This window comes from Magnolia sinica, chromosome 3, assembly GCF_029962835.1.
Source record: "Magnolia sinica isolate HGM2019 chromosome 3, MsV1, whole genome shotgun sequence".
NCBI classification, from domain to species: Eukaryota; Viridiplantae; Streptophyta; class Magnoliopsida; order Magnoliales; family Magnoliaceae; genus Magnolia; species Magnolia sinica.
Window position 1 is genome coordinate 124,400,475 of NC_080575.1, and position 60,948 is coordinate 124,461,422.

At 41.3% G+C, this 60,948-nt stretch overlaps 4 protein-coding genes across 4 annotated transcripts; 2 read left to right on the top strand and 2 right to left on the bottom strand.

Annotated features, from left to right (window-relative positions):
* The first annotated feature begins 899 nt into the window (after nucleotides 1-899).
* On the top strand, nucleotides 900-14,332 carry LOC131241135 (probable pre-mRNA-splicing factor ATP-dependent RNA helicase DEAH5). The gene is made up of 2 exons (XM_058239812.1): nucleotides 900-4,362; nucleotides 13,799-14,332. Exons 1-2 carry the CDS (start codon nucleotides 1,070-1,072, stop codon nucleotides 14,190-14,192), a joined length of 3,687 nt encoding a protein of 1,228 aa, XP_058095795.1. The 5' UTR covers nucleotides 900-1,069; the 3' UTR covers nucleotides 14,193-14,332.
* Nucleotides 14,333-27,981: 13,649 nt separating this feature from the next.
* On the top strand, nucleotides 27,982-36,022 carry LOC131241141 (protein DEHYDRATION-INDUCED 19-like). The gene is made up of 5 exons (XM_058239824.1): nucleotides 27,982-28,278; nucleotides 28,398-28,537; nucleotides 32,531-32,608; nucleotides 33,096-33,379; nucleotides 35,536-36,022. Exons 1-5 carry the CDS (start codon nucleotides 28,197-28,199, stop codon nucleotides 35,642-35,644), a joined length of 693 nt encoding a protein of 230 aa, XP_058095807.1. The 5' UTR covers nucleotides 27,982-28,196; the 3' UTR covers nucleotides 35,645-36,022.
* Nucleotides 36,023-38,656: 2,634 nt separating this feature from the next.
* Nucleotides 38,657-43,263, bottom strand: LOC131241142 (D-amino-acid transaminase, chloroplastic-like). Its single transcript, XM_058239825.1, has 5 exons — nucleotides 43,010-43,263; nucleotides 42,798-42,868; nucleotides 41,270-41,445; nucleotides 39,406-40,079; nucleotides 38,657-39,094 (listed from the first exon to the last, which is right to left on the bottom strand). Exons 2-5 carry the CDS (start codon nucleotides 42,861-42,863, stop codon nucleotides 38,997-38,999), a joined length of 1,014 nt encoding a protein of 337 aa, XP_058095808.1. The 5' UTR covers nucleotides 42,864-42,868; nucleotides 43,010-43,263; the 3' UTR covers nucleotides 38,657-38,996.
* Nucleotides 43,264-47,751: 4,488 nt separating this feature from the next.
* LOC131241143 (tyrosine aminotransferase-like) lies at nucleotides 47,752-54,961 on the bottom strand. The gene is made up of 7 exons (XM_058239826.1): nucleotides 54,548-54,961; nucleotides 53,650-53,989; nucleotides 53,338-53,556; nucleotides 52,308-52,367; nucleotides 51,641-51,796; nucleotides 51,471-51,564; nucleotides 47,752-48,050 (listed from the first exon to the last, which is right to left on the bottom strand). Exons 1-7 carry the CDS (start codon nucleotides 54,835-54,837, stop codon nucleotides 47,893-47,895), a joined length of 1,317 nt encoding a protein of 438 aa, XP_058095809.1. The 5' UTR covers nucleotides 54,838-54,961; the 3' UTR covers nucleotides 47,752-47,892.
* Nucleotides 54,962-60,948: the final 5,987 nt, after the last annotated feature.

The window sequence follows — 60,948 nt, forward strand, 5'->3', positions numbered from 1 at the left end:
ATGATGAAGAATCAGTTGGACAAGATTGAAGAATTTTTCCCTTATTTATTTAAAAGTTAATTAAAGATCAATATATGCTGTTATTAATTTTTTTTGAATATCAATGTAACTAAATATTCAATGATTGATTTGTAGATATTATTTAATGATATTTATTTTGACATTTTTTTAGTTGATCTGATTGCCTTGAAAATGTATGAAAATAATGTGAGTTGCGATATATATTTTGTTTAAGTACAACTTATAATCTTGAAATTCGGGTTCAGGCTTGGCCAACTCGGATATTGAATTTCAGGACATGACAAAGGCGGCCGCAACTGACCCACTTTGGTTAAAGTGCAGGTGACTTTGTAAACAAGTTGGATGACAAATAAACTTTACCTTGGATTCTAGGAAGTTTTATAGATGGGGTTCAATCACCACTGCTTCATGGTAGGTCCGCTTGAGATTTGGATTTGCTTGGTGGTTTTTTTTTTAATATATTATTATTATTTTTTATATATAGCTAATGCTTAAAATGAAATGACAAACTAAATAGATTGCATAGATATAAAACACACGGCGTCGCAGTAACAGATCCACCGACCGCGTGCTTTGAGTCCAGCTTAGTCCGCATCCTCTAGTCAGATGCATGATCATGCCCATCTCCAATTTGGATGACATACAGAAAACTAGGGTTTCATATTTCATGCCAGTCATTCCTGTCGTTTGGGTTACCGAAGTTTCGGATGTTTATGATATTTAGGATCAATGGTTAAACTGGGGCATCGCGCCTGATGGACGGATTGGATCTAATTAAAGAAACATCAACGTAGCTATACGTCTGTGAGAGTAAACCCTGGTAAGTACCTAGCGCTAGTTACCTTGGCGCGCTCTTCTAGAAACGAATCGCCTCGACGAATTCCGGTAGCATAACTCCCGAGTCCCAACTAGAGTTTCCAAACTTCCCTATTCCCGCTCGTTTGCCCCTTTTCCAAACCCTAACCCTAACCCTAACCCTAACCCTAACTCATATCAAAATCTTCCTTTCTCTCTTCGATTTCTTCTTCTTCTTCTTCTTCTTCTCACAATGGCGTCTGAAGCCGTAGACGAGAGTTTGAAGAAGCTGGAATACCTTTCCCTCGTCTCCAAGGTCTGTACGGAGCTCGAATCCCACGTTGGATGCAGCGACAAGGTCCTGGCTGAGTTCATCACAGATCTCGGCCGTCGATCCGAGACGGTCGACGAGTTCGACGCCAAGCTGAAGGAGAACGGCGCTGAGATGCCCGACTACTTCGTCCGCACCCTCCTCACCATCATCCACGCCATCCTCCCTCCCAAATCAAAATCCGACAAGACAACTGTCGCCGACGGCAAGAAGACGACGGCGTTCCCGGCGCTGGCGATCGCTGATGATCGCGACCGGGCAAGGGACCTGGGTAGAGAAATTGAGAAGGAGGCAAAACAGAAGGATCGAGATGATCAAGATCGGGACGAAGAACGGGATAGAGATCGCGACAGGGATCGAGATCGGGGCCGGGATCGACATCAGGACCGAGATCGTGGTCGGGATAGAGATCGCAATCGCGATCGGGATCAGTATGGAGACAGGAGAAGTGATAGATATAGGGATGAAAGGGATGATAGGCGTAGAGATAGACAGGATGATGACAAAAGTGATTCTAGAGTGAGGGGAAGGCACAGTGATCGGCATGGTAGAGATCAAAGAAATGGATATGATGAGAATCGCGATGATGGTAGAGATAGAGAGGATGGTGATAGAAGCGATTCTAGGGCGAGGAGGAAACATGGTGATCGGCACAGGAGAGATCGCAGTGATGAATTTGATGAGAATGGCGATGATGGCGATAGGGTCCAGCAGAGTGGACGTCACTATTCGGACGAGCCTGAATTGTACAGGGTGTATGCAGGCAGGGTTTCCAGAGTGATGGACACGGGCTGCTTTGTCCAGCTGAATGATTTTAGAGGGAAAGAGGGGCTAGTTCATGTTTCACAGATTGCTAGTCGGAGGGTTGCGAATGCAAAGGACTTTGTGAAGCGCGACCAGGAGGTGTTTGTGAAGGTGATATCAGTTTCAGGCCAGAAGCTGAGCCTATCTATGAGGGATGTTGATCAGAAAACAGGAATGGATTTACTTCCAATGAAGAGGACCTCAGAGGATGATGCTCTTAGCGCAAACCCATCGAGCATGAATCCGGGCCCGACGACTAGGAAAGGCCTTTCAGGGATTACGATTGTGGAGGAGGATAGTAGTGTTCCATCACGGCGGCCGTTGAAGCGGATGAGCTCGCCGGAGAGATGGGAAGCGAAGCAGCTGATTGCTTCGGGTGTTTTGGGCGTGAAGGATTACCCGATGTATGATGACGATGGTGATGGTATGCTGTATCAGGAAGAGGGCGCTGAGGAAGAGCTGGAGATTGAGTTGAATGAGGACGAGCCCGCATTCTTGCAGGGGCAGAGCAGATACTCCATTGACATGTCACCTGTGAAGATCTTTAAGAATCCAGAGGGGTCATTGAGTCGTGCGGCAGCGCTCCAGTCTGCTCTAATAAAGGAGAGAAGAGAGGTGCGAGAGCAGCAGCAGCGGACCATGCTCGATTCAATCCCCAAAGATCTCAACCGTCCGTGGGAAGATCCAATGCCAGAAACAGGTGAGAGGCACCTTGCACAGGAGCTAAGGGGTGTGGGATTGTCCGCGTATGACATGCCTGAATGGAAGAAGGATGCCTTCGGGAAGGCCCTGACGTTCGGGCAGAGATCGAAGCTTTCTATTCAGGAGCAGAGGCAGAGCCTGCCCATCTATAAATTGAAGAAAGAGCTGATCCAGGCTGTAAATGAAAACCAGGTGCTGGTAGTCATTGGAGAGACGGGTTCCGGCAAGACAACCCAGGTTACACAGTATCTAGCTGAAGCGGGTTACACGACCAGGGGTAAGATAGGATGTACTCAGCCTCGTAGGGTTGCGGCTATGTCAGTGGCAAAGAGGGTGGCAGAAGAGTTTGGATGCCGCTTGGGAGAGGAAGTTGGCTATGCTATTCGGTTTGAGGATTGCACTGGACCTGAGACTGTGATCAAATATATGACTGACGGTATGCTTCTTAGGGAGGTTCTGGTGGACGATGAACTTAAACAGTACTCTGTAATTATGTTGGATGAAGCTCACGAGAGGACAATCCATACTGATGTTCTTTTCGGGCTATTAAAACAGCTTGTAAAACGAAGACCCGACCTTCGTTTGATTGTCACGTCCGCTACTCTTGATGCAGAGAAGTTTTCTGGGTATTTTTTCAACTGTAACATCTTCACCATTCCTGGAAGAACATTTCCGGTTGAGATACTTTACACAAAACAGCCGGAAAGTGACTACCTTGACGCAGCACTGATCACAGTCTTGCAAATTCACCTGACAGAACCCGAAGGTGACATCCTTCTCTTCTTAACAGGTCAAGAGGAGATTGATCATGCATGCCAGTCCCTCTACGAGAGAATGAAAGGGCTTGGGAAGAATGTACCAGAACTGATAATATTGCCTGTTTACAGTGCTCTTCCTAGTGAAATGCAGTCGAGGATTTTTGAACCTGCTCCTCCAGGGAAGAGGAAGGTGGTTGTGGCTACCAACATTGCTGAGGCTTCGTTGACCATTGATGGGATATTCTATGTTATAGATCCGGGTTTTGCAAAGCAGAATGTGTATAATCCAAAACAGGGACTTGATTCTCTGGTCATAACTCCAATTTCACAAGCATCAGCAAAGCAACGAGCTGGACGTGCTGGTCGTACGGGACCTGGGAAATGTTATCGCCTTTACACTGAGAGTGCTTATCGTAATGAAATGTCTCCTACTTCAATTCCGGAAATTCAAAGGATCAATCTTGGATTAATAACACTCGCTATGAAGGCTATGGGGATAAATGATCTTTTGTCTTTTGATTTTATGGATCCACCATCTCCCCAAGCCCTCGTCTCTGCCATGGAGCAGCTTTACAGTCTAGGGGCACTGGACGAAGAGGGGCTCCTGACCAAGTTGGGTAGGAAAATGGCAGAATTCCCATTGGAACCACCACTGTCAAAGATGCTCCTCGCTAGTGTAGATCTTGGGTGCAGTGATGAGATCTTAACTATCATTGCAATGATTCAGACTCAAAACATCTTCTACAGGCCTAGGGAGAAACAGGCCCAAGCAGATCAAAAGAGGGCCAAATTTTTCCAGCCAGAAGGGGACCATCTGACTTTGCTTGCAGTTTATGAGGCTTGGAAGGCGAAAAATTTCTCTGGACCATGGTGCTTCGAGAACTTTGTACAGTCTCGATCGTTGAGGAGGGCACAGGATGTCAGAAAGCAGCTTCTTACCATCATGGACAGGTATGGTTCTTTGCTTTGGTTGCTTGGTGCATCCACGGTTTTCTGTTGTTTTTATTTTTATTTTTCTTTGGCAAGACAATGTTAATGCACAGTTTCTTCCAGGCAAATTTACTTCATATACTAATGTTTTCTGAGGATATTATCAAAAGGCCAATTAAACAACAAATTATAGGCTCAATTTTCAGATAGTTGATACTAAATTAATTGGACTAAGCAGCTGCTGAAATTTGAGTAACTAGAGGTTTTCTAAGCACAGTGTGGAGCCCTGCCTATCCACTTGCAAGCACACATGGCAATATGTCAAGGTTGTTTGAGATCCGAGCATTGCATATTTATGTTGGCTCTGCACTCTCGAGTTCTTCTTATCTAAAAGTCAGGCTGTTTCTGTCAGCAGGGCTGTAGTGCAGAAAACATATGGATGGCGAGAAACAAATTGGTTTTATTTCCTACATCGTGGTCCTCTTGAGGAGAGAAACAGCCTGATTTTTGACAGAGAAAATTTTTTCAGTATGCCCCTTGAGATGGAAAGTTCGAATCTTGCACAAGGATGCCATATTGGCTTGTGTAATTGTGTGGATGGTTAGGGCTTGACATGTTTTCACGGGCTTACCAAACCTCTAGTTATTAAATGTGCACCTGGAAATAGAAGGCTTATATAAAGGTTTATTATGAATAGTTACATCAACAAAAAATGCTGCTCAGGATTAGCGTAATATACATTGAATAACAACTCTTGATATTTCCATGAGAATGATTAGTATTAGCTGATGAAAATTGTGAGTGGAAGTGAAATAGACACCTTCCTTTTGCTCGAAATTGCCAACCAATAACTATTATAGTTTCACCCCCCCCCCACACCCCCCCCCCCCCCAAAAAAAAAAAAAAAAAATTTTAAAAATTAAAAAATTAAAAAATTGTTGAATGCCTTTCAAAAAATATGTATTCACACACACACACACACGTACACACACCCTCTATTCCTACATAGGTTAAATATGATAGGCGTTGTAATTGTCTAAACAGTAATTTGTAACTTTTCCTCCTCTTTTTGGCATCATTATTCAACCATTCCCTTCTAAGCGACTGATTCCATCTTCCTATTTCTGTCTCTCGCAAGCTGAAATTGTTCTGCCTGCATACATCTGCTGCAAACTGAAGTTCTTCTGTCTATAGATGTCCATTTTAAAACTGATATTCTCTCCCTTATGCTGACTTCCCTTCCCAAAATGATATTCTTCTGTCTACGGATCTTCCTCTTGAAAATGGAAGTTCTATCATGAACTTCTCTCTGGCAGACTCAGTTGTGTCATGGATTCTGCATCTGCAACAATCAGTATAAAGATGCAGAGATATACGAAGTTACTGAATGGGGCATTCTTTGCTTGGACACATACTCTTTCTCAAGAACTTCTAGTCAAGTTCAGTGAATGTTTTTACTTTTTAGGGCTAATGCTGAATTTGTAGGAAGAGCTGGCAGATAAGATTCTCAGTGAATTTGGGATGAAGGTGATGATGCAGAAAGTGGCAGGAGTGCCATTGCCTTGATAGTATTTGAGTAGGTTGAAGGAGAGGGGTGCCATTTTCTAGATGGTATTTGAGCAGGTCAAATGAGAGGGGTGCCACAGTATGCATTTTGATGGAAGTGGACATGGGCAGGGATGTTTTAGTGGGAAATGCATAGAAAAGAAACTCATAAAAAAGGATGAAGATATGCATAGATAAGAACAATTGGGCAACAATTACACATTGAGGGTGAATAGTGTTGAAGAAGGAAGATTGTAATATGCACTTGGGGAACTTTATTGGGCTTTGGAAACAAAGCTCTATGTTCTTGGATTAGACCAAGAAGTGTTATAAACAAAACTGCTAGTCTAAGGAAAAAAAAAAAAAAAAGAAAAAGAAAAAAGAAAAAAAAGAAGAAGAAATAAGTGAAATCATGAGGTGCTGAATTTAGCCATAAATAATATTTTTACTATGAATGTGGTGCGGCGGTAGACCTAAGCAGAAGTTGGAGTTAAAATGCATAAAATGTAAGAAAATAAAAGAAAAATTAATTTACCATGCAGAGTAATGTAATCTATGTTGGCCTGTTGGGTAGTGAGTAGGTAATGAGTTATAACCCTGGTGAGTTTGCAAATTGGGGTAAAACTCTAGAGGGTTTGATTCATTGCCCTAGCTGATTATTGTATGATGAATCACAGTCAATTGTAAGAGATCCTCTTTGATTTTACCAATTTGAAAATTGTAGTCTTATCTTTTTGCACGGTTGTCGTTAAAAAAATAATTCATTCCAATGGGCAGGCAGGCAAGCAAGCAAAGTAGGGTCATAGAGGGGCGGATATGCTTAACCTTGTTATGATCTCCCTTGAGCTTCTCCCAAGTGCTAGCACTAACAAGACATTAATTTGGATAGCTTATAACCTTTTTGGTGCATGAATACACCATGATCTATCACAGCCAAGAAATTCTCTGATACCATCATTTGCTAGAAGAGAGAAACATTAATGACCAAAATGGGTAGGAACTATCTCAGAAAACTAGAATCTTCTGTAAGAAAACAACCACTTGGATAAAACTTTCTGGATTAGGGAAGCAACTTGCCTTGGAAGTATGCTGGCTGTGTGGATACATCCAATCACAACCAAGCAAGACTTGTGACCAATGGCAATGAGGCAATTTACACTCCTATACAATTCTCCAAGCTCAACCAGACCATAGGTTCCATGATACAACCGAGTTTTCTACAGACACGAGCTAATGTTTTTATACAAGGATCAGATGTCATGGTTGTAGATTTTCAGTACTAAGGTATACATGTTTGTTAATCATGAAAAGATTTTTTGGGGATGGAAGTCATATCCACATTTATGGAAGCAAAACATTGAAGCAAACCTAATAATCTTGACTAGAAGCTAAATAACTCGAGAAAAACTGGGCAACACATACTGCTAATTGTAGCATTGAGTATCGGACACTTTTTTCTTAAAGTCAAGGACATTGTTTGTGTCATGAATCCTTTTCTTTTCATGTGCAATAGTTAAAATTTCTGTTTCTTTTTGGGTTTGTTGTGTAAGACTAAATGCCTAATTACTAATTTCTCTCTCCATTTGAGTTCTTCATTATTTCAATCATGTGAACTTCATTAGATGACTATGTTGTTGTCTGTCTCATGCTCCATGCACAGAAGAGATTAATGGTTGCTGTAAACGATAATAGGCTCATTCCATTTGGGTTCTTCACTATTTCAATCATGCAAACTTCATTAGTTGACTATGCTGTTTTCTGTCTCGTGCTCTTCATTAGATGACTACGTTGTTGTCTGTCTTGTGCTCCATGCACAGAATAGACTAATGGTTGCTGTAAACAGTAATAGCTTACTCTAGGTAGTATAGCCTGCTACTTGTTGACTCAAACATAAATATTCGCTTTCATATCATTGAAGCAGCATCTTTTATTGTTTTGCAGATTAAATTCATATTTAATGGGATCAGTTAGTAATCAAACTATTATTTGCAGATTTCGCCTTGTTTCTTGTCTTTTGTTTTCCTTTAATGCAAGTTATCTTTCAAAAAAAATCAAACTATTATTTGCAGATTTACTTAATTCCGAATCTACTTTTAAGTATTTTTTAGGGGATCAGGTGCTTTTTGTTGTATGATAAGTACCATTTTCTGTATTGAATTTTAAGTACACACCACGAGTCAGACTGGTTGGCCATACGGTCGAACTGTTTGGGGCTGAACTGCCGACAGAAATGGATCTAGATGCGGTCCAGGTTTTAAAACATTAGTTCAGATAACAGAACACAGAGCGGCAAATTATACTTCATGCATGAGCTAGCTAATTCCTTTTTGAAGAATTAATAATCTCATGCATGCCCTTCCTAAGATCTTCGATCTTTTGAATAATTGTGTCCCAAACTGAAACCATGCTAGCTCCCAGTAGGAAAGCCAAGGCACTGAATGGGAAGCATCCTGGAACTGCACTCCAGCAGCCATGCTAACTGCTTGACAGGCCTCTCCTCCATCCCATTACCAAGAGGGACACTTCTGCCAAGACTTGAGACTAATCCTAAGGCCAGATATCACGTTAACACAATGAAGGAGAGCTTTTAAATTTAGCATTTCGGTCGCTGTAGCTCTACACATCCGCAGCATATCGTCTGCATTGCAGTTGTGAAATGTAAAGCAAGGGGTATTCCACCGAGAATTCGAAAAGGAGCAACACCCTTTCACCCATCTAAAAAGCTTGCTAAACACCTCCGCCACTATGATGAACAAGAATGAAGATAATGTGTCACTTTGTCTGATCCTTCATGCTTCGCAAAAGCTGGTAGGAGTACCATTGACAATGACTGTGAAATTGGCAGTAGAGACGCATTCCTGAATCCATCCCCTCCATGTCTCTCAAAAGCTCCTCCCTAGCATATAATCGACAAAATCCTGTTTGATGTGGTCCTAAGCCTTCTCCATATTAACTTTGCATAGGATGGCTGGGATCTCGATAGGTCTCTAGTATAGATGCACTCATTGGCTGCAAGGATCCCATCCATAATTTTGTCTTTCTTGAGTGAAAGCCCTTACTGGGGTGTAGGTAGTGACAGTGTAGTTAGCAAGGGTCTTGGTGGTCACCTTGTATAGGCTTCCCCTGAGGCTAATGGGTCTGAAGTCTTTTAAGTTAGACCTACTTCAGTCTTTGGGATTTGGATGATGAAAGTGGAGTTGATAATTGGCTTCGTAGGTGAGTGGGGTTCTTTCTTAACATTCACTCACTCTGGATTGATTACCTTCCAAGAATATTGATAAAACTCAAATGTCATACTGTCAGGAGCAGACGCTTCTTTGTGTTGAAAATCGCCTCCTTCACCCAGATCACCTCATCTTCATCAGAATTCCTTTCCATCCATTTGGCCACATCTGTTGGAATGGCGTTGAAAATTAGACCATCCAACTTAGGCCTATCAACAATCTCCATGCAGTATACGGTACCATCATAGAATGATACAATTATTTCCTTTTCCCAAAAAGAAAAACAAAACATTTATTTCTTTGATTCTTTTGGATCTTCAATTGCTGAGCCTTCATGGACAACTGCTTGTATTGCATTGCTCCTCATGTTTGCTACACTGTGGAAGTATCCAGTGGCTTTTGTCTCCCTCTTTGAGCCATAACCCTCTAGTTTTTTGCTCCCTGTGGAATCTCCTCTACTCTAAGCACCTCCTGGAGTAGACATTTCAGTGAAGATATTCCACGAGATTCTCCAAATATGTGACTCTTGAATGTTATGCAGGCTCATCATCTTGTTTGTGACAGTCATCTTCCTCCGTTCAAGATTGCTGATACACTCCTTGACCTTGTTCCACTTTTGTTTTTTTAAATGTTGTTCTTCAATATCTGGAGGTTTTTTTTTTTTTTTTTGTGCGCCCGCGCGCGTGTGTGATTCTTGTTTTTCAATATGTGGAGTTTGTCAATGAACTTGAAACTTGCTCCTCCAATTAGGGATTCCACCACACATTCACCTTTTGAAAGGTTTTTGGGCCCCAGAATACAGATTTTGACTCTAGAATGATTGACACATGATCTGAGCAGCATCCTGGAAGGGCCATACGAGAAGCTCTGGAGAACTGATCATCCTGCTCCTTAGAGATCAAGGACTTGTTGACTCTGCTCATAACTAGATTCTCTTGGTTGTTTTACCATGTATAGGCTGCCTCTCTAAGTGGCAAGTTGACTAACTCCAACTTAAGATGGAACCACAGAATCTATGGATACAGGAGGGTTGCTTGCAGACCTATTGATTCCATTTTGGAACCAAACAACCTCCCGTAGGGGTTCCAATTAGCTAACGGTTAGTTCTCTCTCCTCAGGAGAGTAGTGCTGATGCAACTAAAGGGTAATCTGCAGTGGCAGGGGAGGTGAAGGGAAATCGTAATGGCGATCCCATCCGATTCAGTAGCTATGCAAGCACTACGACCCAAACACGAGCTTGCAGTGAACGGCTGAACCCCCTGGATCTGTCTCCAATGACGAAAAACGTAGTTCCACTCTCTCCACTCCCTTTTATGAATGTTGTCAATGCTGGACTAAATCATGTGAACGGTCAGCAAGGTTCTCAATTCTGGTTAACGGGTTGCCAAAAGGCTTTTTCGGTGCTTTGAGAGGACCAAGAGAAGGGGACCCATTATTCCCCTATTTGATCGTGTTGGTTGCGAAAGCTTTGAGTAGGATGCTAGACAAGGGCTAGGAGGTCGGTCTCTTCAAGGCTTCTAGGAGGGGAGGGGAGGGGAGGGCCTTAGATCTCCCATTTACTGTTTGTTGATGATACAATTATTTTTAGCGAAGCTGAGGAAGGCATGGTGGATGGCCTAAGAAAGGTAATCAAATGCTTTGAAGTGGTCTCGGGGTTAAGTGTCAATATCGTGGAGGGTGAAATTCTGGGGATTAAAACTTTCAATGAGGAGCTGAATCAGTCAGTTGGGGTGTTTGGGTGTGGTGTTGGTTCTTTCCTTACCACGTATCTTCACCTTTCCTTTTATATTGGTAAGCGGCCAAAGCATCTTTCGTATAGGGTTATAAAAAAAGTGGAAGCCAAACTTTCCGTTGACCCATTTCATGTCCTTGTTGAAGTGCTTGAAGTCAGTGGTAGAGCGGTCGTATAAGTTAAGGCGCGACTTCTTATTGCAAGGGTTGTTTGAACCTCATAAATTTCACTTGTTAAAGTGGGACGAGGTGTGTAGGCCGTTTCGGCAAGGGGATGCTGGAATTAGGAGATTGGAGGAGAGCCTATGGAGAAGGGTGGTTGCTTCTAAATAGGGGGTTTACTCTCCATAGAAGGGGGTGTGCTTCGCAATTGGGAATGAGGAAAGGGTGCTTTTTTGGGAAGACGTCTGGCTAGGTGAAAGGTCTCTTTGTGCCGAATTCCCTAGACTGGTGGGGATAGCTTTGGATGTCAAGTCATATGTGGCTAGTTGCTTTTCGCCCCTCGAAAAGAACATGGTGCGGTCTCCCGCCTGTAGAGCAAATCTTTCTGATGAGTTGGGAGGGATTCTCAAGGGCCTCAGAGAAGCTTTGTGGTGTTTGCTTGTTGTTGGGGGTGAAAGACTTTTGTTGTGGAGTCTAGAGAAGTCGGGCAACATCTTTTCCAAGTCTTTTTTATAGATTTCTCACCTCTGTGGGTGCAGTTGCAGGCCCGTGCCCCTCGGGGTTCGTTTGGAGCTATGGCACTCCTCCAAAGTTAGGGGCTTTTGTGTGGTTGGTGACCAGGAACTGGGAGCTCACTATTGATAATCTTCGAAAGAGGGCAATGTACATTCCCAACAAGTGCTCCACTTGCCTTATGATTTTGAATCGGGAAACCACTTGTTTATCCATTGCCCCGTTGCTAGGTTCATTTGGGAGGGATTCTTGGGGTTTTTCAAGATTTCTTGGGTGATGTCCGAGACCATTGAGGATTTATTTTTTGCCTGGCATGGTGGTGGAATCGGAAGAGATAGAAAGAAGCTTTGGAGGCTATCTTTATTGACTGTTATGTGGTCTATTTGGGGCAAAATGTGCATGGCTAATGAGGAGACTATTTTGGCAAACGAAATAATTGATGCTTTAGGGACAAGAGTGGTTCCTCTTATTCATTATTAGGGAGGGCCAAGTCTTATATATATATATATATATATATATATATATCTTTTTGAGAGAGAGAAGTGTATTCTGGTAGATTGTTTAATCTTAAATGGGTTGGGGCTCCTTTTGTATCGTTGGTGCTTGTAGCACTTTTTATTAAATAAAATTTTCATTGCCTTTCAAAGAAAAAACAACCTCGCCCAATGCACCGTGAAAGCATCCATGTGTTGTAAGCCTCTGTTATTAACACCAGAAGAATTTTCCTCTAGTCTTCAGATTTTCCAGCCCTTGTACATTCGATAGCATACATGTGAGACCTCCCACCCTCAGTTTGAACTTGATCGACTGTAGCTGCATTTGAGTTGCTTCAGCAATCAGGTTCTCATCCCATATCACAATCGGACCACCTGCCTGACCTTCTTCTCAATGACGGACCAACAGCAATGACTCCCACTAATCTCTGGTGAGAGCCGCTCCCACTCTCTTTGCTTTGTACTCCTAAATCATCAGCTGGTCGATTTTTCTCCTTCATATTGTCTCACGCCCCTTTGCTAAGAATAGAACCCAGCTCCCTCCCTCATGTTCCATGAGACGATCCACATGATTTGACCCTGCCCCCTCACTTTCCATGACTGTCATAACTGGTGGAGTTTGAATTCATAATTTCCCTACCAGCTTTAAACCTTTTCGCCCATTATCCACAAGCAATTCCTATTTATCTTTGTTCCAATTTTCCAGGAAGCATTGGAATTACTACCCATTTCTCTCAAACAACATGCTCAAACTCGAATCTGAAAGGTATTTAAGTTATTTATCTCCTTCTGAACTGATTTCTCTACCAGGTTGACCCATTTGTTGTTTTCACTGGGTTCACTGCTCTGCTTGGAGCTCTCTCTCTTTGAAGGCATACGAGGTCTTTTTTCCTTTCCAATCTTCCAAAGCAGTTCTTGAGTGGTATTCCGGATTCCACTTTGCCTTCAGTTGATTTGGTGGTGCTCCTTTTGGCTTGTCTGATCAAACCTCGGTGAGCTGATAACCAGACAACTACATCTCACTATCACTCTTTCTTCCCCATATTTTGTTTGGTCACATAACTCTGAAGATATTGTAAATCTGCTAGATCAGTTTGGATTTCCTTGAGGTTGAGATGTATCTGATTTGCCTTTCTTTCTACCATCCTACTTTCCTGCTCCCCTCACATTACAGCTAAACTGACAAATCTGCATATTACACTGCCTTTCATCTGCGTTATCTTCTTCCAAGTCGTATACTCCTCTATGCCCCTTGTGCATAGGGCACAGGAGCCTGCCTTCTTACCCAGATTTGAAAAAGGCCATATCAACATAACCACCTGTTTCAAAAAGTGACCGACCACATCTCAAGTGAACCTGTCCCTGCTCGGCCTACACTGCCACTTTAGCAGACCCAATGAGATAACTCATGACTCCAGTTCAACGCATCATCTTCCTTCCCATCGAACCCTGGTTTTGCAATCATCCCCGAAATGATCCAGCCACCCTCAAGCTCAGGATTTTTTTTCCTCCTGACTCGTGTAGCCCTTTCTCTTTAGTAATCGATTATAGGGAAAGAAATATGAAGAATGATTGGGGAGCGGCAACATGGTTGCACACCACTGATTATAGCCAGCAGTGCTTCGCAATGCTTTTTATATTTGACATTCAAAATACCATTGCATGCAAAAAATATCAGTTTTGAGACAATATACATGATGTTCTTCACAAACTTTAATTTATTTTGGTGTTGTCCATCATGGCAAAATGTATTATGGCACTAACATGGGATCGACATTGCCTCTTTAGGTACAAACTGGACGTTGTAAGTGCTGGTAAGAACTTCACAAAGATCCGGAAGGCTATTTGTGCGGGGTTCTTCTTTCATGCTGCTAGAAAGGACCCACAGGAAGGTTATAGAACCCTGGTCGAGAACCAGCCTGTGTACATACATCCTAGCAGCGCACTTTTCCAAAGGCAGCCTGACTGGGTCATATACAATGAGCTCGTCATGACCACGAAAGAATACATGCGCGAGGTTACTGTCATTGACCCGAAATGGCTGGTGGAGCTTGCGCCTAGGTTTTTCAAGGTGGCTGATCCTACGAAGATGAGCAAGCGCAAGCGGCAAGAGCGCATTGAACCACTCTATGATAGATACCATGAACCCAATTCGTGGCGTTTGAGTAAGCGGCGTGCTTAAATGTGCACAGCCGCTTCGGCTATTTGTTCTGTATAGTAGTTTTTCTGGATGTTGTCTAAGCAATGCCATGTACAAATCCCCTTGTATACCCCCAATATTTTTCACCAATCATTCCTCTTTCAAGTTAACAGAGGGATTTTTATTTCTTTTCTTCTGCGTTTCTGACCTTGATTGCTAGTGTATGCCAACTCCAGGCCCGAGTTCCCGTGAAATGAGACCCATTGATTAATGATTTGATGATCTTTTGGGCCCCACCTTGGATGGATTGTGATTCAAAAGTCAAGATTGGAAGACCGTATATATCCAACCTTGCACTTCATTTTAATTAGCCGGCTATTCTCTAGCCTGTTAATGAAGACTATTATGGCCCGTTGGGAGATCCTTTGGTCATGCTTCAGCTGTTGGTTGGGTGCACTTGATCAACGGTTTGGATCATTGAACGGCAAGGGAAATTGTTCACGGTCCATATTCGATGTACATGAGCTGGTGGGTGGGTTGGTCTAATAATTGGACAGCTCACGTCAAGGGCAGGTCCGGTTCTCCGGTTAATGAATGGCATGAAAATTATTATATAAACAGCTCGATTTTTTTGAGCCATTGGCCATCCATTACAGGGACAATATGATGACAGTTAAGATCTCATCCACCTTTGCAATGTGCACAGTTTGGCCTGCCTATCGTAGGATGGTTCAGATTTCAAAAGAGTAAGGTATATTGTGAATACAAGTGACAAAAAAGCACTCTGATCGGATGTTTCTATCAAAGGACGGTTCAACTATATATGATAGGCAGTCAAATTTTGAAAGGGAAAATCAGATGGTTAGGATCATCCAATCAGTGTAATTCTCAGGGCCCACAAGATTCGGATATGGCTGATGGGTTGGATGGCATGTAAACATCATGATGGGCCCAGTAAGGTTCGCCATCCCTCCATGTTGGCGTTTTGTGGCCCACTTGAATTTTTGGATTGGCCTAAGTTTTGGTTTCATGTCCTAAAATGAGCTGTGAAATGATGGGACGGAGTGGATGTCACACACTTCACGGTGGGCCACCCCACCGAGCGGGCTCCTTGTTGTAGGAAATTCCAAACGACCGTCCGTTTGCTATAACTCCGCTAGCAGTCACGAGTACTTTCGTAATCTGGGCTGAACATTCCGGTCTAGCCGATGCTAGGATGATAGCGGGCGCGGTTTAGGTGGATCCCCGAATCCACTGAGGTCCGTGAATCCCTAGCTGTGGGGACACTGTGATGTATATGACTTACATCCGCACCGTCTATCCATGTTTGAAAGCTCATTTTAGGGCATGATCCAAAAAATGAAGCAGATCCAAATCTTAGGTGGACCATACCATAAGAAACAGTGATTGAATCCCCACCAATAAAAACTTCATGGGGGCCACCGGAGTGTTTATTTTCCATCCAACCCGTTGATAAGGTCACAAAGACCTGGATGAAGAAACCACACAAATATCAACTTGATCCAAAACTTTTGTGACCCACAAGATGTTTTTAATGGTCGATTACCACTCTTTCCTGCGTTATGGCCCACCTTAGATTAGGATCTGCTTCATTTTTGGAATCATGCTCTAAAGTGAATTTTCAAAGTGGATGGGCGGTGTGGATATAAGGCACATACATTACGGCGGGCCCACGGTCAGGGATCCGACCCACCTCGGTGGATCCAGGGTCCACCGAAGCCGCGCCCAGTGATAGCGGCCATGCAAATGGTGGGCCTATAAACGGAAGGTCATAAGGTGAGAAGGAGAAAGAATATCGAACGACAAGGAGTAATTTTCTAACGGTGACTCGTATGGTATGCATTCTTACAATGAGGACGGTTTCGGTCATCTTCCACTCAGCACGTGGACCCAGTTCCCCAGGCGCTAAGTGATCACCATGATTTTATATTTGAATCGTCTCAGTCCATCGGGTGAAAATCATTATTTTAACCGTACATACAAACCATTAGCCCCGATTAAAAACTTTGATAAGTGAAAACATGGAAACAGTTTTTAAAACTGCTCATAAAATCTCTAAGCTGACATGATATGGCTTGCCTAATAATTAGATCATGATTATTTTATATCTTCATTTTATCCCGGTGATTTACACCTGATTAACGGTTTTGATGAAACTTTATCCACACAATGTAGACCTCTACACAAACTTATGGCTGGTATCCCATCATCATTTTTCTCCGTGGTGTGTCCCAACTAAGTTTATATATATATATATATATATATATATATATATATATATATATATATATATATATATATATATCTCAGTTATTTTTCCCAAATTCACAGAACCAAGGATAGAACCTAAAGAACGGAGTGGATTTTACCTATAAAACGTGGTGTGTACCACAAACTCAGATGTTTTGGCCTGCATAAAACTCCAAATTAGCGGAGATTTTGCGGTCGGTTCGTAAATATCGCATGATATGGAATATTTATGGTATCACGCGTGCGGGGACAGTTGTTAGATTTGACTATTGAGCTGTGGATATAATCGCCGGGATTTGCCCAAGAAAAACCAAGCAAAATTGTGGCCGATTTCTCTGCAACTGTTGTGGAGGAGAATCTTGTGTACCTACCTTGAGTGTGTGATTCATCATGATATTTATATAAAATCCAATCCGTCTAATAGTATCTAAATACGATTAAAATTATATTTCCTTGAAATAATTTTAGTACAATTATCCATGTACTAAGATATAAATTTGGAGGTATTTGGGTGGATGTCCATTGTTTTTTGTTTGTTTGGCTCACCTTATGATTTCATAAAATTATTTTTAGGATTTTAAAATTTAATGGTCATTTTGACTGTTATACATCCGTTGGACTCTAAAAATACATGGATATGTGGGCTCCACACGCAGATACTTGTACGAGATTCTCGTTCCTCTATATAAGTTGCAGATAAACCGCCCCTACAAACCGACAAATTTACTATTTAGCTTGGATCACCGCGTGAATAGCCGCTCGTAAGGCCACTCGCTTCGCCCGCACTGCGTGAGTACGTGATACGTGTGCATAATCCAAGCCGTTCATGTGAGACCCCATCGTATCTGGGGAACTAAGAAATAGGCTATCTATATCCTTTTTAGTACGTGTTGCCTGCAAGACGAAGGTGCGAGAGTCGTTATAGGAATCGCTAGGTCGGATTCTCTGATATAGTGGACCCCACCTTGAATGTTCAGCACCTAAAAGATCAGGCCCATCTGATCAACAAGTGGGCCACAAAGACAATAAAGAAAATACAGTATGAGCAATGCGGTAGATCTTACAGCATGAGTGGGCAAGATCTGGACCGTTGATTAGGTAAGCCTCACAGTGGCCAGATGATCAGACCCATCTTTCCATAACGTTCCATTTCTTCATGCATGTGTGGCCCTTGCTGATATCTGCAACGGTCTGATTCTACTGACACGTCATAGATCCGGTTGGCTATCTTCCTTACTATTTTAGGCGGGTCCACTACAATTTGTAGCTTGATGTCTAGAGCCCACCGTGACGTTTGCATGACAATCCGTCCATCATGTGAACCTCCTAGAGTTCTCCATGGAGCCTAAAAATAAAGGTGATCCAAAGCTCAGGTGGCTCACACCACATTGAACGGTTGTGATGGGGACGCCCACCGCCAAAGACTTTCCAGGTTGGCCATGTATTGTTCATTCCATCCAATCCATTCACAAGATGAATCTCATCAGGACGAATGGACCCCATAAAATCAGACCATTGCAAAACTCTGGTGGGCCACACCAACTGATTTTAGAAGTTTTAAGCATGATTTACATGGTGTGGTCCACCTCAGCTTTGTGTTGGACGCCACAGGAACACTTGGTTTCTCACATGATTGACGGATTGCATGTCATGCACGTGTCACTTCTGGGCCCCACATTGTCGTGGATCCGGGTCTTGTACTGACCCTTCCACCGCATTTTTGTCTCGATGCTTCATGATACGCCAGCAGCAGTTTCGCGCCGTATACGTGGGTTTTCATTTCTGAAAAGCTGGGCCAATGGTTCGGTAATCCAGACCGTTGTTTGTTTTCCCAGGTGGATAGACCACGATCCAAAGTATGTTTGGTCATAAGATTCTTTCCTCTGATCTTTGTACAGTTTTCAATTGAACCTGGATCACTGATCCATTTCTCTTTCCTGCGTTCTGTTTGCAGCCCACAGATTGAAAGTTTCAGTTGCGCTATCAAGAGATTGTTAGCTCTTGGTCCATCGGGTTACCACGGATCAGTGGTCTGGATTACCTAACCATGGGCCCCACTTGCTACAATTGAAAATCCGCGTACATAAAGTGGGACCAGGCCGCGCACGCGATTTGAAAATCGTTTTTTCTGTTTTGTCGTTTTCTGAAATGGGCGGTGAGCCGTGCCCCACGGCGCGGTTGGTTGCGGACGCGGATGGTGTATTGAGGCGCTCAGCCGTTGTGTGCATACTCTGTGGGGCTCACCTTGATATATATATATATATATATATATATATATATATATATATGTTATATCTACGCCGTCCATCCATTTTTCCAGCTCATTTTAGGCCATGAGACCAAAATTAAAGAATATTCGAGACTCAAGTGGACCACACCGCAGAAAAAGTGGGGATAGTGACATCCACCGTTGAAACCTTCCTAGGGTCCACAATGATGTTTATTTGTAATCCAACCTGTTCATAAGGTCATACAGACTTGGAGTAAGGGAAAACACAAAGATCGGCTATGCTAAAACTTGTGGCCCTATGAAATTTTCGACAGCAATAGTTCAATTCCCAATGTTTCCTATTGTGTGGTCTACTTAAGCTATGGATATGATTTTATTATTTTTTTCTCATTGTTGGCAGTAAGCTTGAAAAATTGGATAGACACGGTTGATACAGCACATACACCGTGGTGGGTGCCACAGAGCATCCATAAGTGGTACACTCCTGGGACTTGAAAACATTGGGAATCCTGGGACTTGAAATCTATCTCATGAATTGGTGAAATATTAATTTCTTTATATGTATATATAACATTTTTTAATAATTTGAGTTTTCAAATAATTTATTTTTTAATATGATATCAAAGCATAATATATTTTATTCAAATTTTATATAATTTTTATAAAAAATTGCTCTCAATACTTAGAATTATTTCAGTTTTATAACATTTGAAATTGTTGGCACGTCTCTTTATTTACGAGACTTATAATTGCTCTTAATATATGTAATTATAATTGTTATTGTCACGCCCTGAAAATCTGAATCCAAGTTGGCAATGCCCGAACCCGAATTTTATGACTATAAGTTATATTAAAATAAAATATATATCGCAACCCACATTATTTCATGCATTTTCAAGGCATTCAGAGCAACTAAAATGATATTAATCATTGTCATTAAATATTGTTCACTAATCAATCATTGAATCTTTAATTATATTGACATTAAAAAATAAATAATAACAACATACATTAAATTTTAATTAATTTCTAAATAAACAAAGATAAAAGTTTTTAATCTTGCTCAATCGATTCTTCATATACAAACCCTGCAAAATAGTCTATACGGGTGTGAGTGCGACGACTCGTAGGGTCAAATCATTCCAAAAATTAAAAATTTTACTTTAACACCAATACAACTCAATAAAATAAATAGGATTAATTATGAGTATTGAATAAGCATTTTACGTGACAACAATAACAAATTGTTTTTCATAATAACAAAATAAGATAATACAGTCATCTAAAATCCTTTCTAATTCAATCCAAGACAGAACACCCGTGTGTGTTGATCCTTTTAAGAAATGACCCTTGACAGAGCACCAGTGTTGATCCTTTTAGGAAAATGACCATCGGAAGATCACCTGGTGAATAAAATTTTAGGGCAAATACTCAGGGCAGAGTACCCGTGTGTGTTGATCGTTTTAAGGAATCGCGCAGGGCAGAACACCCTTGCCGATCCTTTTGGGTATGACCCTGGGTAGAGCACCCATAAACAAATAACATAGTGATCCTTTTGAGGCAGAGGACCCGTAAATTGAAAATACATTCTTCATCATGTAATAATAACGAAATAATTGTAATTTAAGTATGTCACGATAAATAAAATGAAGTTAATTAATAACTCAAATAAATTATCTCTACAATATGCAACCAATAAATCAAATAAAATAATATGCAACTAATAACAATGATCAAATAAATTTAATACATAATAAATAATCAAATCAATCAATATGTTAGCCTAAAATTTTCGATCACTTACCTGATTTAGAGTGATAGATTTGATGTGGTGATGGATTCTACATGTAGATAGTCTGAATCCGATTTCTCATTAACTCAATTCGACGCATTTAAACTAGTATTACTCGGTAAATGTTTTCAACGTAAAACGATTGTGTCCCTACACAAATCATACATGCGGATTTATTAAGACCTACACTAAGGTTTCTAATTATCTAATATTTAAAATATAAGAAATATAAGATGTTAAATCACTGAGTTGACTCGGTGAGTCTTCTCGAATCAAGACTACTTTAACGTATAAAATCAAATGATTGAGATAGAAAACTTAGCTGGTAAATGGCTCAAAGTTGGAACATGGAATCAGTTCGGATGATCGGCCTAGCGAGTTATCTGGTTCACTTGCTGAGTTAACTCGATGAAACTACCTACTTTCTTTCTTTCTTATATCTTATATTCTCATTTCCTCCAGCTTTTTCTTTTGATTCATTCTTCTGATTTTGTCCAAAATACGTTGGAACAATAACTCAGATGGGATAAAGCAATGAGCCAGTCAACTCAGAAAGCTTGACTATCTCTTCCTCTCACTGATTCGCTTTCTTTCATTTTTCATTTTATTTTTATTTCTAATCTCTTTTTTGTGATCGAGGCTATCTAAAGTCTCAGTGGACGTACACATATGTCTTTGGAAAACATGGCTTTGGAGTTGGGTGGTAATAAGAGTCTTTGACGTCTTGCGTACAGAACTAAGTTGCACTTGTAAATAGTGTATCTCCAACAACAGATTAATCTAATAGATCTAATGATCATATTCGGATTAGATGGGCCTCATGTGATGATTTGGATATTGTAATAAATTTAGCAAATAACGGCTTTGTGGTGGGTTCTTGGTGTGGAAGATGATTGACTGTTAATGGCAGGTTCAGGATCGGTGACTTTTCTTTCATCTTGATTTTGCGTGGATGATGAGGATTGACTACTTGTTAATGAGGAGTGTTGGAGGATCACGAACCACTGAATGTAGGTTAAATATGAGGCTGTGAATAGTGGAGATCAAAAGTGATTATGGAGAAAGAATGTTGTGCCTGCAAAAACGGAATGAGTTTCCGCTTCGAATGAAACCTGCGTTGGATGCTCAAGTTTTCAGTTTTGATGGCTAAGCTAGGCAGGGTCCACTACTGATGGTTAAAGAGATCTAAGTTGTTCATCAATTTTGCAAAATAAGAATATATTATAAGCTTAAAAACGAAAAAGATCCAAATCTTTAGTAGGCCGCATCAAAGGTTTTTAGGCAAAAGATTTCAAGGGCTAGAGTTATTCGAGGGTTTGGATTCATTGGACGGTTTAGATTGAGGAGTGGGTCCCATCATGATGATGGCACGTCACTTGTTGTTTTGAATTTTTTTAAGAGAATGGGTCCACAGGAATGATGTGATAAATCCACGCCGTTTATCAATTTTGTCAAGTCAAGTTAGGGCGAGGGCCAGAAAATGAGGACAATCCAATACTCAAGTGGGCCACATCATAGGGAATAGTGAAACCCACCGTTTAAAAAAAAGATGAAGTGTTACAGCTTTTGAGACTTCAAAATCATTTTCAAAACATGTAAACGGACATTGACAGCCCCCATGACCTATAATCATTCTTGGGTGGTGTAGTTGCTCCCGGGACCGAAATCTTTTTCAAGTCCTGAAAATCACACCAGTCGTTGAGGTTGTATGCCACGAGGTCCCACTGTTGGGAAGCGACAGTCCCTAAATAAAATTGGATGAACAATCCTAACCATTGACTCATGGACACAAGTTTATTGGAACAGGATGGTTGGATATTTCTATTTTAACCGTCAGATAAATATCCACCAATTCAATACTAAGATGACCCATTAAGGGCGTGTTTGGGCAGTGGGATGGAATTGCATCCGGTCCTGTGCCAATTCCACTCCATGTTTGGGAAGAATGGAAAAGCTGTATATGAAATTACATTGGGTCTCGTGCCAATTTCACTCAATGTTAGCAAGTTGTGTAGGTCCCACCATGATGTGTGGGCTATTCCACACCGTCCACCCATTTTTTGAGATTATTTTAGAGCATGGGCCAAAAAATCAGGTAAATCTAAGGCTCAAGTGGACCCCACCATAGAAAGCAACGGGGATTGAATACTTACTGTTGAAAACTTCTTTGGAGCCACATAAGTTTTGGATCTGCCTCATTTTTCGGCCCATGCCATAAAATGAGGTTACCAAACAAATGAACAATTTAGATATAACACATGTGCGTTATTCTCAGTAATTTCAAATGATGGTGGGTATGTTATTCTCAGTAATTTCAAATGATGGTGGGTATATTCATTCAATGTACCATCATGTTACCAACAAAGCATGGTAGGGACAACCCTGCCATGGGTAATAATTATGTTTTTCCCACTAATCCCTTCTAATCCCACCGCCCAAACACGCCCTAAGTGTCATTTTCACCGTAACCGAAGTTTGAACAGTTTGAATTTGACTTAGTCGCGTGTGACGAATGTAAATTTCAAGTAATTTCCAGGTGCATGAGGGCCCGTTTGGCCGGTCGGATTGGAAGGGATTGGAAGTTAAATCCCAGGATTGGCCGGGCGTGCCAGATTCGGTGATCTGATCCCAATCCCATGGATCTTTAGACAATCCACTCACGACACCATCATTACCTTTAAATCCCATCCAATCCACCCTAATCCGTTCAAATTTACCTGGGACGTGTTTGGTTCGAGGGATTGGAACGGAGGAGAAGGTTGAGTCCCAGGACTGGCCGGGCATGCCAAACAGACGGGATATAGCAATCCCATGGGTCTCAGGACAATCCACTGACAACACCATCATTAGCTAGAAATCCATGCCATCCACCCTAATACCATTCATTCCCTTCAAATCCACCCGGCCAAACGGGCCCTCAGATCAGAGAAGCAGGTCTCAGGCATCCCATAATCCAAACCGTTGGTCTGTTCCATCTCGTGAGAACTGACCGTATATGAAAAACAGCCTGACCGGGGGAGTGGGGGAATCCTATCTAATTTTGAACCTTATCAGGTAGATGTGAACCGGTTCTGGACATTTGTACTTAACCGCCTATTTGTGGCCCATAATCAGATGGTTATAATCTGGGACAGGTCTACCTATTGCAAGACGCGACCGTCCAATGGTCTGGATTTCAGAGTCACGAGCTCTTGCTGTCAGAAACGAAACACGACGACCAAAGCTTGTTAAAAGACTTGCTAAAATGCAGCTAGACGTATTACTACTTCATACGTCTGAATATATCCGTTGGATCTGTGTCATATTCAGTGATCCAAACCATCGATCTATGAAATACATGAAATACAAATGTGAATGTTTCTGTCTCAAAAATATTCAGATTGGAAAATCCTAGACTTTAATAAATGAATCAGAAATCAATGGTCAGAGACTGTTCATATTCATCCGAAAAACTTAAATAATCAAAGTACTAAAGTATTTCAATTGAAGAGTTTCATTATTACCTATCACCCATCTTCTATGAGGCCCATCTTGTAAACGGTTTGGATCACAGATCATGATCCTAGATACAACAGCGATAGGCGGATGGATACTTTTGCAATACTTCGTGATGGATCGCAGCAAACCTCTCCCTACAATTGCCCGTGAATCCCACTGCCTCAGTTCGTACCGGTGTTGTTGCGAGATCTACATCGATGATGCGATGGGCGACAAGTGCTCTAGCAACGGCCCACATTCAACATAGACTATGGCCTTGACCAGAACATCTATAACGGGGGCGCGACTTGCCTTTGATCCCGAACCAGCAACCGTGGCGTGGGGCCCACCTTGATGTATGCGTTATATATCGAGGCCGTCCATCCGTTTTGCCAACTAATTTTATGCGTGATCCAAAAAAATGAAGTAGATATAAATCTCAGGTGGACCATATCACAGGAAACAGTAGTCATTGAACGCTCACCATTAAAAACTTTCTGGGGCCCACAAAGACTTGAATGAGGGAAAAAGCAAATATTAGCTTGATCCAAAACTTTTTGTGGCCCACAGGTTTTTAATAGTCATTCACCACTGTTTACTGTGGTGTGATCTAAGCCATATAATGAGTTGGCAAAGCGGATGGACGGTGTAGATATACAACACATACATCGAGGTGGGTCCTCCGTCGGTGTACCGAACTATATTGCTGGTTCCCGGTACCAGCCGAGTCGCGCTCGTATAACGGCCACTTGGCGCTCGCTTATGGTGAGTCATGTGCAGGTACATATTTTCAACGTGTTTTGACAGCCATATCTTTATTATACACGTGGCTTACTACCACGTGAACGATGGACCGCCTATGGACAGAACCTCGTACATTGCCCTGCTCCGGAATATATGTTTCAACCAAAAATGTACACTAAAACCCTAAAATGATCCACGTTTGACATGGCGAGCTGTCTAATTGGATGGCTAGGATTGTCAATGAGATTGTTGTTTAAGGTGAAATGATCACGGACAACTGGTTCGCGTGTGGGCCCTGGTGTGCTGTTTAGATAACATTGAGTTTGTTCAGGCCATGAGTGGGCCCACTTTAATGAATGTGCTGTGCATACGTATCATCCATCCATTTTGCAAAGTCATTTTTAGGGTATGTTCATCCATTTTGCTAACTTATTTTAGGATATGGGCCAAAAAATGAATGGATGTGATCTCGTGCAAAGGTGTGACTGAGAAAATTCGAATGGCAAGCTAGTCACACCTAAGGGTGTACATTGAGTTGAACTGAGCCGAGTTGGTATTAGCTCGACTCAACTCGATCATTAGCTCACCTCAGCTTGAACTTGGCTTGACTTAGCCATTAGCTGATCTTAGCTCGAACTCGGCTAGGCTTGGTTTGATTAGCTGCTCAAGCTAATTTGAGCTAACTTTGAGTCAAATTTGAGTTAAGTTCGCCATTATAACATTTTCACAAATACTTAGACTACACTTTTAAAATCTCATTGTATTTGAGACAATAGCAATGGTTTTGGAGGTTATGATCAACATAAAAATCAGGAAAAAAAGTATCGGTTTCATATATGTACCTTCCTTACTAGCAGCCACACTTTTCTGAGTCATTTAATAAAATGCATGGTGAGAAACATCAATATCAAAGTAATCCCAGTCATTGAACTGGTTTGATCCAAGTTCGATTCGAGCTAGGTTCAATATGAGTGTAACCGAGCTATTCGAGCTAGGTTCAATATGAGTCTAACCAAGCTGGCCAGCTTGAACACATTTTCGAGCTCAAAAAATCAACTTAACTCAGCTCATACTTAGTTTTGAACCCAGTCCAATCAAGCTTTTTCGTGACGAGTTAAGCGAGCTAGCTCAGTTCATATACACCTCTAACCATACCATAGAAAGCAGTGGTGATTGAATCCCCACCGTTAAAACTTCCCAGGGCATGTTTTTATTTTTATTAGCCATTCAGCCTCCTGGGAAGGTAACACGGACTTAAATTCTATGGTGTGGCCCACCTGGTAGCTGGACTCAATTGACTTTTGGAGCATCTTATTTTCACAACAGGACTATTTTGCTAGACGGGTTGGATATTATACATACACATGGTGGGCCTTCAAACAGACGTGCAACTAAGTCATCCTAGATCATTTCTCATGCTTATCATTGTAGACCTTAAAATGAAATACGCAACTTAAATTAACGGCTCTGATCTTACCCTCGTATGCAACGGCTGAAATTTTCGGTGAAGGAGAGAGCTTTTGATATCCCTCGCTAACACGGAATTTTAGCTCTCTGCTCTGTTCTTTGTTGACTCTATTTATCGACCATTGAATTATCACAAAACAAACTACTGACCCATGGCAGAATATCAATATTCATATACATGCAGATGGATTTTACATATTTCAAACATATATTTTGTCAATTCAAACCGTGAAAGGAATGTGGCCCACTTTGTGTACGGTATATATTAAATATACATTTAACGTTGACTGTCCATAAACTGCTATCAGAAAGTTAGATTCATGATTTCAATGATAAAGTTGGAATTTTACTGTTGGCTGATAATCTCATCACTACTTGGACGGTCTAGATTTAGACACGTGTTTTTCATATGAGCATAAACGGTGTCATGCATGTGCATCTTTACAACACTCCAACGCACCATATAACTTCTCACGTGGTAATGCTACATGAGAGATATCTCGTTTCGCGCGAAATTGTTAAAACTGCCAAAATTTCGCATTATTTCTCGTTGCTCTAATGCTCTCAAAGACTTCATCGTTAGCCTCTGGCCATGTCCACACTTCCCCTCCAAGTGAAATCCAGACCGTTGATAAGTCTACCTGCGCGAGTACGATTGGAATCATACCCATCGGCATATGACATCGTCTCACCCGTGCGCAAGATCACATCCGTTCATTTTATCAGTCTCGTTGAATTACCGTGGACCCCAAGATTCACCACTTTGCTTACAGGTGCCTGGAAAGGTTGAACGTCGAGAAAACTTGTCAACGGCCCACACTTGCGTGTAAGCATTTGATGAGAGAGCGTCAAACAACCTTAGCTTTGTGGGCCCACCGTGATGTTTTTCTGACATCTGCTTCCTACACCAGTTGCAAGGCCTCATCTTAGGGACTGGCCCCAATGACCAGTCAGATCTAAAACTCAGGTGGGCCACCCCACCGGAAAGAGTTGGGATCGAGAGACGAATTTCAGAGATTTTAAACAGGATTTTTCATTGTCTCATGGTGTGGCCCACCAGAGTTTTTACATTAGCTGATGTTTTCTATTAAGAGTAAAAATGAGCTGGCGTAACTGATGGACGGACTGGATTCCCTGCACACGTCACGGTGGAACCCGGGTGTTGCACGCGCTTCGTGAAACAAAGTGGGGCAGATGCGGGAATATACATGGTGGGCTCCACACGATTACCGGGAAGAACCGGGACGTGGATTTCCTGCGCAAGAATGCTGGGTGGGGCCCACCGTGATGTTTTGGAGAAATACACTCCATTCATCCGTTTTAGTAGATCATTTTAGGACACGTAACCAAAAATTAGGTGGATCCAAAACTCAAGTGAGCCACAGGAGAGGAAACAATGGGGATTCCGTGAGCACCGCTGAAACATTCTTATGGACATGAAAGTTTTGTATCAGGATATTGTTTTGGTTCTTTCGAGAGTGACCTTATAAACGGTTTGGATGGCCATAGACATCAGAATGGAGCCCAGGAAGGTTTCAACGGTACAAATTTCTTTTCCCAATTTTCCATCTTGTGTGACTCAGTTGAGTTGTGGATCTAACTCATTTTTGATCAGACATCTTACAATGAGCTATAAAAACGTATGGACGGGGTGGATTGATCAAAAACATCACGGTGGGCCCCACCCAGTTTCCTTGCGCAGGAACTTGCTGCGAAAGCCTTTCGCAGGAAATCCGCGTCCGAAGAACCGAGGATACATATTGCACGGTGGCACGTGTTCCCACGTAAGATTTCAGCGTAGTCGCGCGAGTAGCTCAGTTCTTATATTCTCTCTCTCTCTCTCACTCGCTCTCCTCCTCTCTCCTCTCGCTTCCATCCAGACCTTGAGGCTTGAAGATCTAAAAACAAAAAGCAGAAAAATCATAAAATCAATCAGAAAAAGAGGAAATCCACAAAAATCATCATCATCAGGAAGAGAGGATTTGACAAAAAGAAGAAGAAAAATCGAATTGATTTCGTTTTTTTTTTTCACGAATAAGAAACGAGATTTCTTCCATTTTCTTCCATGGATTCCGATCTCTGGTCATCTCGTCTTGCTGCAGCAAAACGACACTATTCTCTCCAGCACCATCAAAATCCCCAATCAGGTCTTTTTCATTCTTCCTCTGGAATTTCTATTTTACATCTGTAAAGAAAAAATAAAAAATAATAAAAAAAATCCATTTTCCCCCAATTTCTGATTTTTTTTTTATCGACTTCGTTTCAGATCGGTTAAGCTTCGAGGATTTCGAGGTGGAAGAAGAGGTCCGGCCCGATTTCCCTTGCCCTTATTGCTACGAAGATCACGACATGGCCTCTCTCTGCTCACATCTTGAAGACGAGCATTCATTCGAATCAAAAGTCGCTGTGAGTGATTAAAAAATAAATAAATCTCATCCTTCTATTTCCTGATTCATGGAAATCTAGCCTTTTCGTGTGGGATCTGTTTATTTTGCAATTTTGCAATTTTGCAATTTGGGTATTGGTTTTTTTTTTTTGGGTGTTTGGATGCGAGCATCTTTTTTTTTTTTTTTTTGGTGTTCAACGATTATTTTCCCCATCTGGGTATTGTTGGTTATTCATACTACCGCTGCAAGTCCCAGAAAGTGCTAATATTCTGATCATCTATCTCCCGTTGATGGAAATTCAATTTATTCGTTGTTATGTGGTGATTTGTGGTAGTATGTTTATCGTTATAGGGTTGTTCTCTTTTATTTTGTTCTAAAGATGCAATCTTTTCATGATTTTTCTTTGATTTTGGACTGCCATCATGATTTTCCCCATCTGGGTATTGTTGGTTATTCGTGTTTTCGAGTTGGGAGTCAAATGGCACGAGTGCAGTTTGGTTATCTGAAAAAGAATCCAGTACCTCTTGGTTGTGAATCTCTTAATAGGACAAACCGGCCCCATGGATATCTTTGCTCTCGAACCGAATAATTATAATTAATCTTGGTCAACCGTAATGTGTATTCTCCATATAGGAGATCTTCGAATTGAAGATTCATCGATCTGAGACAAAGAGAAAGGTCTATCTATTTTATTTAGTTATTCAGTTAAACCAATGATTCGTTATTGGAGTTGATAGCATTAACCATTTCATCGGACATGTATCTTTTTTTATTTTTCGATGGATTGGCATGTTTCATTAATGGAAATTGTTTGATATAGTGTCTAAGGGGCTCTGATTGTTCACCATTCAAGAATTCTTGTTTATTATTTTTTGATGGCATATTTTTCATTACATGGTTATTGTCTCCTTTTTTTTTTATTTTTTTTTAAAGATGTGGTCTTTTTTATGGTTTTTTGTTGATTGAGTGTAACCTCATTCATTTCCCATCTGGGTATTGAGTCATTGACATATTGTTAGCTATTTATATCCTAGAACCAAAGGGCACCAGGAATGCTAAAAAGTTACTCTGCTTATCTTCTGGTTGATGGAAAACTCAATTATTGCAATTTGGTTATTTGGGTCAGCATGTCTGTCATTAGAGATCTTGTTTTTCTTGGATTTTGTTGTAAAGATGCCATCGTTTCATGGTTTTCTTTGATTTTACTCCGTGGTGATGATTTTCCACATCTAAGTATTGTTGGTTATTCATAGTTTTGAGCCAAAAGTTGCCACAAGTGCTAAAAATCTTTATCCTTTTACTTTGTGGTCAATGTGTTGGTCTATCTATTATTGCGGTGTTATTTTCTTGGATTTTGTTGTAAAGATGCACCTTTTTGTTGAGTATACAGTAATGATTTCTTCCCTCTAGGTATTGTTGGTTACTCATATTTTTGAGTCAATAGTCAAAGACTCAAAATGAGTGCCAAAAGCTAATAGTTTTATCTTCAGTCAACGGATAATGCAATTTCCTCATCTGGTTTCAGTTGATTTTACAATTTGTTGCTTTTATCCGTTATATCTGTCACCAACTTTGCCTATTTTGTTTTGTTTTGTTTTTTTTTTTTAAAGACGTCATCTTTCTTTGACTTTTTTTTTCCTTGATTGTGCTGATTTTCTCCCTTTGAATATCTCATTGATTTTGCATATCTATTGAACAAGTCTGTAGCATTTAGTGACTCTTCCCTTTCTTTTACTGATTACAAATACAGAATTGTCATCAGGGTTGTGTTGACTTCTATGTTTGGATAAAGAATGTTAGGTATTGCAGGGGTTACTTTCTTTGATTTTGTTGTAAACATGAAATCATTTCACAATATTTCTTCGCCTGAGGAATAAAAAACGATTTTCTTCATCTGGGTATGTTGATTATGCACAACAATGAATTGCCAAATGTTTATAGGGAAACTGTCTTGGAATTACAATAGAAGTTATAGCCCAGGTAAACCGTCCCGGATGATGATTGATCCTAACCTTTGGATGAATGGTATTTATTGTTATTGTTGTTAGCCGTAGCAATAGGAAGAGTATTGGATGGTTATTGTCAGGTCCGAGGACCATTTTGCAGTAGTTTTAGTCATGATAATTGCAAATTATTATTATTATTACTATTACTATTACTAATGCTACTACTATGATTATCATTTAATCAAAGGACTACCTAATAAAAAACTAAATCACCAAATTGGCATGGCAAATATTTTCTAGATGGGCGAATAGCGAGTGTTGTGGGTTTGCTCCCCACAAACGTGAGTTTGATATCCTTCCCCATGCTTTACCTAATGCACGTGGTTTGTGGGTGATTGCGTGCATCCGCGGGGATTAATCTTGCCTTAAAAAAAGGGACGGGGACACCCTGCCATCATCCCTCCCCCCCCCCCCCCCCCGCCCAAAAAAAAAGAAAAAGAAAAAAGAAAAAAGAAAAAAAAGATGGGGATTTTATTTGTTTTTGAAGGATATCTAGATGGGGAATATAATCCCCTAATGTTAAACACAACCTTTTGAGACCATTCTTAGCTAAGGATCCTGGTTCTTTTTCGCTTGTGGGGGAGCAAAGATCATGGGCCAATCCAACACATTCACAATATTCTGCAAAGCTAACCCTCAAAACCATCCCATTTCCAATTGATAGTGTCACCCTCCAGTGTTAGAGAAGCAACAAAAACATTTCAAAATAGCTTCCACGTGATCTTCAATCTTATTGGAGTCTCTAGTCCAATTTAGCTACTAATTGACAATGTTGCCTTGATTTTTCCACTGTTTGGAAGTATTAGTGTGCATCTGTTTTCCACCCTGCTTTGTGTATCAGGGATCTCTTCCCCTTCGTGTCTCTTCTTTTCTTATTTAATAAATTTCAGACTTGTCAAAAGAGGCATGTTGCTTGCACTTCTGCAAGCACCAAAAACAAACGCCCTTCATGTGCTGAAGGAGCATCTGGATTGTTCATCAGGTGGACCCACGGTCCATGGATCGTAGCTCATAAATCAGCCCTGTCCACGTAGTAGGAGGATCATACTTGTATGCTGAATGTGGACCACTGCTTTTCAATTTTTATGTGCCCCTTTCTCATTCACATGTGAGGAACCTGATGAGTGGACCAGCCCGTATTTTGGGCTAGGGAATCCTTGCTTTTCTGTTTTATAGCAGAGCAAGTTGGTCTCTGCAATTGATTACAAAATGAGCTTCCACCAACCTTGTGTTTCATCCTGTGGGTATTTGTGTGTCTTGATTTTATTAAATCTGTTTTCTTGGGTGTTTCTGCTATGAGGATCTCAAGATGACAATACTACATTTGACGTATGTTGTCAATTTGTACTTCATAATTATGTCATGAGAACCAGGAAATTACAGACTCTTTTTTTATTCCTTTTTTTATTCCTTTTTTTTTTTTTTAAATCCGTGCTGTTTTGGTGTGATAGCTAACATTATGTTCTGTTTTTTGTTGACTAGAAGGATGTTTCCCGTTTTTTTCATAGGAAAATTACACATTTAGGCCTGTTTGTGTAAATGTAGCCTGGATCCATTTGGATTCCAACGAAATTTGACAAATGCGCCCATGACTCCCTGTCAAATTTGAGACTTGCTGTTTTGTGGCAAAGCAGCAGAAAAGTTTTTGCTTTGTCTTGGAGAATGAATGAAACCTGCGCTCCAGCACAAGGACAACTTTTGTCATTGTTGTTGTTGTTATTATTATTTTGGTTGACATGGAGGCCTGGACCTCAGTTGTAGAGTTCTTTCTGGATCCAAAATTCCAAATGAAACTTCAATCATGTACCCAAACAGGTCCTTAGCATGTCCTTGCTCAAGCTGTCTTACCCTATAACTGGAATTTTACACTTTTTAAGGATTAAAGGAAATCATATATGATTATTCAGATTGATAGGTGCCAAGTATTACTTGCATGACATGAGGTTTCTACATTGTGAATCACACAATATGATGGTGGCTCTCATCCATTTTTTCTCCTCTTGCAGGTTTGCCCCATTTGCTCTGTTAAGGTTGCACGGGACATGCTGAGTCATATCACCCTGCAACATGGTCACTTGTTCAAAATATCCTTTTCATATGGTGGCTATGGAAAATGAAATATGCATTAGCTCTTGTTCCTTCACCAATTCTTTTTATTTTTAGAAATGAGAAATCCAAACTTATGACATGCCAATGTGGTATGTGAGGTGAAATTGGGAACGTTCATCTGTCTGATGCCACTATGTATGTACTGCTGTGCCCTGAAAATCAGGCTTTTAAAAAATGGACGGTTAAAAAGGATTGACCAGCGTTCTGCATTTGCCATGCATGAGTGGCCCACCTGATCACCTGAGTGACCTGGTTTTCAGGCCACAAAATACCCCATGGTGGGGCCCACCTGATGAATGGCTAGGATGTCAATCACAGGGGAGACTAGGATTTTCTTTTCCTACTACCACAAGTCAGACCCTTGTCAAGGTTCTCCAGAAGCAGTTTGCTCTGGAGTTAGCGTTTTGTTTTCTGTTAATCGAATGTGGAAACCAATTGCCTCTTTCTTTAACTAAAGATCACTTGCAGAGGCGGCGGAGGTTACGCAGAGTCGCTATTCCCAACAGTCAGTCACTTTCTCTACTAGGCAGGGACCTCCGTGAGGCCCACTTGCAGGTCCTCTTGGGAGGTGGCGGATATCGGTCAAGCAGCACTAACACATCAAATGCAGTCACTGATTCGTTCCTTTCATCTCTTGTGTTGAATTTCCCTGCATCTGAAGCAGAAGAAATTTCGAAATCTGCCGCTTCCAGTGCCGAGGATACTTCCATAAAGAAACCAACATCAACACAGACTTGGAAATCAAGGTATTGATTTCAGCTCTTTCCATTTTGGATGGAAGCTACACCATTCCTTTATTTGCTTCGTAGTCATGTTTGAGTATTGTATCTCAGTTTTCAGTTTAGCCCTTTTATCATGCTGCGCGCACACACAAAAGATAAAAGAAAGAAGAAGTGATTATGGGAACACATGCATGTCAATGAACCACTGCTGGATATGATTTTATCACAATCAGAATCAATGATTTTTCATGTGGATGATGAATAGTGGGACTTTTCGTGTTAGATGCCTTGTAGCCTATTATTATCACCGTTACTTAAAAAAATGATGGAACTTTATGCGTAAGATTCCTAGAGTATAAAGATCTTCTCCGTGGATGATATTGTTTGGAATTTTTTAATTAGCTGAGTATTTCTTCTCTCCAGATGGTTTGTAATTGTGTTGTTTGAATTCAGTTCTGTAACCAATTCATCCTTTGGTGGGATCTGTCAATCAGTTCTACATATTTCAAATCATTTGTATGTTCTGCAGGCTCTCCTGGCAAAACCATATTTTTCACATGATTTTAACAGTACTAACATTCTTAAATTTATAGTGGGGAAATCACACAAAACAATCAGTTGGATATTATTAGCGAGACTATTTGGTTGACTTTTGGAGTTTTTTTTTTTTCTCGGCAATAATGAAATCAGATAAAAGCAATATATGGACATAAACCATTAGATCTAAGGAGTCATTAAAAAAATTAGATGAAGGAAAGCTGGAAAGGTCTTGTTTATGTAAATCATTAAAATGAAAAAACATTGCAAGTATGTTCATAGTCATCCTTCAGTTCTAATTGTCTCTTCTCACCCATTGTCAATGATGAAAAGGTTGTGGAATTCAAACAGTCTGAACAGGTCCCCACTATACTAATGCTCTAAATCACATAGTGGTGGGCTTCATCTCTATGGTTGAGTTTCAAATCAAGCATCAGGAACTGAACAAAGAGAACTAGTAAGGGATGTTACAGATATGATCAACTTTTCATACCAAATTGAAAATCTATTTCACAACATTTGATACAAGTCTATCTATGGTTGCTCCTTTTTTTTTAAAAAAAAAGGTCCTTTTCTGTGCTGAACACTTGGACACTCCTTGACACTTCAAAATCTGAATGAAAAAGTGTCATGGTAATGTCATGAGAAGTGCCATGTGTTGGACACTTTTAAGTGAGGCGTCCAACTGTCCATGCATTCTCCAAGAAGGTTTTCTTACATCTTTTTCTATATTTTCACTATATAATTTTCTTTTGTCAAGCTGAAAATTTCTGCCCCTTACCTCAAACTTGCCTCTATTCTCTTGGTGTTGAAGAAACTATTTAGGATTCCTTTGCCAAAGCAGGCATTTGCAGTTGTATTGGAGCTTTCAGTTCCTTCATCTTGATGAATTCTATGTATTATGTTTCCCTTAGTAATGAATTCTTGATTCAGGGAGGCAGTTGAATTCTATGTATTATGTTTCCCATGCTTAGATCTTTGGAGTTTCATTTAAAGAAGTGTTCCCATGCCTAGTTCTTTGGAACTTGCTGCACTGGACACTTTTAACACTCGGCATCCGTGCCATGTGTCCAAGTTACACTGCCTGTGTTGCGGTAGACTTCTTGTATACATATGCATATGGCAGTTGTTTTGCTGTTAGGGACCATTGTTTATAATTGAAATCCTTAGGAAGCTTTTCTTTGTTTAGCTGAAATACCATGGTTGACTATGGAATCATAAAATCCTTCTTGCTGGCAAAGCAGACCTACATTTAAGGGCTTTCATTTCGGACATGGTTTGGATCACCAAACCATCGATCTGATGGCCCTGTCTTGATGGAGGATTCCCCAAAATAACCAAGATTGAGAGATCCTAATCTTTTGTTCATTGGACTATGTTCCAGCAAATGCTGACTGCTGTTTTACGTTCTTGTTAACTGTCTATCCCTAGGCCATTGGTCAAAGGATAGAATCTTCCAATATGGAAGATTTTAAGCACATATACCCCATTAATGGCCAGGCCCATCGGAGCAATGATTGCAATGACTGAACCATTGTCCCACTTGTACAGAATCGACCATCAGCAAGCGTCACTGGACTTGTACAGTATCTGTAATCCATGGGTGCACCCAAGTTCTGACAATTTGTTTTCTTTACTTGCAGTTTTGACTCTTCATTGAGTAATGAGGAGAGGGAAAAAAAGATGAGACAAGCTACCGTGAGAGCCAAGTTCATGCAGGATCTTATGCTCTCCACTCTGTTTGGCGACTAGCTGGAGTGGGCCCACGTGAGTCAGATGGTAAAAGACCTTCTTCGTGATTCCAATTGCTGATAAAAGGAGGTGATGCCTGGATTACTTTTAGTTGGGCAACACGGGCAGCCCACCTCACACCTTATTTGGATGTTTCTCTTGAGGCAGTCTCGTTGGGGCATCCATCCTGCTGTCTCTTAGAAAGGAGATGTATTTCCAATGAAGTAGATGGTCCATGACTATTCTGTGTTTGACTGTCTTAATCGTAATCTCGCTCTCATAAATTCACCTATTCTATACTTGGATATTTCCATGCCTAATTTGTTTACTAGTTTAAAATGCAGTTATTTTGAACTTATAAGATGGTCTGATCTTGCAGCATCCGGATCAGTGCTGATACATCTGATCAGATTATCGCTTTACACTGTGAGTCCTTAGTTTCTACAGGTGGATCCATGGTTCAGCAACTGTTGTTGTGATGGTCTGTCATATTAGTGCTTGGATAGCTGAACCATGGGCCCAACTTGTCCGTGCTGAGATTCATATGATTCCTCTCTTCCCCAGTATTGATATAATCTTACCTTTTTAATGGGCGTGAACACATTGCAGATGTGTATTACATGCTTCCTTCTAGTTGGGATTTTCGAGCCTGGCCGCAAGCTTGGAGTATTCATGGAAATCCTCTTCTGCTTTGTGCTTTCCATGTGCGAGCTAGTTGCCTATTGTCAAATCTCAAGAGGTGCCATGTTGGTTCTGTTCATCAGAACCATTGCTTGTGCACTGAATGAAGCATGTAAAATTGAAATGGAGGGAGAGCTCGACTTTTTGGCCGTCTCATTTAGGTGAGAGCTTGCTTGCAATTGATTCCAGATGTTTTCAATTGTCATAGCTTGTTTTCTAGATCCTAGTGCTGCTTGTCATAGACAGGTTGTATCCATGGTTCAACTCATGGACTTCGCAATCTTTGGATAGTCTTGTTCACAAGAGGGTATGTACATAGTCTAGAGAAGATTAGAGTGGTGCAAAGATTTTTGGAATATTCTAGAGTTAAATAGCCAGTCTAGAGAAGATTTGAGTTGTGCAGAGATCTTTGGAATATTCTAAGAGTTAAATGGTGCCTTCTTGTACCTAGAGTAGTGTAAAATAATATAGAATATATCTACAGTATTTTCAGCCAGGATCTTCCCCCTAGCCATTTATTTAAAGTTGCCAGAAGGTTCTTGTTCTTATATGAGGGCTCCTTATTTGGGAGACACCTCAGAAAGTTGTGAACTTTGGAGGTTTTTGATTAATGTAAGTATTTTTCACTTCCATTCGCTCATGTGCTTTCTATTCTCTTCCAAGTAGCTTGGCTACATACAACTGGGTTATTGGCCAACTCATCCACAAAGGGATTGCAAGTTCCTTTACAAAAAAGAGGGGTTGCTAGTTGAGTGCTGCTGTTGAAGGTCATTCAGTCCTGTGACATGCTGGCCCCCCGCTCCTGCTCCTCCGATGACTTGTCATGACTCATGTGTTATAGGTTGGCCTTTAGTGTTCTTGTTGTTGAGTCGTCCAGAATTTGGCATTCAAATTTGGATTTCTGCATTTGCAGGATTCTTGAGGAAATATGATCACACTGGCCATTCAGTTGACGTTTTGGTCACCTTTCCCATAGGACGCAATCCGTGTCCTACCCCCGCCCGGACGGATTAAGTGTTTTATGTGGGGTCCACCGTGATGTAAGTGCATCATTTTTCTCAAATCATTTTAAAATATGACCCAAAAAATGAGGCAGGTCCACAGCTCCAGTGGACCACACCGAAGGAAGCTGCAGTGATAATAACACCCACCGTTAAAACCTTTCTAAGGGCCACCGTGATGTTTTTTTACCATCCAACCTATTAATAAGGTCATGTAGATGTGGATGAAGTGAAAAAACAAATATCAGCTTGATCCGAAACTTCTCCAGCTTCCAAGAAGTTTTTAAGGGTAGAAGTTAAATCCCTACTTTGTGGTCCATTCAATCCCTTTACCAGCCTCATGTTTTGGCTCATACCTTAAAATGATCTGAGAAAAACGATTAACGGCGTGGATAAAACGCTTACATCATGGTGGGCCCCACATAGTTCTGCCCGGACGGTAATCCGGCCTGGCGGGGGTAGAACGCAATCCGCGTCCCTTTCCCACCTAGTTTCCGGTATGGCAGTTGATGTTAGTATGTTATTTTTGGGATTGTATTAGAAGCTCAGGTTAGGTCTGCAATCATGGAGTCTTTCTGGAAATCCTCCTGCTCTGCCTTCAATGAGCAAGCTAGTTAGTTACCTATAAGTGAGTCTCAATGGGTGTCATGTTGGTTCTGTTCATCTGAACCGTTGCTTGTGCACCCGAAAAAGAAGCATGGAAATTTAAGTAGAAGATTGGCTTGCGTTTGAGTGAGAGCTTCCGTACAATCAATTTCCAGATGTTTTCGGCCATAGCCGCTTGTTTTCTAGATCCTGGCACTGCTGCACCCACACCCACTTCTGGTAGCATCCGTTGACATGCACAGCAAGGTTTAGAAATTGCTTTATAAATTGGTCATTTCGTGTTGATTGCACTAGAAATTCAGCACTCACCCAACCATGGATGGGTCCAGCAAGACTATAGTTTGATGATCTGGAGTTGGTGGGCCCTGCAGTGGATAACAGTTCCAAATCAAGCTGATTGGACACCAGACCCACTCATTCATCAATGGGCATTTCCCTGTCGGGTGTGACCTGTCACTATTTAGTCTACCGTCTGTATCCCACAAATAAAACGAGTGTGACTTGTTGCCATTTAGTTTTCAACCATCCATCTGCGTACCACCAATCAGATGATTGGGAATATCTGGTCGCTGTGATCTTTAGATCATTACCCATCAATAGAAGGGCCCACCAGATAAGACTGCCATCGGAAAAATGCAGCCATGCCAGCCCCATCCATTGATGGCCCCATAGAATGAACCCAAACATGATTATAGCATGGGTTACTACTGTCCTTGATAGAGGAGTCTGGATTTAGGTCAACCGCTAGATACCAATGATATCAAATTGTTCTTATGAAACCCACGGAACCCAAAAGTCTAGAGATAGCTATGGCCCATTCAACCACAGGCATACAAGCATTTGCAAGCTAGAGATAGTTGTGGCCCACTAGATACCAATGATATCACAAGCTCGTTCAGCATTCACAACATTATTTTTCGCAGGCAAGAAGAAGCAAAGAAAGAAGGGAAGAGAGAATTTTGCAGAAGCTTCCATATTAATTTCACCAAACTGCTGCTGGCCAAACCACAAGCGATGAATTGGGACATGATCTCTTGAATCCAGGTAAAACATTACTTGAACGGGCGTGCTCTGAATTGAGACTCTTACACATATGGAACACAAAGCCTCTGTGTTTCGGGACCTGCTGTCATATCCTCCCAAAGCAGATCTGAGAGCGCAAGCGTCAGCTCCCCCACTCTTCCTGCGGCAAACATATTATGCTATTTTAAGAAAACAATGTAAATTATAGCAGATTAATGGACCATGATAAATTAGCCTCTGTTGGATGCACTATCAGATTGAATTGCATATAACTTCGAGTCTAAGTTGTATTCCTTTCAGGTCAGTTGCAATTTGGAAAGTGGTCCCTCAGTATGACTGCTATAGAAGGTAATTGCTTGCAATTGGGTCATTCCTGCCTTTTTATGAACTAATTATTGCAATTCAATTCAACTGTGCGTCCGAATGCAGCCTTATGATATGGAGAAATGTGTATAGCTCTAGAATAGTTACCGTCGCCAACAGGCTGGCCGTCCCACTCAATGATGGGTAGTATAGGAAGCCCACTTCCCACGTACATCATCTCAGCTGAATTTTTGGCTTGATCGACTGTTATATCTCTAGTGGTTACACTTTTCAAAATACCCTGCTCAACCAACTTGGGCGCCAATGCCAAAAGCCTCTTGGCAGTACACCCGCTCAAGATTTTATCAAAGAAAGGTAACAGCAGCTCCTTTTCCTTGCTTATAAGTGCCACATTGATGTTTGGGCCCTCGGCAATATTTCCCTTGTCATCAATCCAGATGGAAGCAAACGCGTCCTTTTCTTCTGCTTCCATTTTTGCAAGAACGTTAGGGAGATAGTTCACATTCTTCATCGTAGCGAATTGGGGAGCTTTCATGGGTATGGTGGATGTTACCACTTTCACCCCTTCTCTGCACTGCGAGAAGTCAACATCGATGACTACGGCATAGAATGCAGGTGTTGGACAGCCTGCAGGTGAGAGCAAGAAATCACCCGGCCCCACACTCAGCCAGTACCTCAGTGAGCCTTTCTTGCAATGTGATGCTGCCGTTAACTGGATAAGAATGTTTCTCAAAGTTGAGCGAGGGAAAGGAGAAGAAATCTTTGCATTTGAGGCTGACCTTAGGAACCGATCCAGATGGGTGTCCAACTCGTATAAATATCTGCAGTGGATTAACATAAACCACTCAAACAACAAAGAACAAGAAAAACAATTAAATGCAATGATGTTCAGCAAGATGCACTTTGGTTTTACATTTCCATAGACATGTTGAGTTCTGATTTGAGAACTATGATTTGGAAAACGATTTAATGTCATGAATCCCTATGCGCCTGTGGTCATTTAGACTTTGGAAAAGTACATCTAAATTGGAAAGGTGCTGCAAAATTCAATGCAGATCTTTGATTCATATTAACTACACATGTAAGATCTCTACAACCTACAATGACATAAACAGCTATTACTTGATCGATGCTTATAATTGCTTACAATGGAGAGAACCCAACTTTAGAATCCAGGGGTTCAATCCTTCATGCCACAGAATATATGGAAATATGTCTAATGGAAATAGCTCACATGGGTTCTTAATAGCAACCGTAAAGATCACTTATTCAGTCCCTACTTAAAATAAACATACATGTGTGATGGTTATTAGCCAAATGAATCCAACCTAAATGACAATAGATATGTTATAGGCCTCAATCAGAGGCTAGGGTCGAGCTTCAAAGCTTTTAGTTGTACCTCGTATATTAAAGCTTGAGCAATAGATACTGCATATGCTCAATGATTTTTTAATGTTTCTTTGAGATTTAATGGAAAAACACAGGAGCTACAACGTGGTGCCTAACAAACAAAATGAAATCTTATACTCCAAGTCCAAACACGAAAACCAAATTACATAAATATGGTTATAATAAATCAATAGTAGATTGATGCAGATCATGGAAATTTTCAAATACGACCTTCATGCTGCCATGATCATGCTTGTTTCAGGAACTGTTATTTTGAATTATGATATATGCCAAGTTAAAACATTAGGATTACATAGATGGAGAATCCCCTGCCCAGTCAACAATCGTGACAGTATTGAAGACATATATCCATAGAAAACGACAGACAGGAGCTACAACGTGTGCCCTACCAAACAAAATGAAATCTTATACTCAACTTCCGAACACGAAAATCCAATCACATAAATATTGTTGCAGTAATCATGAAAATTTTCAAATAACAACTTCAAAAAAATTCTGAAGGACCTTCATGCAGCAATGAATCCTGTTTGTTTCAGGAACTGTTATTTTGAATTGTGATAAATGCAGAGTTAAAACATAAATGGAGAAATCCCTTGCCTACCCATCAACAATCATGGCAGTATCGAAGACACCATGTCCCCTGTGGACCATATGATCATCAATTGGAATAACCATCAGGGCTGGATCCAGAGTAATTCCGCCAATAATACTAGAATACATTGCTGGGTAAGGTTGTTTCTTCCCTGAATTCCATTTCTCTTGAAGCTTCTCAAGCACCTAAGAATTGTAATGTCACAAGAAACAAAATACAGAGTTCTCAATGAGACTGTCATATGAAAAGCCTAAAGCAACAGTTTTCTCAAAAGACCAGTTTCTTGTTTGGTTAGCAGTTAAAGAACTGATTATATTCTACTAATAGAAGAAGATGAGTAAAGGAAAATGACACATCTACAGAAAACTACGAAAAGGCATTTCCCTTCATAGAGGAGATCTAAGGAAAATGGAAGTCGAATGATCCTCCCATCTCTCATAAACAAGAGAACCATCACATAAAGGAAATTGATTTCATTTCCTTGGTTCATTATTTCCACCAAACCAAACAGCCCTGAGGTCCATCATCAATGATATAATCTATGTATGATTCTATCTAGAAGTGATGATGCTAGCCATCGAACTTATATCCCAATTTGTGGACCATGGCCACATTAGGCCACTATTTGAGGGAGCGGATTAGGTGTAGCCCGGCCTGGCTTCACCCAAGAAGGTGCGACCCTTAACATGGGGCCCACTTTGATGTATGCATTCTATAGTCCATCTGCTTTGCCAAATCATTGAATTAGATGGTCCCTCTGTTTTGCCAGATCATGTTAGGGAATGGGCCCAAAAATGAATTAGATCCAAATCTTAGGTGGACCACAATATAGGAAACAGTGGTGATTGACTGCTCCACCATTAAAAACTTCCCAGGGCCCACTTTAATGTTTCCGTAATGTTTATTTGCCATCCAAACTGTTGATAACGTCACCGAAACCTGGATAAGGAACCAAAAAAAAAAAAAAAAAACAAATAACAGCTTTATCCAAAACTTTTGTGGCCCACAAGAAGTTTTTAATGGTTAATCACTCTTGTTTCCTATGGTATGGTCCACCTGAGATTTGGATATGCCCTAAATGATCAGCCAAAACAGATGGATGGCATGTATATAGAAATACATACGTCAAGGTGGACCCCGCAGTAAGAGCGGTACCTAATCCGCCCCCACCAGTTGAAGGGTCGGATCTTCCAGTATGGAACAAAATTTCCCCATCCATCATATAAACGGTCTGGATCACACAACCAAGGGCCCCGCTTGTACAAACTCTATCATCACGACACATTCAAGAGATGCTTTCGCAAGAAAACTAGAGTTTTACAGTCATCACATCAAAAAATAAATTTAATAAATTACTCCAGGATCACTGGATCAGCTGAACGAACTCCACATGCAATTCGAGCGGTAGAATTTTCGGAAGAAGGAAAGAAACTAAAATCACGTCCACTTACAATCTACTGTCACCTGCGATATTTTCAATGCGACATGCCAAACGATGGAATCGAAGATTGAAAAAATCTTTGTTTTTTGTTCGTACCTCGGACGATGAGTAAACAGGAACGTAGGCATCGCTTGCATTTCCTACTTCGGATGTCGGCATCATCGAAACTTTTGGAAAGCAATGAAAAGAAAGATCAAATCAGAACTGTGATATCCCTCTTTCTTTCTTTGTACTGATAGGAGAGATGCATTTTAATGAATAGCAAGAGAAGGGAAAGCAAGCAAATAAAGAAAGGAAGAGAAACATGCCTGTTTTCTGTTCGACAGAAGGCTTGAAGCTTTCTATTGAAGAAAGAGACGCTAGAAATCCTCCAATGACTAGGAAAGACGAAGAAGAAGATATTTAGTAGGTGGGAATAGAGAGAGAGGGAGGTAGAGCGGCTTTGTCGTGCACTTCGTCGCCCTCTCTAGCAGTGGGGTTCGTTTTCACTCTGTCGCGACTCAGAATCCATCGTGTGTCGCCGATCACTGGGGCCCACATGAGGAGATGTGACGATTATTTAATCCGTCCATATTCTCTTACTTTATAAAGTAACTATTTTCCGTAACGACACTTTAATGGTGATCCTGACCTTTTAATTTTTCTTTTCATCTTTGTAGATTCATTTAAAGATAATGATGTTTACAATCATCTGTTCACCTTAATTATATTAATTTAGTGTCTATAGTATGGTTTTCACAGTAGAGACGGTTCAGATCATCTAAAAACTCATCATATGGGGCCCGAATGGGGGGACACACACGCTATGATCTAAGTCGCGACAGAGGCAAAACGCACGCAGGAGAGAGAGTCCTAGGATTCGCTGGTGACCTCTCCAGTGCCGAATGATCGGAAGCAGATTGGCTGGTGTAACACACACCACAGACCTGGCTGGTGTGGGTACGTGTCGTGCGAAGACGAGCGCTGTCGCTCCTCGGGCTCCGAGTTGCACGAACGGTTAAAAGGAGATTAAAATTACACGGACCCACATTAATGTATTTATTAGATCCACACCGTTCATCCATTTGGCGAGATTGCATGATCGTAAAAATGAATCATATCCAAATCTCAAAGCAGCACTGTGACAGTGATTCCCACAGTTAAAACATTGCAGGGCCTACCATAACGTTTAATTTGTTCGTAAGTTCACAACGAGCGGGATAAAGAGGAAAAAACTTCTGTGACCCCCGAAAGGTTTCAATGGTAGACGTTCAATCTCCCACTGATTTTTTCAGTGTGGTCCACTTGATCTTTGGATCTATCATATTTTTCGTCTCAAGACTTATGACGAGCTCGAAAAATGGATGGACGGTTTGGATATAACAAATACCCCATGATGGGACCCACAGAACGTGGTGACCTCAACACATAGCCAGGTCGGTGGTGTGTAGTACACCACCCAATCCGATTCCCGACTGATCGGTGATGTACGCTCTACAATGACGTATATCTTTTTCATTCCGTCCATCCATTTTGCCCGCGAGACTTCCCAGTAGAAATTCTGAAGGAATTCGCGCGATGAAAGATTGAAGACGGATTCGCGACGGGACATTTTCCAGCCTGATGTGCGCCTGAGAGATCCAGTCCATTCATCTCGTGTGGATCAAGATGAATATTACCTTAAATAAAATATAAGTTAGTTGATCCATCATATGGGAATATAGATTGCATTAGATTAGCTGTTCATGTTCTTTTTCTAACCGTCCATTTCATTTTATGCGTTTGGTCCACTCGATTAGTGGACCAGCCTTGAATATTTCTCCATGGTATTTCCACGGTACTAGATACCTAAATAATGGACCAGATCTTTCTCAGACATGAATGGTTGCCATGTGTTCCGAGAATTGCTCCCATCAGCCACTCGTACTGCAGATCGCCTTGGCCTTGAGGAAGAAAAGGGAAGTGCACGAGCGCGTTGGGGGTTTTTGTACTCGCAACTCACACGTGCCAGGTGGCACAACATTACAAGATCTGGGCCAATCATGAGGAGCAAAACCAACACGTGGATCAAATACGTCGAATTCTCCATGGTGGGCCCTATCTCAGGAGAGTTTTGGACTTATCACATGAGTTTCAAAGTCTCATGTGTGAGCAGAGAGATCTCGACAAATGCAATCACAGAGTTCTCATGTCCTCTGTTTGATACTCTGGCAGCGTATGACGCTTGATACACAGGCACTAAGAAATTATACACGTAGAATATGTTAAATATATTAAACCAACTACTTTGTGGAACCCACTGTCTTTAATACACAGTCCCGAACCTAGATTTGTTAAACAATCATAACCAATGATTTGTGCACACATGTTTTTTGAAGTAGAACCATTGGATATTTTCATTTTTAACCGTCCACTGAATGTCTACCAATCCTATAGTCAAATATTCAAATAATCTTAATTTTTGACTCATGTTACATCTAGATTGATACCTATAATTTGGACAGTTTAATTTGAACTCCTCCTATTCCAACTATGCAATTTATAAGTAACTTCTAAGTGCTTGAGTATCATTGATTACACTCTGTCAGAGTATAAAAACATTTCTCGCTCGGATTCCATCTGCACGAAAGGACGAGACAGAAGACAAAACAGGCGGAGTTCCATGTAATTGAGGAATTATCAGGTCCTGTACGTAGCCAGTGCGTAGTATGCTAAACGAAGGCGTTCAATTCCGTACACGTGGACCCCACTTTAAGGCGATCCAGACTGTTGGTCTGATGGTCCACACCTTGGATTGTCTATGCCCACAAAATGTCCGACATTGGAAGATCCTAACACATTGAACTATGAATCGTTTACCATTGAATCTGGAAGGACGCTGAGACATCTCAACGATTTGCACTTGTGGAGAGACGATCAGACACAGGACTGTTATTTAACTTTCACACACATCTTTCCCACAAACGTGTCAGATGTGATGGGCCACACAAAGATCATCTTCCATGAATATCACCCTCAAGATCTACTCATTGGGTGTGTAACGCCTGCGTATTATGTTAGATGATTGGTTTTCCTTGGTTTCGTCATGACCGGTCCCACATTTTGGACGGCTCAGATTTCCTATAAAATGTCACATTAGTGGGAAAGATGAGACCGTATGCCAGACTTGAGATTGTACAAACCGTTCATGCTTTCAGCTTATACATGTGGGGCATGTTCTGCAGTGATCCAAACCGTTGATATTATGAGATCCATTGTGAATGTCGCATGCACCAAAAATATCCCAGATTGAAAAATCTTAAACCTTTCAATAGATGGTCAAGAAATTCGCTTACGTTTAACTAATAGAAAGACAAATATTCAACGGCTGAGATTCTCAGGTCCTGAGGATTTTTGGTGCATGCATCATCCATGGTGAGGCCCATCATACAACAGTTTGGATCACTGAACAATGAGCTTGCTCCTACAAACCCAAAGCCCGAACGTGCTGTACCAACCTCCTGCACGAGTGGATCCTCCACAACGTTGGTAGGACAAGCTTATTCTACAACTCTAGTTGTGGGGCCACTGTCTTTCGTGTACAGATTCAATCCGTCCAAAAGGGCCTTCCTATCATAAAAGTTGGACGCCGGCCAGTCCAACCATTACATGGGCCACCTTTTAAGTTTGGAATTGAGTGGATGTCCATTCTACCGTGTGTGGCCCACCTATTGATTGTATAGACCTGATTTTGAGACATCCTATCATCCTGGTGGGCCCCAGTTGATGCCTGTGGGTTGGATGATATACACACAAATCAGTAAAGCCACAAATTTCCACACATGTTATAAGAGCTGCTTTTGCTGAGGATCCAGCCTCAGATCCCACGTCCTTATTCGATGAATTTTAAGTGGGTCAGGTCGGGCCACAGGTTAATGGATTATAGGTCGGGTTCAAGCCAGAATTCTTGGCCATTTTAAGAAAGGACCCATTGATTATACACAGCCACGTTGGCCATATAGATGGTTTACATACAAACGGATATCCTAGGCAGACTTATTCGGGTTTGGGGTTTGGATATGGTAGTTCCACCAGGACAGTCGTTAGGCAGTATACACGTGTCTACAATTCTGACAAGTGGGTCCCGTGATTTGATAATTCTAGACCATTGATCTATTTTCTCTAGTTCTATTCCTTAAACATCTCCCTGATAGACAATGTTAAGCTTATATGTGTGACCCACAAATAGATGGCTAGGAGGAGCAATTCAACAATGGTCTACATCCAGCTGCAAAGGGTCTAATGTGGCCCGTCTGATCTTCCAACCCAGCTGATTTGGGCTAAACTCTCTGTTGAATAGACCAATGATCTGATTGCCGAACCATAGCCCACTCATTAAATCTAAAAACATGGATGCAACATGATCGGAAACAAGGCCAGACTCTTGCTAATTCGATTGCCGATGGAGCATTTTTAAATAAGAGGGATGCCACTGCAATTCCTGCGCACATGTATGCAAGATCCAGGTAACATCGCATGCCCGCCATGTGTGTGTGAGGAAAATGGACGGTTGCAGGGAATGAATTTTAGAGTTTTAAAAGTCCCTTCATATACATTGATACACCATCCTCTAACAGCTCGAGCTTTTAGAGAGCAGAAATTCTTGCACTCCAATCACAGGCAAGTCTTGAAATATGCCTATGCCTAGCTAATATATTCTTCCATTATGTGTTGTGGCCCATAAGCGTAGTCCATGGTCATTTTTCTAGCCATCAAGTTTATGATTAAGCAAAATGGGTCCCACCAAACGAATGCCGCCACCATGCATCTTGCAAAGCCCTCCATACAGTTCGTCTTTTTTCCATATGCATGGCCCACCGTATGATCAAACCGTCCTGATTTAAGGCAATTTGGCATGGGATCTTCCAAAAACTTGCAACTTTGGCATGTGTTGGGTGTCTTCCCCTGTGTGGGGCTTCTTGCTAGTATGTATTCAAATAAAATTAGTGATTCTGAATTTATAAAGAAGCAACGAACAGATACATCCAGTGAGAGTGTGAGTGTTTGGCTGCAACCTGAGCCGTGGACTTCCTTGAAGAATGACTAGATTTCATACCAATGAATACTAGGAAAGCCTATTGAAATTTACACATATATGCGACGGCAGTAATTCAAGAGGGTGAAAGAGGAGATCCGACGGGCAGTTTCCGATCACCATCCCTCATCGAGCAGTTCAAATTTGCTTCTCCTTAATTCTTCTTTTCTCGTCCTTTAATTGTTTCTTCATGTGCCTCTGGCAAAAGGACTTCAATCTCCCAAGCCCATCTTCCAGGGAGGTGGCGTCTATGGCGAAAGTAATACGGAGCCAATTCTTCAATCCGACCGCGCATCCTGCAAGGAATGCAATCCTTGGTCAGCAAAGCGTGTTATACTATCATTTATCAGCAACTCAATAAACAAGAAAGTGGGGCCCTCAGTTTTTCGGCCCCTTCATGCAACGGGAGTAATATCACACCAGATGATTTCATTTCATTGACTATTGAGTCTCAGATGAGATGTGATGTTGGTTTATCAGATACAAGCCTTCTGTGTCATTGCTGCACCCATGGCACATTCGGATGAGATCATAACTGTTCATTCAATTGGTCCAGAAGCAAACAGACCATAGATCAAAAGTCACATTCTTTGAAAGATCGTAATCATTTGATTGGTGGAATACAAATGGACACTGGAAGACGAAAGTCAAAAACAGCTCACGTCAGTGAGAACAATCTCCTCTATATACTACTGCTTCCTATATGTCGGTGCCAGGAACAAAATCGTTCTAGTCTCAAGAGAAAAAAGCTAAAGAAAGTGGACTTCCAACACCATTCTATCAGCAGTGAATAATCAGTCCAGATGGATTCAATGCTTACATCAGCTGTCCAAGCTAAACAGGATCGCCATTATGGAAGCAGCATGGGATGAACAGATTTCAAGTGGGGTCAAACTGTGAACTTCACCATCTCATGTGCCGTGCCAGATCTGAACGGTCTACTAAGTGGGGTCAAATTATGGCCATGGATGGAGTGTCAATCAGTTGATAGGAAGATCATTGGCCCCTCTTCATTCTCTACATCATCAACTAAGCTTTTTCCCAATTAATTGGAGTCGGCACCATTCCACTTTATCATCTGTACAGTTCTACATGTGCGTTGAATTAGCAAACCTCTCCATAGCATGAGCAAAATAGGACTATCAATAAATGACTGTTGAAATAGACTTCAAACTGCTTTCTGGGGCATCAAACCGCTAAAAACAACCACAAGAATCACTCTTTGAAACACAAAACTGCAGTCGCTGCAAGCATAAAAACTAAGAATCTCATCGACAAAGTATTGAATGACTTGAGTAGAAGTAGAACCCGCATAAAGCAGTGGTAGAATTGGGTGTATAGGATACAGTTTAACAAATTCATTTTCCGAGTTTTGTGCATGTTTTCAGAATTTCTGGACCTGAGCAAAATATAAACCAACAGAACCGTGGTTTCACTAAGTCTTACAAAAAGATTTGGAGGTTACCCAGACAAAAATGTTTCCTAATGGTAGACAATGAGACTGTAAGAGCCCTGCATCTTTGCACAGTTATACACGGGTTTTCAATACTGACGAGTAGTGCTATGGTACAGTAATCCAGACCATTGCTTTGTTGAGTCCTGCCGTGGATGGAGCATGTCCTGGAAAGTTCCGGTATTGGAAGATCCCAGTGATCAATACTAGGACCTTTTCAGTTAAGGACTGTGTTGTATTTCTGTTCTTTACCATTTTATCTGTTTTCCAGAAATTGAAAGTTTAACATTGTCCGATCACGGATATTTTTGAGACATAGTCCAACCGGGGGGACACAACAGACCGATGATCCTGCTTACGGAACCATGGGCCTGAAAACTGTGTATATTATGCAAAGACGAGGGCCATGCATCATATAGACAACTGGAAATAAGGGGGGTGCTGGCACCATGCAAAGTAATAGCATCATGATGGTCATATTTGTGAAGGAGGGAAATTATCAAGGAGCTCCGCTAAGCCCACATGCATGTACAAGTCAGTTAACATGCCACCATATATACTAGTGTGGCATACAGATGCAATATCCAAGCCATCCATCAGAAGGGTAACTGTATGTAGATTTCCTGTCCAAAGAATCAGGTCGTCAACAGGTTGGGGAAAAAGAAGGCCGAAGTTTTCTAAACTGTCCCACTTATTTTTAGTATCATGGTACACCTACTGAGTGGACAACCTTCATCTTTCGCCAGTAGCATCTATGCAGTAAGGTCTACATTATAGGTGGGTTGGATATTTCGCCTGTGCCACAGTGGCATATGTGGAGGCATGTGCATTCGCCGACTTGTAGATGTGTGTTGGCTTAGCAAATCTCGTGATCAAGAATTAGAAAGCTGTTGTGAGGTTTGTTAAACCCACACATCTTTAGTGTTGGGAATCCCACCCGATGTAGAGGTGAGACCCACGTGTGGTGGTGTGGGCACAAAAGTGCCTTGCACATGTGAGGCCAAGTGAGGAGCATTTTGGTCATTTTACCTTACACACTTTTATTTAAGATAATAAGCAAAAGAAAGTTTGTTTGTTTTTTGTTTGTTTTTTTTTCAACTATTTTGAGGTTTTTTTGTTTCTCTTGGAGAAAACCTCTCAAGTATCTTGTTGTTTTCAAGAGATTGTTCATCTCCAGAATAGTGAGGCTTCCATTCAGAAACTCTGGGTTCGTCAGTTATTTTCTCCAAGGGTGGTTAGTGGTTTCTTCTCCACAATTTCTTTGATAAGAAACATATTTCTTTCTTGTTTGTTGATGCTTGCAATCCACCTATAGGGTGTTGTATTTTGCTTATCCAACAGTGGGTATTCTCTTGAAGGTTGGTTGTGTGATGTATTTGGGGATCCAAGAGATGGTGATCCCTTAATGATTGTACTTTATCATTATAGTGGATTTGTTGCTAGACTAGATCCCGTGGAGGGTTTTTTCACATTAAAAATCTTAGTGCTTCTTTTGCATTCTACATGTTCGATTATATGCCTGTTTGGGTTGGAATTGTTTAACCTTCATTAAATCTCTCCATATAGTAAATCTCATTGATTTACACATAGTTGGGAAAGGGGCTGTTTCCCCTACATATAGCCCTGGCCAACTTCAAGCAAACAAACATGCCAATATGCATGTGTGCAAGATCTGAGCATTTCATCAGTTGGGCATCGCTATGCAGTTATTATGGCCCAAAATCAGGCAGGTCACTTCATCAGGTGGGCCGCAGTGAATGAAGGAAATGGATATCTAGAAAAACATTGTTTGGCTACCAATTTGCTTCATTCAGTGTGGCCCACCGATGAGTTGACCTGCCTGATATTTGGAGCTTGAAGATCTATGAGGGGGTGTCTCTCACCTGATGGAACAACTAGACCTTGCACAGCAGTGCCATATGGGCACATTTGCTGATGTGTAGATGGGCCGGCTTACGCAATCGTGGACCATGGTTTAAAATTTAGTTTTGGCATATCCTATCAGGCTGTTTCGGGCCAATACAGCTGCATACCAGTTTTAGATGATACTTCAAACCGTGATTGTGGCTTAGCGTGATTGTGGCTTAGTGAAGCAAACCTCAGGCGTTGCAAACCAGTTCTTATGTGCATAATATGGGAAAATGGGGCATAAGAACTTCACAGAAATGAATAGAGATAAAAGATCAAAACCACGTTCTTGATAATGCCACTTTCTTCACTTGACAACTAGCTATATTGAGTTGCTGAGTTAAGTCCAGCTCACCCGGGAGAAGGATCACCGACTCCTCTTTGGCCAGCTTGGAGCAGAAGTCTACATCATCGTAAATGTCTTCCAGATGGGACAAATTCAGCTTTACCTACATTGCATGATATTCTAACATTTCAATATATCCATGTAATTTCAAACACAACTGAATATTCCTTTTTCCTCACCATTACAAACATTGATCCCTCTGGTTTGTATGGACAAGTAACACAGTCGATTTCCTTTATTCGGTCATAACATATATCTGCCGTTTGCCTCAGCATACTAGTTGTTTTCTTAAAGAAATCGTCTCCAGTCTTCCCAAGGATTTCAGGAATTGCACCCTGACACATAAAAATTATTAGGTAGGATTTCCATAAAAAATAATAATTTGAAGGTGAATATTTTATTCAGCAGCAAGAAAAGCAAACAGACAAACAGGAAAAAGGAAGAAAAAGAAAATAAAAGGCAATAGTAGAATACAACAAGCCAGACCTCCGACTGGAGAAACCCAATAGAACTACGGGGCTAAATCCCTGAATAAGCCGAAGGATTTGGTATGTTTGGGCATCAGGGATGAACCATCCAGGTTTCTGTATCTCTAACTGACAATATCGTTTTTCTTCCTACTTCGCCATGAGTTTTGGGTGGCTTGTTTCTTGCCAACTACCTTTATTTGTGTAACAAAAATACAGAATCCAGATACAGTATCTACTAGCGCTATGAATATTTCATGCATGAGGGAAAAAAAAGTGTCTACAAGTATCTTATTAGGCTATTGATTGCCCTTGATCAAGAAGCAAGCATTAAAGTGGGCCTTTTCTATATTCATGACAAGAAACAAGAGACGCAAACCTGAACAAAGGTAGCAGGATCCGCAGAGGCATTGAGATAGGTTGAAATGGCGTTGATGATCTGAAAACAAGACCAATAAGGTCACTTAGAATGGGTCCAAATCAGGTCACTCAACCTTGAAAACCGTTATACATGTGTATTTGCATATGAAAACTCGTAAAATCCCTGTGCGTATAGAGGGGTTATTTGGATGCGATCAAAATCCCACTAATGTAAACTCTTTCAATTGTTCGGGGTGCTTTCTGGCATTTGGGTATCAGAAATGCTCCAATCATGTGTGCAGATTAACCATTTCGTTCCTCCTGGCACATTTGAGTCTTTATATGAAAGTGGACATGAGCAAAGCATTTCCTTCTCCATAAACATCCAGGCGCTGGTGATGTAGGCTTGGTTAGTTTCCATTCACTATTGTACATACAACCATACAGTCAGTGAATGTGGAGCATGATGCAAAATCCACTCAATTGGACGATGTTGTCTTTCTGGTTGATGGACATTTGCTCTGTTTCATCACCAATTTGAAGGCATGGATCAGACAGACAGGAATTGTGTGAGCGGTGTGGTTTCTATTTTGGACCATCTTCCATAGGGCCCATCAGATGGGATATCTAACGTTCCTCGCCATACAGACACATGCACAGTGAACATTAATGAAGGAGGTGATGGCTTCCTCGATCAATGAAACAGAGTCAGCTTCTGATTCCTCAGTGGACCATGTGAAACTATACTAATGAATAATGGACATTTCCCCTGTTTCATAGCCAATTTAAATATGCAGATCAAACAGCCAGGAGTTGCCTGATTTTTTCTACCGTGGACCATCTTCCATAGGCCCCATCTGATGGGATATCTAGAGTTACCATACAGCCACATGTATGGTGCACATCAATGAAGGAAGCGATAGCTTCACCAATCAATGAACCAGAGTCGGTCTCTGATTCCTCAGTGGGCCACATACAACTATACTACTGAACAGTCATAGCATTAAGAATGGACTGCATAATCGATCAATGCATAGAATAAAAATCACCTTGGTCTCTTTTAGGACACCATGGGGATCAGTCGCCACTAGCCAGCCAAGTCGCCAGCCGGGCACAGCCCACCTCTTTGATATCGACCCAAGAGTAAGTACTGGAACAACTGATCCGAACGTTCCCATCGGCACAAATGGGTTACTCCCGAATGTGAGATGATCATAGACTTCATCCGCGATAACAAGAATTCCAAGCTTCTTAGCAGTCTCAGCAATCTAAATCCAACACAATGATGGACATTTAGAATTACATCAGACCCTACAATTCTTCCAAGAATAAGACCAACACCCAGGTTTAACGACACCGACCTTGGCCAAATGCTGATAGCTGAAAACATTCCCACACGGGTTGCCGGGATTTATGATAACCATCGCGACCGTGTTCTCATCTGCCAGAGCTTTGACGGCATCAAGGTCAACCTCCCAATTACGATCCGGTAGGAGGTCGAAATGCCGGGCTTCAACACCGGCGAAAGCAGCGCGTGCCTCGTAGATTGGGAATCCTGGTGTGGGGAGCAAGATGTTGGCGCCGGGGTGGGCCAGGACTGCCATTGTGACCTCGATCGCTTGTATGCACCCGACCGTGACAAAAACATCTTCTGGCGATAGCTCGTAGGGAAGATCATGTGAGAGATACTCTGCAATAGCCCTTCCCAAAACAAAAAAAATAATTAATTAATTAATAAAAATAAAATTCCGTTATCCAAAATATGCGAATGCTACGACAACATCGATAATTACACCCTATTTTAGCTAGGGTCAACCCAAAAATTTCAAGTTTTGGCGTACAATAACACAAATACTCACTGTTCTAATACCGAAGGTAGAAAAAATGGGTGCATGCACAAGAGGTCTTGTAAATTAACAATAAGAGGGAATTGATATTTACATCCATTTTCTTGCTAGATACAAACCCTCCTTTTTGCCATGTGCTACTGCTATGCTACCAAAAGTAGAAAGAAAGGGTGTATCTATCAAAAGAGTGGATTTAAACAGGGTCCCTAATAACGATAATGCTGATTTAACGAAATTTATAGTAATTTAATGACATTTATAATAATAATAATTAAAAAAATTAATAATAATAATAATAGCAATAAATGCAATAAATAAATAAAATAAAATAGCCGTACTCGACGGAGCAAGCTCTGCTTTCTACTCAAAAAGAGGGAGGAAGGAAAGCGATTTATCTATTATCCTCCCATACCTTCTAGCTGGGAGAAGCCCGACCGACGGAGAGTAGCAGTTGTACTTAGCGGATCGGACGGCCGAGATTACAGCATCTTCAGCGATGGGAGAGGTACGGAAGCAAGGGAAGCTGGAGGGATCGCCATGCCCGAGTTGAATCCTGGGCCTCTCATCTCCACCGTCGAGATTGCTCATTAGAGTGCCAAGGATCCCTCGGATGGTGATCTGAGTTGGGGCTGCCAGCTCAGCACTGGGCCTGAAATTCCATCCCTTCTTTCTTCCACCATTCTCCATCTCTCCTTCTTTCATGTTCTTCTGGTTTTTTGAGGCGCTGGTTTTGTAGGTTTTTGGGGGGTTTTGTTAAAAAGAGAGGGGTGATAATGTACGGCGGATAGACGTGGATGGATGTGAGCGGAGAAGGCAGCGTGCATGCTGAGACCACTCGTCTATGAAAGTTCTCAGGCTTCATGCAAGGAAATAAAAAGGATTCGCTGATGGTTCACCACCAATTTTGACTGTCGACTATTACTATACGTGGCATACATATCAGGAATCTAGGCGATCAGGACTGTGGAGATGGGGATAAAGAGTAAAATCAAACAATCATGACCATCTGACTTTTTTCATTTGGTCTGAATTACTGAATATTTTATTTTCTGTATCTTATGCAAGTAGTTTCAATTGGATGGTGAGGACAGTTGCTTCTATTCCACATATTTGATCCATGCAAAAAGTATTGACATTTGAACGGTCTAAACTCACTCTGTATGTCACATGTGCAATCAATGAGATCTGAAAACTTTAAAACGGTGGTAAACCGTCAGCGTAGTTTCCCAAGGAAACGAAAGAAAGAGAGTTGTAACGGAACGCAAAATGGGGAGAAATCCGACCGCCGTTCGCGGAACCCGGACGGGGATTGCGTCCTACACTGCCCGGACGGATTGGCTCTGTGGGGCCCACTGTGATGTAAAGGTTTTATCCACGACGTTCATCCATATTCAACTATAATTTTAGATTATGAACCCAAAAACAAGGCGGAACCAAGGCTTAAGCGGACCACAAAATGGGGATTGAGCGTCCACCGTTAAAAACTTGTTGGGAGCTTGAGAAGCATCAGATCAATCTGATATTTGTGTTTTCACTTCATCCAGGTCCACATGACCTTATGAATAGGTTTGATGGAAAAAAGACATCACGGTGGCCCTTAGAAAGGTTTCAATATCATTATCACTACAGCTTCCTTGGTGTGGTCCACTTGAGCTCTGGACCTGTCTCATGTTTCGTATCATACCTTGAACAAAAAATGATAATAACTTAAAATTTAAAATTAATTTTTTTTAAAAAAAATACTAAAATAAGTTTGATTTCCAACTACTACTTTTTAGTGTGGCATATTGCACTTGAGATTTGGATGTTGTTTATATTTAAGGCTCATGTCGTAAAATAAGCTGTCAAAATGAATTTACTGCGTTGATGTAAATGTCATGCATCACCATGGGCCCCATATCGCGGAAGCACCGAGCTGGGTGGTTTTCCAGAAGCACCGAATCCGCTCCCAAGATACGTGAACCACGAAATTCAGTTCGGGAGATCTTATGCGCGTGTGTCGTGACTCGACCCTTCGAAGCCTTTGACTGCCACGTTTCCAGATGTCGACCGTAGATATCACTTCTACAGGAAACCGATTGGCTACTCCCCCTGACACCAGCCAATGGCTGATGGTCGGTGCTCCGTGGGACCCACCATGATGTATGTGTTTCATCCATGCCGTCCATCTATTTTAAAAGATCATTTTACGATCTGAGAACAAAAATGAGTTATATCCCAATCTTAATTGGACCACATTACAGGAAACAGTGTTGAATGAGCGTCGACCATTAAAAAACATTTTGGGGCCATAAAAGTTTTGGATCAAGCTGATTTTTGTTTTTTCCCTTCATCTGGGGCTGTATGACCTAATCAACCTATTGGATGTCAAATAAACAGTACAGTGGGCCTTAGGAGGATTTTAATGATGGATGTCCAATCAATATTGTTTTCATGTGGTGTGGTCCACCTGAGATTTATATACCTCTAATTTTTGGGATCAAGCCATAAAATGATCTGTAAAAATGGATGAACGGAAAGGATGAAACACATACATCATGGTGGGGCCCACAGAGCACCGACCATCACCCACGGGGCTGGTGTCAGGGGGAGTAGCCAATCCGTTCCCACTTCTACATGTGGCTGTGTTTCTTGCAGGAATTATGTGATCCTCCATTACACGGTAGGTGCCAGTGCCGTTGATCCTTTAACTCGTACAGTTGGGGCCTGGAATCGGTGATCCAGACCGCCGGTACGATTTGTCTCCGTGTAGATGGATTGCGTCTCCAAAATCTCCCAGCAAGAAACTTCCTATTCTTTGATCGAGTGATGGCTAGGATTCTGCCTCGAAAGTGCCCGCGATCGTATGGTTAGGATCTTCCAATCTAGAATTTTTCCTAATCTGGATAACCGGCCATGAGCCCATCCTAATCCTTGTCCGGATGAGTGTGCGTACGTGGAAAGTGGATAAGCTATACACGCGCAGTTATCCAGGTCGGCTACTATATCCAAATCGGACGCAACCCACGAGAGGCTCTCTAAGCGGAAGCTCCGTGGGTCCCACATTGATTTCCACTTGAAATCCACTCTCTCCATCACTTGTGCCAGCTCATGCTGATACATGATCCTGAATGAGATATGTCTAAAACTCCATATGAACCACGCTACATAAAACAATCTCTAAACGTATTCAAAATTCAAGTTGACTACGCTACCTAAAACAACCGGGATTGAACACCCACCGTTGAAACAAACGTGGGGTTACGAAAGATTTGGATCATGATGATTTTTGTATTTCCCATTCATTCTAGTGGAATAACCTTATGAATGGTTTAGATGACAAATAAACATTAAGTTTCAATGGTGGGGCGTTCAATCCCCACTGTTTCGTGGTGTGGCCCAGTGGAGATTTGGGTCTGCCTAATTTTTCGGCCACTGCTCTAATATCAGCTAGGAAGACTAGTGTACCGAGTGGATGTCACAAGAACTAACGTCGGGCCCCACAGAGCTTCTACCAAAATGGACTTTGCCCCTATCCAAACCGTTACACTGGTGGCCCACCTCTTGAACGCGTTGAAAATTTCACCAGTCGTATCCTCCCCGCATTCTTTCCTGAACCGTTAGCAAAAGTGATCATGTCAACGATTCACAAAAGCCCAATGACCCAAGTGTCGGGAGCATCAATTACTGTTGTTGGGAAAAAATATGACAAGTCTGGAGATCTGGTTATGGAATGGACCAACTTTACCGAAACTACCAGAAAGTCTGAGACAACGGGTTGGATTGAGACAATATGAAGTTTAAAGGAGAGACTTAACTCGAATTTGTAGGAAATGAAATTCAACTAAGACTTAAAGAGTCCAGAGTCATATACAAAATATATAAGACGCATAAAGTTGACTTGATTAACGAGATAATAATGTCAAAAAAATTAATTAAGACCACATCGGTCATAAGCTGACTCTATTTCTTCTGATAGAAAGAAAAATGCTTCATTCTCGTAGTCAGCGGAGACTCGTTTACTACCAGAGTCGATTAAAGTAGGGCCGAGCAAGGAAGAGACGGTATAATCCTAAATAACGTTTCAAAAATTCAGCATACGAATCTCCGATCTCGAAAATCTCGGATCAAATTAAATCCGTAACTAAATCAAATCTCCTAAAAATTAAGAAGAGAATCCTGCATATCGAGACCTTCCACACCTATAAAGATGTACATCTTCAGAATCAAAAGTGTGCAGAAAATACCTAAATAAGACCTTCTTCCTCGTTCATCAACTAACTTAAGCATTAAAAGTTCCCTGAATCTAGCCAGGTCCTCTTTACATCCTCCTTGAACAGGTGGTGACGAAGAAGGCGGTATGTCAGGTTTTTTGCATCAACAAGTGTCATCCTTAGCCCTTGGCTATCTAATAGGTGGCCCAGCAACTGTACAGCATGGATCGATGGGCAAGTGGGTCAATTTCTCAACTTTCAGTACATATGTACGTACGGAATTCTGGGAGCAGCTGTGGGTCGTTTACTAACGACTGTAAGTTTGGTGTCGCTGGACCGTCAGTAGCGCCCAAAAAATACGATGAGCAGACGGAGACCACAAATTTTTTGTGGCATCGAGACCACCAACCATGCCCGAAAACAGTAGAGGTAGAGAGACGCGTGTGATTGCCGTTACGTGGAGGCAGCTAAATCGCGTTAACGGTGCAGTAGATGAGGCGGGGGCGGATCAGGTGTTATCCGGGTAATGCCTTGGTTGTTGTTACCCTTAACGTGTGGGACACACATTAATGATTTTGTTAATCCATTCCGTCCATCCGCTTTCAAATATCATTATATTAGTTTACATAAACATTTAATTATATCTGATTCTTAGGTGGACCACACTACTGAAAAAAGTAGTGAATGACCATTAAAAGTTTTTTCTAGGCCAAAAAGTTTCGGATGAAGCTGATCTTTATAATTTCCCTTAATCCAAGTCTGATTTACCTTATCAACAGGTTGGATGGAAAAAAAAAAAAAATTACGTTAGGCATTACCGTGTCCCCTAAGAAATTTTTAACGGTGGGCGTTCAATAACTAATGTTTCCTGAGGTGTGGTCCACTTCAGATTTGGGCGTGCTTAATTTTTCGAAACATTTCTAAACTGGGCTGTAAAAACGTATGGACGGCGTGGATTATGAAAAATCATTAGGTTCACCCCACTTTTAGGGTAACCCACTGAAGTGTTATGGGGTAACACCTAACCCGCTCCCATAAAAGGCGGTCGGTATGGGTAGCTGACTGAAACGGACAGGAATCGTCGATAACATCCGCAGGCAAGCTATGCGAAACATCCAATCCGTCCATCATGTTCGGTATTCTATTCTACTTTTAAATAAAAAATTTAAGCCATATTCACACTTCGGACGGGCCACATCACATGGAACAATAGTGATCGGATGCCAACCGTAGATTTTTGAGTGGATCTACCCTAGTATATCTTTCATAAAACCCATTAATCATGTCTAACTCACCGTGAACAAATGAAGATTCAAAAATCAGCCTGATCCAAGAACCAGGTGGGCCATACCATGTGAACTTAGAGGTTTTAGGAGCAATTTCACATTGTTTCCAATGGTGCGGCCGATCAAAGTTTTATATCAAACTGATATTATTATTTTTTTTTCCTGTTAAAATTAGGATTATTGTCTGATGGACGGATTGGATTTACATATACAACATGGTGTGTCCACAGAGGTTGGGTGTTTTAGGCATTGTGTAAAAGAGGGATATATGCGGTTCGATGGTATACATCCGCGAGTACGATGGGCATGTCCTCGTTCCCTCCGTCAAAGTCTCGTGTTAGCTGGACGTGGATTGGGAAGTACCACCGCTAGTTAGGAACGGACAGGGCTCTGAGGGACCACCGCGATGCATGAGTTTTATCCCATGCAGTCCATCCATTTTTACATATCGAAGAGGTTCCTAGGCTCAAGTGGACCACACAACGGGAATTAAACACCCACCGCTGTGAACTTTTCAAGGGCAACAGAAGTTTTGGATCAAGCTTATATTTGTTTCCATCCTTTATTTATGTTTATGTGCCTTGGTAATAGGTTCGGTCCGTTGGATGGCAATTAACCATCACGGTGGGTGTCACAATCACTGCTACTTTTTGTGGTGTGGTCCACTCAAGCCTTGTATCTGTCTCATTTTTGGGATTTTTCTCTAAAATGATATGAAAAAATAGATGGACGGTATGGATAAGACCTATATGTATCATGGTGGCCCCTCAAAGCCTCTGTCTATTCCTAGCTAGAGTACCCAATTTGGGTCCATAGTAGACAAGCTTTGTGGGAGCCACCATGATGTCCGGGTCACATCTACTACATCAATCAGTTTTATGGGCTCATTTCATTGGAAACCCAGGGTCAAAGTTATGTTGCTTGCTTGGCAATGCGTACACGTGAGGTCATGGTATCGATCCCCAGTTGGGGTGGATAACAGTAGAGTGTGTGCACTGACATGGTGTATGCTAACAAGCTAACCAAAAACGAAGAAGAAGAAGAAGAAGAGGATGGATGTGTATGTGCCATCCAATTCACTCTTTGGACGACAGTGCCCTGCCATCCAATCCACTCATATGATGCACTATGTCATGATGAATAAATTGGTCAAAAATGAGGTTATTACAAGATTGTGGGCCCCAACATGTGAATTTAGAGTTTTTAAGCATGATTTTACACCATTGCCTTTGTTATGGCCCACCTAAGTCTTGGATTGGACTGGATTTTAGGATTGATGGTGGAAATTAATCGAGCAGTGCACATAATGGATGTTGGAAAAATGTGTTGGAAAT

What these genes read in the sequence shown, in the direction of transcription:
- LOC131241135 (XM_058239812.1), top strand. Translation starts at nt 1,070, where the DNA reads ATGGCGTCTGAAGCCGTAGACGAGAGTTTGAAGAAGCTGGAATACCTT. An exon ending in CTTCTTACCATCATGGACAG is followed by an intron (nt 4,363 to 13,798) that starts GTATGGTTCTTT and finishes TTGCCTCTTTAG; the next exon opens with GTACAAACTGGACGTTGTAA.
- LOC131241141 (XM_058239824.1), top strand. Translation starts at nt 28,197, where the DNA reads ATGGATTCCGATCTCTGGTCATCTCGTCTTGCTGCAGCAAAACGACAC. An exon ending in CCATCAAAATCCCCAATCAG is followed by an intron (nt 28,279 to 28,397) that starts GTCTTTTTCATT and finishes ACTTCGTTTCAG; the next exon opens with ATCGGTTAAGCTTCGAGGAT. An exon ending in CATTCGAATCAAAAGTCGCT is followed by an intron (nt 28,538 to 32,530) that starts GTGAGTGATTAA and finishes CTCCTCTTGCAG; the next exon opens with GTTTGCCCCATTTGCTCTGT.
- LOC131241142 (XM_058239825.1), bottom strand. Translation starts at nt 42,863, where the DNA reads ATGATGCCGACATCCGAAGTAGGAAATGCAAGCGATGCCTACGTTCCT. An exon ending in CTGTTTACTCATCGTCCGAG is followed by an intron (nt 41,446 to 42,797) that starts GTACGAACAAAA and finishes TACAATTCTTAG; the next exon opens with GTGCTTGAGAAGCTTCAAGA. An exon ending in CGGCCAGCCTGTTGGCGACG is followed by an intron (nt 39,095 to 39,405) that starts GTAACTATTCTA and finishes TGTTTGCCGCAG; the next exon opens with GAAGAGTGGGGGAGCTGACG.
- LOC131241143 (XM_058239826.1), bottom strand. Translation starts at nt 54,837, where the DNA reads ATGAAAGAAGGAGAGATGGAGAATGGTGGAAGAAAGAAGGGATGGAAT. An exon ending in GGGCTTCTCCCAGCTAGAAG is followed by an intron (nt 53,990 to 54,547) that starts GTATGGGAGGAT and finishes TGTTTTGGGAAG; the next exon opens with GGCTATTGCAGAGTATCTCT. An exon ending in GCTATCAGCATTTGGCCAAG is followed by an intron (nt 53,557 to 53,649) that starts GTCGGTGTCGTT and finishes TGTTGGATTTAG; the next exon opens with ATTGCTGAGACTGCTAAGAA.